We start from the raw sequence: 72,089 nt of genomic DNA, 5'->3' as shown, positions 1-72,089 counted from the left end.
AAAAATAAATATAGTGTCGATTAGCCTCAACCCCAGAAATCAATGTCATATTTATAGGGAATTTAAGAATAGATTATATTATCATCTTTGGAGATATTCCACGATTTACCTTATCACCATGTCTAGGTAAAATAGGAAGGATATCCGAGATTACTTGACTGATAAATAATCCACTCAGTTCAATCATTGGGCTTCATCTGATAGGACTCGAGCCCCATGCCATTCTTCCTTGCAATAAGTTATGCTGGGATTGCCCCACAACATTGGGCTTTGCTAATAGGCTTTGCTGAGCCTGTGTTGCCTAATGGACTCTGGCCTATGTTACACCCAGCGAGTTGGGTTTCGTTAGCCTTTACTGGACTTCACCGAGCTTTATCAAGCTTAGTGGACCATTGTCGGGTCTCAAGGGCCTGACTTGGTTAGGCCGAAAATCCGATCTCCAACATACTCCTCCACTCGGACGTGCGTGAAGGGCGTGTTCGAGGAAAAAGAATATCACATGATGTGCATTATTCTTCAGATAGATAAGAAAACCTTACTTGAATCTCAGCTTGAGGACAGCTCTGTCATCGAAGCACATTCACCATGGACATTGAGGGTATTTCAATCTTTGTTAAACAAGTCTTGTACCCCCTGAGTCATAGGGTCGAGACCTCGCTTTGGCCTACAAGATTGCGTGACTTCCCTGGAGCGATGACTGATATCACTCGAGCACTCCGATCATGAGCAAACGAAGGGAAGCGAGAGTGTGCGATTACTGATACCGCCCTCGAGTGATGACTGATATAACTCAAGCACCTAATCCTGAGCGAAGCGGAGCGAGACGAGGGTGTGCGGTTATTGATTCCGCTCTTGAGTGATGATTGATATCACCCGAGCACCCGATCCTAAGCTAAGCGAAGCGAGGCAAGGGTGTGCGATTACTAATACCGCTCTCGAATAATGACTGATATCACTTGAGCACCCGGTCTTGAGCTAATCGAAACTCGGCAAGGGTATGCAGTTGTTGATACTGCTCTCGAGTGATGACTGATATCACTTGAGCACCCGGTCTTGAGTGAAGTGAAGCTAGGCGAAGGTGTGCGGTTATTGATACCGCTCTCGAGTGATACTTATATCACCCGAGCACTCAATCTTGAGTGAAGCGAAGCGAGGGTGTGCGATTACTGATACCGCTCTCGAGTGATAAATGATGTCACTCAAGCACTCGATCTTGAGCGAAGAGGAGCGAGGCGAGAGTATACAGTTACTGATACTGCTCTCGAGTGATGAATGATATCACTTGAGCACCCGGTCTTGAGTGAAGCAAAGCGAGGCTAGGGTGTGCGGTTATTGATACTGCTCTCGAGTGATGACTGATATCACCTGAGCACCCGATCCTGAGTTGAGCGAAGCGAGGCAAGGGTGTGCGGTTACTGATATCACTCGAGCACCCGATCTTGAGCGAAGCGGAGCGAGGTGAGAGTGTGCGGTTACTAATACCGCTCTTGAGCGATGACTAATATCAGTTGAGCACCCGATCTTGAGCGAAACTCCGGGAAGGCCTTATGAAAATGCCCTCTCTGCGGAACCAAAAAGAGCCCCATTCTTCTCCTTGCACGCTGCGCATGTGGTGACGATATTGCTCTCTAGTCACCCTGTCTCTGCATTTAGTGTAACTTAGACAAACTGAACACAACCTTAGTGAAATCCATCGCCAATATACTAGATGCGCCATAACAACTATAAATAGGATCCTTCATATCAGGACATAACTTCAAATACACGATGAAGCATAATGTGTTTAGTAGCAAAAATGTCAGAATAAATACCGAACCGTTCGGTAAAAAGAAAGCAGTGCCTGCAACCACTTGTTTCCGCTGACCTGATCCAGTCTTAGCTTTTGTGGAGCGATAGCTTTTATTAGGGGGCGTCTTGCCAAGGCGTCAGCCAAGGTCATCAACTGAGGTCTCATCTCTGCAATAGCTATTAGGTTCCTGTGCTTCTTAGCAACAGTATGCTGTAGCCCGTCACAGACATCAATCCCCTGGAATGGTATGCTTTGTCACCAGGGGGTGGAGCACTCATTGCCTCGTTTCCCAGTGGTTGCTTCAACGCTTTCAGTTTCAGTCCTCATTGAATCAAGACGTGAGGTGCCCATGCATCGCTTTCTTAGCAATCTAGAGCCTTAAGTAACCTGCATGCATTGCTTCCTTGGACCTTTGTTATGCTTTCATAGCAAAGGAGATCCATTAGCGAATGGGCATAAATCGTCAACAAGAATATGGACACATAGCAGCCACTGCATGTTCATATAAGTTAAGTGTATCATGATATAACCTCAAGTGATATCGACCCTTGTCCGTATGGCAGATACTTTTAATTAGCGGGGGTATGCCGAACTTATCATAATTGTAAACTCCAGCTTTCGTAAAGAAAATAATTGTAAGTGCAACTAGATATAGTACTTATCTGCATGTTGGCAATAAGTCTGGAGCTCTCTTGCCCAATGTGTCTCCTCTGCCATACACCTCACCGCCACGCATCGCCGCGATGTAAATTGCTTTGGTGTATCCGACGGTGGGCCTTCATTGTTTATTTTCGGGGAATACATCAAGGAGCAACGTCCACATCTCTGCTTGACAACGTTCGTCGCTCACGATTCATGAACGCCAAATATCGCTGCTTGCCGGAATGTAAATCTCACAATGCATCTCGTTCTGCGAGCCAAAGTTTGTTGCGTCCTGCGGTTCGCTTTTCTCGGAACACTTATCGCATCTCTTTCCACCTTCGTTTTCTTAACAGCAATCAATGAGATGAGTCTCCCCTGTAAACATATATCGAGTGGAAACCACCAAAATACTTGGTTGGAATTTCTGAATAGACAAAAGGCTATATATATATATATATATATCCATCCGAATATGTAATTTTCCCCTTGCATGCACGGTACGTAATATAAATGTTAGATATTATAGTCTTGGCATGGGACAGAAGGATAATTAAGCTGATCAAGTGAGATGGGGGAGTAGAGGTTATCTCTTCTTCCGCAAATGTGGAAAGAACTCAAATATTTCCTGGTTCGGGCTTCCAGCTCGCGACCATCTCACCCCGATTGAGAGTGAAAGAACTCAAATCACACAATGGTATTCCCGCAAAGGGGGTCTCTTACTTCGCATTGGGCCCTGTTTTCATATTCACCATGCAACCACGCACCTTATAGGTTCTGCCATCCGTGGGCTAAGCAGATCAAATTCATCATGGGCATAATTAATAATCAATTTCACTTGTAAGCTCGTTTGCCTCATGCCACAATGCACTCCTCATCAGGAATTATGTAAGTATGACTGTGTATATATTTATATGTATACTCATGCTGCATGCCAGGGAGGGGAGTTTGCGTAGCCGAAACATAGAACACACACCTGGGTCGTGTTGATGCAAGAGAAACTGAGCGATGCATTGACGAACTTGTGATAACAAGCATCGTGATAGTTGAGGCGCAGTATGCTAGAATGATTGAGCCAATGCGGGATGCCGGTGGGGTGCGATTGCCCTTGGGCTGCGACAAGAGTCCATCTCACAGCTTGTGCTTTGCTTAATATTTCATGTTAATGGAGGATGAAGCTTTCATTGTTTAGATAGACCAATAAAGAAGAGAAAGGAAGGGGGGGAAAAATTTACTTGCATCACTTGACTAGCATTTCCCTTTTCATAATTTAGTTTTCTATATTAAAAGGGCGGTAAAATAGTTTCTTCAAGTTTATAATGTTTTAGTTGTTCCATTTCCTTCCAAATCCTCCCAATTTGGGGGATTAAAAACTTAATAAGAAATGAGAATTGAAATGATTATGTCTCCTTTCATCTCCCTCCGCTTTCTTAAAATTAGCCTACCCAAACAAGGGAAGGTGCACCATTCCATTTTTTGCAAACCAAATGTAGTGTAAAAGTCTGGGAGAAATCAAACTAGGTTGAGGTTGATGAACTAAAATTTTGACAAGACATGCATGCACAACCCACGTAAGTTTGTCTTATTTTAACATCAATTCACTATGTAAGTTAAGGATATAATTTTATTTTATTTTATTTTAATCTCGTTGCCAACTACCAATGAAATCCAGATCTACCGAGAGTTAGAGGATATCGGCAAACACGGAGTGGTTTACCATTCCATATTGATCTGCCCAAGGCCCTCTTCATGGTATGCCGGTTAATGCAGAGTATATAACCTGGGAGCTTGGGCGGTTGTGGACAGTTGGATCAACTCTGACTATATCGTTATGTTCGCAATGTGCTCGAACCCGAGGGCATGATTGAAATCAAGAATTCAAGATGAGGGAGCTCTTAGAATTCATGGGAAGGCTTGATAGGGAGCTGTTCAATCTGAGGACGAAGCTTGAAGAATCAAATATCTACCGGTTCTCAAGCAATGATCGAGGAGTTGCAACAGAGGATTAAAACTCGAAAGAAGTCCTTTCAAAAAAAAACTTGAAAGATAACTCACCTTTTGTATATGGAAGTATTATTCTTCTGCAAGGGTACACATCCTCTAATTGCCGCCTCCGTCGCACATTCTGATATTCACGTTTGATGCCTTATTTGCACTGCCACTGATGCAACTTGATTAGTGGAAGGTCCCCATGCTATTGCTCCTGATCGAGTCTCTGAAACATGGCAATGCTATACCCTACAATTCCTTTTCAATTCATGAGAGCAATTAGTCAGACAAATGCCCCATGATATACATATCCATATGTGCATGTTGTTCTTGCATGAAAGAGGACCAAAAGAGATCTTTTGGCTTATCAATAGGCTTGGCAAGAAAAAGAGGGCTACTTAAATTAATCAAATAAGATAGGGAAGAAGGGGTCATCTCATCTTCCCCGCAAAAGTGAAGATAGCTCAATTACTCCCTGATTCAAACTCCGGGCACACAATCATCTCACTCGACGAGGATGAAAGAACTCGAGCTCCTCGGTAGAGGCCCTGTGAGGGGGCATTAACAACTTGCACACCAACTGATAGCATATCACGGGGAGAGAGGAGCCACACGTAGGCTCTCTATTATCGCGAAGCAACCCGCTATTACTTGGATATGTGTGAGCCAAAGCGAAGGAGGGCCAACACAATTTCAGCTGCGCAAGTGGCGTCAATATGTCTTCGTCCCGATAATAGGGCTTAACATCCTCGTAGGATTTGGTGAGAGTGTGATTTCATTGAGGTAGTCTACAGCTTCACCAGGATGATATCATTCCCGAGTAGCATCACGACCACTCGTGATGTATCGACCCTCTTCAAAGTCGTTATGATGGCATGCATCTCCAAAAACAAAAGCTGATCGTTCTCGTAAGAGAAAATTAGTGGCACCCCATGAGGCCAGGCAGTCGTGGGCAGACCAATCGTCTCGTCCACCGCCTTCCCCGACAACTTCCATGCTCTTCGCTTTGACGCTTTCCGTCAAGCCAAGGACCACCATAAAGGAAGGAAGCCATAAAAGTAATTACTTGGCCTTTAGATTCTGAGCATGGACCTAAATAGCGACATTAAAAATTGTGATCATAAAAGTAAGGGTTATAAATCCTTAACCACACATATCAGATAACTATATAAATTTGTTGGTAAGCACCCCATCAAAGAACGGACACGAATTGCAAAAGGGTCGTCTTTTATATATAAACGTACAAGAGATCAAGGGAGAAAATAGCAGCCCATTGCATGATTATTGTGCTCGACACCGCTGTCATCATTAGGCTTCGGACCGCCTTATTTCATGGCATCCTTGTAATCTCTAAGTTGAACAGAAAACGGCCAGCTGCACTTGACCTTTCGTGCCATTTTCCTCATACGGCGCCCATGTTGGGGTCATAAAGATCAGGTCTTGACCCCGTGTATTCCACGTGCTTGATGTTGATGACCTAACCATGATCCACGAACAAAGAACACCTCGAACTACCTGCAAAAAGGGGATCGAGGGTGGTGCCTGAGTTCCCTCCCCGACGTTCAAGTTAGTATGAGTCTTATGCGTAAGGGAAAAAATAAGTGAGGTGTCGATTAGCATCAACCATAGATATCAATGTTACATTTATGGAGAGTTTAGGGATGTATTGTATTACCACCTTTGGAGATATTTCCCGATTTACCTAATTACCATATCTAGGTAAAATAGGAAGGATATCCGGGATTACTTGACTGATAAATAATACACTAAGTTCAGTCATTGGGCTTCATCGGATAGACTCGAACCCATGTCATTCTTCCTATAAGCTATGCAGGGATTGGCCCCAAAGCATTGGGCTTTGCTAATAGGCTTCGTTGAGCCAGTATTGCCTAGTGGACTCCGGCTTATGTTACACCAAGCGAGTTGGGTTTCATTAGCCTTTACTGGACTTCACCGGGCTCTATCAAGCTTAGTAGACCATTATCGGGTCTCAAGGGCGTGACCTGGTTAGATTGAAAATCCGGTCTCTAACACCTTTATTGGATTTCTTTCTTTCAATATTTTTCATGATGCATTAGAGTAATTTAACCTTGTCGATGACTTCCACATTTTAATAGAGTCTAATTTCACATAAATTTTTTATTAATTTTTTTTTAAAAAAATTAATTAATTTTTTATTTTATGAATTAATATTCATGAACTCTGTAAATTTCACATAAATGTACAGGTAAATTTTTAACTCCAAATGCATCCCTTCTACATTGAGATTTCAACGCCAGCTAATGATGTTAGTATCCTCTGTTAATTATGAACAATTAACATGTCGCTGATTATTAAATGTATTAGACTTCATCAGTTTCTAATATTCTTTTTTTTTTGTCTAATTAAGGGCCGTGTTCTTACCGGATTAGATTGGACCGACTGGAGAGCGGGGCCCACAGTCGGGTCTACCGGCTTTGGAGGGTTGGACCAGAGCTTCATTGGGTGCATTGCATGCGACCGAGAGAAGTGTTCCCACATCAGCTTCTGCGTAATCTTGTACCTTACCCCCAACCCCACTCCCCCTTCGTTACAACTTGCTTCTTCTCACTTTTGATCGCGAAATTTTCCAAATTCGGGACGGGATCAACGGCGAAGGATCGAGCGATCTTCTGGTCTCTCGATTGATTAGACCGTTTACATTACACTAGAGATAGATGGTGACCTGTCATTTATGAAATTTTTTGTGTGCTAGCGCATGGAATTACAGAGTTCATAAATATTAGTTCTAATTTCACATAAATATACAGGTAAATTTTTAATTAATTTTTTATTTTATATGAAAATTTATTAATTAGCAATAGTATATATTTCTCGTAATCTGAATATTAGTTAAAACTTTTAAACTATCTTTCATACGATTGGATTTAGTGAGATACATAAATTATATAAATTGATTGGTTATTTATCCATGAGGTTGTCATGATACTTTACTTTTCTATATTTATATGAGTGATTTCTAGGATGGTTAGCTAAAGTAGAGCCACTATAATAGTCGATAATTCTCTGTCGTTAGACTTTATGTAGAAATTCCATGCGAGCATGTTTGTATTTTTTTTCTGTAGAACGAATTTCAAACCGGTGATTTTATTCTCTATGCTTTCACCAATAGATATTTACTCAACAGCACCAAGGATGAATCCATCCTATCAGGATTATTTTCAAACTGAAGAAGCAACAGCTTTACTAAAAAAAGAAATAAATACTACTAATATTCCAAAAATAATCAAATGTCAATAATCAATTTCTATTTTTTTTTTCTAATTTCTCCTCCCATCCTAGTGCACATCGTCTTCCATTCGACACCGACGCCTTCCTCTCCTCCTGACTATGAGCCTTGTGCGACTCTGCTCTCCTCCACCGATTTGGGTCGTACTTATTCAAACATCAACGAAGAATTTTAAGTAGAGAAATTGTCAAAACGCGGTAGTTAGTTTTCATAGTCAATCACACCTTCACCCTAGAATTATCAGTAATAGATAATAGATTGAAAATTTCATGAAATTATCTCGTACAAACATAATTTCGTATGTATGTTTTCAAATAATAAAATAGTTTATATAATATTTATGTATATATAATTTTCACCAAATAAATAGGTATAGACCTGTAAAGTAATACACTATAAATTAACATAAGGCGTTACTTAGATACATTTTTTCTAGTAAAACTTTGATAAAGAAATTGGTGAAAAATGCCTGGTCTCCAATGATGATTTAGCATAAACTTTGTTTACTTTATTAAAAAGTTGTTTGGATAAAGCTCCCTTTGTCACCAATTAATAGGCTTAAAATGGTAACTTTTTCCGATTAATAATTAATTTTCTCTCTAATTCTATATCATTTTACTATGACAATAATTCAAAATAAGTAAACTCAAAGCTTATAAATTGTTGAAAGGAATTTTGTGAAATCATAGGTTTGCTTTAAGATACTTTTTAAAAGAAAATTTAGATAATTTTTTTTCTTTTAATTAAATTTCCTAATTAGAATTATACTCGTAAAAATACAGAAAGTAAGACTAAAATTGGTCACAAAGTGTAACAAATAAAACTTAACATAAATAAAAGGAATGTATTATTTTATATCTTGAAACAAAAATTCATTATATACGATAATTATTATTATAGGGTTAATTACCCAAAGTGAATAATTCGTGTTTTTCTAGGTAATTAACCCTTATTATATATTTATAGCCAATAGACATTAGTAGAACTAAAATTTAAGTGACCTTTAGAAAGTCAGAATACTGATGTTAGTAGAAGTGAAAATTAAGAGAACAAGTTTCAATTTAATTGTTCTAACTTAAATTTTCTAAAACTTTCTTATAAATTTGCTCTAAAAGTCGGAATTTCTACTTCATCCCTTTGAAATTGCGAGAGAATATCTCCTATAATTTTAATTAAGATTTCTATTTACTTGTACTAGATCCTTCATAATCCAAAAAAATTAAAATCTATAATAAGTTGTACAATTAAATATTATATATCTTACCACGAATATAAATCTAATATAAACTCATAGATATAACTTAATATGAAAGGAATAATAAATTTTGTAATTGCTAAAAGCAATTGGTTATTAAGTTCCATATTGTTTTAATTTAATGAAAATCTCTACATAAATCAAATTTGAGTTCATGGGCACATCATTTATAGCAAATTGAGAGGTTGTTTTGGCTTGGGTGCATCACCTGTTGAGCAAAGTTTTTGCACAATATCTTCTTGTAGTACCTCATTTCTTCTAATTAATTTCTAACTTTGGTTTAGCTTTTCTTTTTTAAATTTTAAGTATGGTTTCAATTGCGCATTTCACAAGAGTCTACATAGTGAATCAAGGTTTCGAGCAAACATTTGAATCGTATGAATTCTCCCATAATTATGCATAATTTTGTATTGACTTTTATCTATATTATTATATGATCAAAAGGGATTGTATGGTGCAGTTTCATCGTATACGCTATTACTTTGCAAAATTTATTCTTAGAATTTCTGATTTCATAGTTACCCATTGGTAAGGTTATTCACAACAGAGATTAATAATTCACTGTATATATTATAAGTATTTTTTTTTATCTTTATCATTATCTTTACCTTTAGAATAACTATTCGTAGTCAAAAGTTTGAAACATACCATATTAAAATTAATAAAAAAAACAAACTTTATATGTGATATAATAAAGTTAGACCGTTAGTCCATATCAACAATTATTAATATTTAATATAATTTCTTGCTTTATAAATGTAACTTTTCTACATATTCTGAATTCATTTATAAAGCGATGCATGGTGTGTATACGAGTATCTATATTTAAACTATCTCATGAAGGGAGAGATTACTCTTGTAATTTAATTTTATTCTTAATCATATATGATAATATGTTTTATTAATTAACCAACCATATATAAGGATATAATTATAAATCTAAAAAGTTTAACGATCAATTCCCCACTATTCTTTTCCCTCCCTTCCTCTCTCTCCCACTTATTTACCGTTCTCAACCTACGTTTGATGGTTTTTCTTATAAACAAATTGCCAGGCGGTAACGCAGCCTGTGCACATTATTCATTGCAATTAGATTTTATGAATTTGTTGGCCGCATTACTACCTAGCAATTTGTTTATATTGTTATGTTCCGTCGGGTATAAAAATTAATATGCACAAGACAGTACTGCAACGATCTAGAATGTTAAACCTACAGTTGAGTACACTCGAAGGCAAGAATTGCGCATCTGCGAGGGCTAATTTTTATTAAAATTACTTTTTTGATGTTCAAGCTAATGACTCAGTTTAATGGATATTTGTATAACATGACAAGTTTTTGAAATAAATGTTAGACGAGTGTTTTGATTCTCCTATTTATAATAGAAGTTTTTTTGCCCGTGCGATGCATGTATTATTGGTCAGAGTGGTTTTTTTTAGATGGATTTTAAAAAAAATTTGACATATCAATTGAAATGTTCATCAAATTATATGTATTCTTAAATTGAAACCATTCAAATATTAGTGTATACTATAACAAATTTAAGGATATTTGAAAATAAATTATTATATCAAATATGGATGAAGACTATGAAGTTACCTAGAAAAAATATTACATTTTCTTTAATAACAAATTTTAAAAATTGTAATAGATGACTTTCATGTATTTTGTAGAAAGGAAATGCGAACCATGTATAATAACAAATTCTTATTTATTCAAAAGTGTGCAATATTTAAACATGTTTATTACATGTCAGTAGATTTTTCTTTAATTACTAATTCTGTCAATTTTTTTTATAGATATGTTATTTTTTTCTACATAAATTTGCGATTATATTTTTTAAATCAAGTTTAAAATTTATCTTTCTAATTCTATTTCTTATGGGATACAACTTTAATGATTTATATGCATTTACTAATTTAATCCTAATCACATATACATTTAAAATTATTTATTTAAATATTTACTTTTATGACCGTAAAAAAAATGACATTTGCTCGAACTCCTAATTCTAGAATGACATTTTAGGAATTGCACAGAAAGACTGTTGACACTATATTTTCGGAATTTTTGAAATAAGAAGCCAAGTACGGGTCGAATTTGATATAATTGGGACCGGACCCATTATAACATGGGTTGAATTTTTAGGGGGCCCAACTAAGAAGTCCACCTTGCAGGCCGTACGAGGGAGGATTTGGCCGTCCGTTTGTTGGATAAAGGAAGGATGGAGAGGATAGGGGCATATGTTTCACGTGTGAACTTGCAGATCAAGGAAAGCAAGAACAGGAAGCCAGCTGCCCACTAAGAGGTGACGATGGAAGTTGGCAGTTCAAGTGCTTAGGAAGCAAGGCAGATTCCCTCTTATAAATAGAGGCTTCAAGAAGCTGACGGAGGACACACACTCAACCAACGACACACAGCAGACATCTATCTTGCTCAGCTTACATTCTTCAGCAGCAGTATCTCATTTTGGCGTTTTCATTTTCAGTCATTTAGCTTCTATTAGGCGTTCCAACAAGCAGTTATTTTATTTATTTGTGTTTCGGCAAACAGTTTGTCTATATTTTCCATCTTTCGACAAGCAATAATCCTTGCAAATACTCATTGCTACTAAATAAAGCTCATTCCATTTCATTTCCTGCCAGCCCGTCTTCTTGCATTGATCTAATTTCCATTGCTTCATTAAATTTGCACAAAAGTTTCTAAGTCCTTTTACAAAGCAAAGCTTCGAGCCAATCACTTTCGTTTGATTAGAAGTAAGATTTGCGCACAATCACTTTCGAGACTTTAGTCTCTGGCACGCCTACAACACGTGACCCCGAGTCGTGATTTTCAATCAACAAAGACATGACTTATTGTCTTAGTAACGCGTTTAACACGACATCAATTCTCCCGTCTATTTTAACGGGAACGTCTCACGTGGTTATGGCCACTATCAACCCCCTCCCATTTCCTACCCCAATTTAGATTCTTTGCTTTTTATTAATTTTTTAAATTTTAATTATATTTTTTCTTAAAAAATCTTTAGGGTCCACCTGTCAGATAAGGCTGTGCGACGTAATACCGTTAAGTCCAAGTCAACCGGAGAATTGACATCGTGCTAAAAGAGTAACTAAAACTATAGGTCGTGCCTCTCTATGCTTAGAATTAGGAATTCGAGTAACAATCGTGTTTTTTTTATGTCATTAACCCTACTATTAAGAACCATAAAAAAAAAATTAGTATAACAATAAAACATAGACCAAATACTAAGGGCTGAGGATTTAAATTAGGCGCTTTCTTTTACCTTTAATTAAAGTTAAAATTTAAAACTGAAGATTTTAAAACTTAACATCCGATCTCAAAAATAAAATAATAAAGAGAGAACATTCAATTCGGTCCTCGAAATTGTCAATAATTTGCTCCCTCAATGAATTTTGCCAAAAAAATTGGTTCTTGAAAGATTAGTTGGTCAACAATTTAATCAATTAATTTTGCCAACAACTTGGTTCCTCAATGAATTTTGCCAAAAGTTTTGGTCATCGAAAGATGAGTTGGCCAACAATTTGGTCCTCAAAAAACTGTTTCGCCAGACAATTTAATCCCAAAGTTAACTGACCGTCGATGCCATGCGATACTCTGACTTGAAAACTAATATGGCACATATCTTAAATAACGACAATTGAAAAATTAATTTTTTAATCTCCAAACCCAATAGACGTCCACCCCCAATCTTCTACAACGAAAACTAGAATCTCAACTAATCTAGAATCAGTCGAGGTGGTCTAACCTGCACAAAACACGTGATGGAATGATTTCGTCACTCATCCACTTTGTCTTCACACTTTGTAGAGAGATTTTCAAAGTTATGATTGAAAAGGAGGAGGGAAAATGGAGGGATTTACAAAGTTAAGGAAGTGAAAATGTGAATGTCTTTTGTATTGTGGGAGGATGGAATGACATCGTTCAATTTTAGTGGGATTGTGGGGTTCTCATTTTGGGGGGAAGGGATAGGCAAATAAAATGATGTCATATTGGGTTTGGGGATTAAAAAATAAAATTTTCAATTTTTGTTAATTAAGGATGTGCCATATTAGCTTCCATGTTAGATTATCGTCACGGTGTCGATGATCAATTAACGTCGAGACTAAATTATCTGGCGGAACGATCTTTCTAGGCCAAATTGTTGACCAACTGAACTTTCGAGGACCAAATTGTGGGCAAAATTCATTAAGGGACCAAATTGTTGACAAAATTAATATTTCTGGCGGATTAGATGTCGAATGCTTCTTATAGGAGAGAAAGCAAATGGTTAGAAAAAGCGATATAAGGGTTTATAAGAGGCGAGTCAGTAGCAAAGATCTTATCGTCATCGCTGAGGTTGGTTACCTTGTAGAGAGCGTCAAGCTTGTTACCAAAAGACTTGTAGAACGAGGTATCTACAGAGAGAGTAACATCAGTGGATTGGGGAGTTTCAGCAAGGTTTACCATGATGGTGAATTTATGAGGCTGAACAGTTCGTCACCCTGCAAATTCCACCAGAGTTACCTCGCCAGTAGAATTCCCAAGGATACACCTACTTGCACTTCAGAGCGATTAGACTAGCCTTTAGCTACCAAGGCCGAAAGGGCTTGCCATTCATGTCAAGAATAGCTTTGCTGGACACCAGATTTCTAGACTACCAATGCGCCTACATAGAGATGATAAAGACTACCCTTAACGCAGGATAGTCTTTGTCACCATTTTTCCCAACTTCAACATGGCTCTCTCGGATCTAGGCTACTAACGGCCTTGAAGGCTCAACTTTAGATCACTGGAGCTCCTAGGTTCAAGATTCTATTACGATACCTCGCACTATCAGATGGCCTATAGAGTCCAGAACCATGCACTGAATCTCTCTCTCCTAGGATCTGAAGAAGATCTCATGATCTCAGTGGATTCTATGAACGCACCTACGTGGGTTCACCTCCCCTGACAAATCTTGAGACAAAACCTTTTCAAGTTGCTCCTAGACAAGTGGGTCACCAACTACGAGCGTATGCACCAGAACACGCTACCCATCCAGTCCACGGAGCCCTAGTTTGGCCGAAAGCCTAACGAAAAGGTTGTGACACCTTTGACCCCAAACCTATCCAAAATCCAAAGTCGTCTGCTTCCCCTATGTTCCAAACGATGATGATGATACAATTGGAACAAAAAGGGATGCGGGACAATCCCAAGAACTAGAAGTCGATGCCCCCAATTCACTCATTCGACAATGAAGGAGGCCTTATTTATTTCTTCCGAGAGTTAGGAGGAAAGCATTGTTACTGGGATACCTGCGACTGTGGAGACTGCGAGGACTGTGATAATAGCCCCTAGCTACGCAAAGAAACAAAACCTTGTTATTTTGAGGAGGCCTTAAAAAGTGCAGATCCTAAGCCAAACCCTCAAGAACTAGATACAGAAAAGGTTTATCGATTGCAAAGAAGAAGAAAGTAATGCCATGCTATAAGCCCATCCTCAAGTGGGTGAAAAAGCAGAAGATGGAAAAACCTAAAGAAATTATGGAGTATCTTAATGATTTGGTGTCACCAACCGCGATGGAGTGAAAAAGGCAGCTGGCTAAGACCCCTCAAGCAGCTCCTACCTGCATGCTCCATCCTACTTCGCCTAGTTGGAGCAATTCACAAATGGCGAAAGAAGGCATTACCATGCCGTTAAAGTCCTGAATCATATCGGTCATGATGAGACTAGAAACATCAAGCCGATTACATTTGGTGAGGTTATCCTTAACTGGCAGCCAGAGAATGTGGCCACCCAAAATCGCGTACTTTTGTTAATCGGGCTCGAGTAGAATCTCTCGTCACACAGGTCAGCCAACTGGACAATAAGGTTGATCGTCACCATCAGAAAACCTAGTCACTCCTTCATGTGCTTCAAAAGAGACTCAAGGAGATACAAGAGGCCCCTCCTGTCTTTTATTTCCATATTGATTTGGATCGAAAGGAGGAAGAAATCCGCAAACTGCAAAATTAGATTGCGGCTCTTTCTAGAGCTCCTGAACTAGCACCATCTCCATCGTCACCAACTTCTAGTCTTTTCAGTTTTTTGGAAAGACCTTCCATCAAAGGCCCTTATCGTATTTCTCCTCAACACAAGAAGAATAGAAGCCCTGCAAAGCAAGTATTGTGCAACTGAGAAACAAGATCAGAGAAGCATAGCTTAAGAAAATGAAGAAAGAAGTAGAAGAAACACCTCTTAGTGAGGTCCATTCTCCCTCTGTGCCTAATCTTGAAGAAAAAGAGACCAAGGAAGCCTTTATGGTTCCCTCCAAAGAAAATGCTCTTAGTTTTTTCCTCAAGAAGAGCTATCAAGCTGATCAAATGATTGTCTCCAGCGAGCAAGAAGATCAACAATCTTCGTTTGATTCAGCTAAAGAAGAGGAAGAGGCTCAGATGTCAGAAGCTTTGTCTTGGGAAATAGATGATACAGAAGATTCCTTTTCGCCCTTGAGAATGATGGGCCGAAGGACAGGAGCGGACCAAGAGGATGTCCAATTTGAGGACTCCAACTATCAACAAGCAGCAGCAGCACAATAACCAAGGGGATCAAACACTGTCTTTACCCTAGACGATATCCCCTATCACAAGTAGCTAGAGAGACTCCAAGATTTTTTGCCTACCTCTCACAAAGAGTACTGGCAATACGTAACAACCGTGACATTCTGGCAGACTTTGTTTGTCGGTTTACTAGGACTCTCCGCAATTGGTGGAACATTGCGTCACAAGCCAATCAAGTTTATTTCCTTTGTCGAAGTCTTGAAGAAGCTATCAAGATAATGCATATAGTATTTATCGGGAACCCAAATGATCTCAAAGAACTCAAGAGAAGATAATTTTTCGAAAGAATGTGTTGTTCCTATAAAAGGAAGCACGAGGACCTTCATTACAAACATATGGTCGTTTTTTCTATGAGTTAGGTACATACATCTCCCTCAAACAAGCTTTTTTCTCCTCCATCCTAGCTCCGCTAGCAGGCGCCACTAAAAGAGCTTTACAATCGAGGAGAAAGTGGGTCATTAACTGCACTATCGGTGAGATCCAACAGGAAGTCCATGTATCTCTAAAAGATATCTAGAGGAAAAAGCAGGCTCTTAGAGATTACATGAAAGGAAACAAAGCTATGAATCGTGCATGCGGAAAGCCAGAATTATTTATCAAATGCTCTTCACAAGGCCAAAGCTGTAGTTGCCCCACAAAGAAGAAGAAGCATTATGAGAAGTAAAAGAAGTCAAAGGTCAAGTCCAGAAAATACACTGGAAAGAAATGGAAGTACCATAAGAAGAGAAGATTTGGTAAAAAATTCAAGTCCTCTAGGTTCTACATCTGTAATCAGACAGGCCGCTTCGCAAAGAACTGTCCAAATGCCCCAAAGCGAGGAATCAAACTGGTACGGCAACTAGAGAATGTCATCAACATCTCTTTGGAGAAAGATGGAGTCCATATCTTCCTAGATGAAGAAGCTGGACTTGCTTTAATTGCGGCACTTTAAGTTCTCACAGATTCTGATTATGATTTCTCATAACCAGAGTTTTTACACCAATTACATGGTGGTAGAGGTGACAAGAGAAATTAATCTGGTGAATTCAATACATCATGTTCCAGTCTCCATTTATTCTTCGAAGTATGCAAAGCCAATTAAAATTATTGCTTTCTTGGATACCGGAGCCACCCAGACTATTATGAATCCAAAGATCCTCACTAAAGAGTACTAGAAGTCTCAAACCAAGCACTTCAGTACTGCCTCCAGTGACGTATTCTCTACTCACCTCATTAGCAAGTCAATCAAGATACAATTCTTTTCCGGATGTTCTCTCATTACCAAGATGTTGGGGTCAACCTTACCCATGAAAGACATTGTGGTTGGCTGGTATATTATTACTCGGATGGCTAAGTTCAGAATGACGCTTGAGAGAGTCTGATTCATGCAATGCTTCCAACCGTACGTACAGACTCTTCAACTCTTCATGGCTTAGCAGGCAGCAATTGAGCAGCTGATTGAACGCCTTAAACAGATGTCTTGTGCGAACTCTTACCAGAAGTTCCTCAAGAAGTGTCCTCATCCACCATGGAAGAATGAAGATATCAACCCTACCAAGGCCAACCATTCTGAAATGAGTCCAGAGCACCAACAACTCGCCTCTTTCGAATATGCAGAACTTCTGTAGCAGGACCTCATAAAGCCCTCCTGTGCTGACAGTGATTTGGTACTTTGAAACGAAAGGTAAAAAGGGGACGCCTGATTTAGCATGGGAAGGGAGTCATCACTATCTGTTTATGGTCCGAAGACCTAGGGCCAATGAGTCGCCCAATTCTAGGGGATATAACTATACCCATTAGGTCAGTTAAGGTCCTGGCCTTACAAAGACAGAGTTACAGGTTCGAGGGTCCTGTTATGACCAAGTTTCCTCGGTCGCCCAAGAATTGGTACTCAGCATGTCTACGGGTTATCATATTTTAACTTGTTTACCAAGTGATTAAAGTTTCGCACATCTCACACGATTTGACTCCAAAATGAAAGAAAATGGGAGAATCAGACCAAGTGGACGATTTCAAATCACGAGAGGGGTGGCTCAAATGCATAATATGCCTCGTTCATTACTCTTAGGTGAATATGAGATTACTAATGATTAGGCCTAATCCAATTAACAAAATGTAGATATCAATAGGCTTAAGCACTAAAAATGAGACTAAGCATGAGTCCTTCAATTTTTCCATGATATGACCTATTCAATCCAATTGAATGTGAGCCTAAACTACATGCTTCTTGATTTTCCGGTTTTGTTTTCGAATCGAGTGAATCATCCTAAGCGTAACCAGTTTTTCTTTCATGGGCCACCACCCTCATGATCGAAATAATCCACTTAACTCGACTCTCTTGTCTCTTGAGTCCTCACAGGTGTTAAGCCTGAAATTCTTACAATTCCGATCGAAATACAGGAGATGAATTTTACTTATTCTCGCCTACCTAGCCCAAATACTTAAAACACTCAATCCTCTCTTTTATATCTCTCCCCGACCTAAATCGCTCGGAAACACAAAAGAAAGGAAAAATAATTCGAATCCCAAAATTAATACATGCGAGTCAATATCAGCTCAAGTTCACTGTGGACTTGACACGACGCCGAAAATTGGATTCAATTACCGAAGTTGTGACAAAATAGTTTTGATTGAGGATAAAGCATTTTAAGTCCAATTTAAATTTTAAAATGGGAAAGGGGATTATGTTCGACCTTATGAGCCTCAACTGGGCCAAATTAGCCCAAATAGGCCCAACGGGTTGGCCCATATTGGTTGTTACGCCGCCGTAGCAGGCCTGGCCAGACCCAAGCGACCCGATTGGGTCCCAAGAATCCAACTGGGTCTGTGGTGGCTAGACAACAGCTTTTCTGAACCTGTTCGCGCTCAAATTTTCGGGTTTTGCCCCGGTTCATGTATTAAGTCACAAAATCACATTTCCTAGATGGTTCATGCCCAATATCGCGATAAACTAAATCCGATTTTAAGTCGAGTTATGTGATTAATCCGGTTCGTGTGAGGCTCTAATTAAAAATGGCCATGACCAGTCCAAAACACACGAACATGGTCGCACACGATTACATCAATGTTTAAATTTATCAATTTTAAGTTCAAGTGATTAAATAGGCAGGTTTAATATTTCTAGTTGATTTTATCCCTTAAGACCAAGCATACGCGAAATTCAATTTCTGTCGATTCATTCTCATTTCTGTCAACCGATTTTAGGTCCGATCCTTTAAATACCAAATTCGTGGTCGGGTCAGTTCCTTATTGCATATCCCGATTTTAAGAGTCCAAATTTAATCATTAAACCGGTTCATGCTATTTTAGGCGGACGCTACCATTCAGGATCATCAAAACACATACAAGAAGAAGCTAAAACATGCCCCTAAGGCTTGAATAATAGTATCTCTCCCGAGCTATTGTCGAGAAGACCCATGTAAGCCTCGAGTCACCCACAAGCCGAACTCTAAGCCAGACCCAGAACCAGCACAGCAGCGCAACACGGTATAGGATTGCAATAGGCCACAAACGGAACATGAGCAGGCAACGGAGCAACAACAGTAGCAACACACGAACAAGATGCGAGCAGGGCAGCACGAGCTTGATGGAAAGGTGCAACACCGGAGCAGCAGCTCAGTAACTTCCTACAAAGAAAAAAAAAAAAGAGAGTAGCGCAGTAACAACGACTCTATGGAAAGAAGACCAGCAGTTGTTGAGCTCGGGAGCTCAAGGAGAGAGTAGCAAAAGGGAAGAGAGATAGGAGGGAGATTGTGAGCGGGAGCAACAGCTTAGTAGCAACAAGAACAAAGAGAGATGGAAGTGGAGGGGATTTAGGAAGGAGATGGAAGGGGAATTATGGCGACGGCAAGTGGTCGAGAGGGCAGGATGAAGAGGAGAGAGCCAAGATGTGATGTGAATGTGGAGAAGAGATGGAGATGAAGATGGTGTGAAAAAGAGAAAGAGGCAGAGGGAATGGAGGTGGTCGTGGTGAAGGGCCGAGAAAGGAACAAAGGAGAAGGTAAGGATGGGGCTGAAGATCAGAGGAGGAGACGAGACGATGATGGTTAGGAGGATTAGATAATGATAGAGAGAAGATGAGGGCAAAAGCGAAGCTTTTTGTGGTGATGAGCTGCAGCAGAACATAGAGAGAGAGAGAGCCAAACTGAAAGAAGCAGGGAGATGATAAAGTAGATGTCGATGTTAGCGTGAAGATGAAGGTTGCAGGGGATGAGGTTGGCAGGTCACCGCCAGGAAAAGGAGCAGAAGGAGGTCAAGCAATTTGCATGGGAAGCAGAGGAAAAAAGGAGAAAAAGAAAAGGAAGAAAGAGAAGAAAAGGAAGAAAGGGAGAGAACAAGTGGTCAACCCTCCTGCCATGTTTTTTTTCTTTTTTTTACTCGTACGGTCGTTTTACGAGCAAATTTTGATTTCTCGACGTTCATTCAATCGTTTTAGAAATCGGAAGATCCGAAAATAAATCAGCTTAATGAAAAATCCAATTGGCATTAAAAACGTCCGAAATGTGGCAAGAGTCGATAACAAGCCCTCGAAACGTGTTTGATCGAAATTGCTCGATTATTTTTAAATTCTTATATCGACGATCGAATATCCGAAAAATATTCCGAAACCGTTATTGTGTTCAGAAAAATACCAAAATCAACATAATACAGAAACAAATTTTTCTGTCCAGACTATTATTCCGAGTTTTGAAAATCGAAACTATCACCCAAAAAGGCCGAAAATGCCCCGTATAGCTTTTTTTGCTTTTTCTTCTTCTCTTCCTCTTTTTTTTTCTTTCTTTTTTTTTTAATTTTTTCTTTGAAAATCAAAATTGGAGTTAAAATGATCATTTCACCCTTCCTTTTCATGGTCACGCTGGATTGTCGGTCTTAAGTCCACATCGTGGTGCGGTCCATTGAGCGTAGGCTCCTGGGCCAAACTGAGGTGTGTACACCTCCAACTCACCATGGGTGTGTGAGGGCTTTTATGTTAACAAAAGATTGGAGCAAATTCATGGCAAGCCAAGGATGGTTATCCACTACCAGCCGTTGAATCATTTCCTCCAAGATGACAAGTTCCCATTGCCCAATAAACAAGCTCTCTTCATAAGCTTGTCCCAAGCAAAGGTGTTCTCAAAGTTCGACCTAAAGTTGGCTCCCAGCAGCTTGGAATTCATCTTGAAGATAGAGCCAAAATCGGGTTTTGTATTCCAAATGCCCACTATTAGTCGAAGGTCATGTCATTTAGTTTAAAACAACTCCCTCCTTATTTTAGAAGGGTATGTATCGAATCTTCAATCCTATCATGGACCAAGCCCTAGTATATATCAAAGACATCCTTCTGTTTAGCCCATCAGAAGAGGCCCATGTAAAGCTATTATAGCAATTCTCAAAATTGGTATCCAGTCATGGTATAATGCTATCTGAGAATAACATAGTTATCATGCTATCAAAGACATTCTTCTATTTAGCCCATCAGAAGAGGCCCATATAAAGCTACTATAACAATTCTCAGAACTGGTATCAAGTCATTGTATCATGCTATCTGAGAAGAAGATAATTATTGGCCAAAAAAAATTCAGTAGCTTGCAAATGGTTAGTACTAGCTAAAGCAACATGTGGCCCATGAGTTGTTAAAATATCCTGAGGATTCTCTAACCAGGAAGTAGATCCAACAGTTTTTTGGGACGGTGAATTACCTCAAGGATTTCCTCCTAAAATCGCCGGATTCACTCGCTCGATTGAAAAGATGTTAAAGAAAGATGCCTCATCATGGGGTCCCTCGCAGACTAAGGCGATTCATGAACTCAAGACTCAACTGCAGTCCCTACCTCCTCTCAAAATTCCTTCTACAAGAAAACATATACTCCAAATTGATGCAAGCGACAAATATTGAGGTGCAGTCCTGATAGAAGAATTGAACAACAAACGCCACATTTATGGATACTGGAGTGGGAGATTCAAACCGTCAACACAACATTACCATTCCGCTTTCAAGGAAATCCAAACGGTCATGAAAGGAATATGAAAGTTTGAGTTCCACTTAATAGGGCACAAATTTACAGTCAAGATGGCCATGTCCTCCATTCGAAAGATACTCCAATTCAAGCAGAAGCAAGTGCATCATCCTCAACTGCTTAGGTGAGCTGAATGGTTCGTTAACTACGATTTCAAGGGTAAGCACATCATAGGGAAGCACAACACTCTCGCCACTTCACATCATCCCTGTCATCTATATGTTCACAACCCTTGGAACACAGAATCAAGTAGCATGAGCGCATTGGAGGCAGGCAACACTTGGAAACCTGAGGGGTGATATTCCCCTTGAAGTTGCAGAGTTAGTCAGGACAAAGACGTTCCACATCAAGGCCGAGGATTTTATCTAGGAGTACCAATACAGGATATTATGATACCACGGAGTTTTCACTTTCCATCCTTTTGGAATGCATCCTTGGTATCATTTCATCCATTCATTCCAGCATTCATTCAACCTTCCATATCCCAAGGACATGAAATGGTTGTTCTGGTATTTATACCACAATTACAACATCGGATCCAATTCTATTTTAAGTGCATGCTCAACTTCCTCAATCGCAACCTCCTTGATAGGGAAATGCTCAGCTATCCCACTGAAGATAGAAACTTGGACACTCATTTCGAGTGATTTCGATCCATTCAACAGTGGAAGTAGCTCTTTGCAGAAGAAGCTCGAAAGGTACCCTCTCATCCTCTGTTGTACTAAGACACCATCATCCTCTTCAACCAACCATGGAGTAATTTGTGTCCTAGAGGAAGACCTCCCATAGCACGGGGAGAACTAGCGGTATTCCAGCAGACGTACTCTTTTGAGGTCTGGCAAACTCTTTCCATAGACATCTTAGATCTTTTGGACCAATACTGAAATTTCAAAGGGTCATCTGTGAGAAGGATAGAGTGGTTCCCTGAGTCATCTAGCTACCACCCACTATCGAAAGTTCCATGGGACTATCCAAGAGACTATATGCTGACCAGGCCTATAAACCAACAAGCCCTTGAAGACTACAACAAGGATCAATTGATCCCTCCATTGAATTCCCAAGATCCATACTCCCCATATCCAAATGCATTCATGCAACTAGACTTGAATTCACCAGCTGACGACCAACCTAGACCAAGTTCTTGCAATGATGATCTACGAAACCCTGCAAATTGGCCTCAGCAAAAATAAATGATGAAAAATGGTGGAATCAACTGACTAACGAAGACTCGACAACTGCAAATTAGTGGCCTTGGGAAAAGCCGTGGTGGTATGCGTCTGACAACGACCCAAAGGACCCCAACCTCTCACCATCTCACGAGACATTTCGCAAATAATGGAAATTCCCTCCTATTCACCGGGCTATCCGAGTCTTGTATTATTAAAGTAAGGTCATGTATTGTCGGCCACGCTCATGTATTGACAGGCCATAGTGGTATTATTAGTGTACAGTCTAATATGCTGTCGGCCATAGAAAAATATCTGCTTGTCGTCTTGTAATGCCTCGCGCCTATATAATGGCGCCTCTACTTTGTATTCAACATCAAGGAATGCAAAAATAATTCTGAATACTCTCATTCTATCTCAATGATCTACTAAACACTTTCATTCTAGGCTAGGGGCTCGGAACTCCAAGTAGTTTCTTCAATATCAAGAACTGACATAAATATGCTTTGTGCTTGCCTTTTATGAGAATCTGCACATTAGAAAACAGGTTGCTCATATGCAATCCGAGAAAATTCTAGGGAATTCATGATGGTACTAAAAACCTAGGGCCTAGGTAGTCGATATAGAGCATGCGCTTGAGCATTTGTTTAGAGAATGCTTTGAAGCTCGCTAAGAGGCATGATATCGACTTCCTCTGACCCAATGTTGTTAGTCTCATTGAATTTAAGAGCTTGCTCCTTGCTTCACCCTGCATTCCTTGACCAAATTGCTGGTCAATTGATCTCTCTGAGAACCAAACTGTTAGCAAAATCCATTGAGGACTAAATTGTTGGCTAAATTGAATGTTTTCTCAATTATAAATAAATGACTTATAAAAAAAGATAGAATAAATAAATAATACATGGATTAAAACACAAGAAAAAGAAACGAGGAGAAGAAGGGAGAAAATTTTCAACGAAGACAGACCGAAGAAGAGTGCAGCGGGAAGGACTGAGTGAGGACTGAGAGTGAGATGGTGTGGGCGGCTGCCAGTCAGCAGTTTCCGAGGGGGAGGCGCCGACGTGCATGGGGTGGGGCCGCCCTGTGCTGGGTCCTCCTCATGGTGGCGACCCCCAAGATCCCTTACTCACCCAAGAACCACATCTACGCCGACATGCGCAATTTCCTCGGTACGATCTCAACCTCCACGTCCGCCCCTTCTCTCGACGAATACGATGAAGTTGCGCTGAAAGTCATCGTCTTTCGTTTTGACTTTTGCCCGAATTTTCTTCTTTCAAAGGGGTGCCCAACACGCTGAATGTGATCACGAACTTCCCCTTCTTGGCCGTGGGTGTCGTCGGTTTCGTGTTCTGCCTCCAGGGCTGCTTCTTCAACATTAGGTACATAAGTTTCATGAGTATTCTCTTCCAAATTTCATATTTTGTGATTAGATTATGCCGACCGCCCTTTGCATTTTGTGATTACTGAAAGCACTGGGCACCTGCATTTCCAAAAGTTATGGAAAGATTGAACCTTTTTAGCTTAGCTTAACTGGGATCTTTAGATGTTTGTCCCCTTCTTTTTTAGGCAGTGACATTGATTAAGTCGAAGTTTGGGTTTTTGCTGCAGTAACTACACTTCTAGTGCTAGCAATCACTAGGAAGTGTGAAGATCGTTGTTGTAATTTCTGTGCGAGACAGGGCTGGTCGGTGTAATTTACTACTTTGTTTATGGTATTTTGAGGATTCTTCCAGTGAAGAAGTTGATGCAGCTTTGGTTTTGGGGTGGTTGATTGCAGTTTGCGTGGAGAGTTGTTGGGGTGGGCGCTGTTCTTCGTTGGAATAGCTGGTGTAGCATTCGGGTCAGCTTATTATCACCTGAAGCCCATTGAGGGCAGAGTGATGTGGGATGCTTTACCGGTTAGAAATTTTTCATTTCATTTTATACTATAACACTTCTATCTAAAAGGTTAGAAGTATAAACGATTGGATTCACAGCCCTGAATATAGAGGTGACTTTCTCAAAAGATAAAGTGAATGGTCAAGTGGGGGATTTTACAGTTTTTGGTTTTTATTCCCGCAATCCGCTTTGTTTGCTGAGAAATAGTACAAGCAAAATAGAAAAGAGTACTGTTTCCTTTCCACTGATTTTGATCTCTCAGTTTCAGCAAGTTTTAACTTTGATATTTTCTCGGTTATTCAGTTGGTGGAAGGTTAAAATCAGCAAAGAATAATTAGCCATGTCTGTTGGAAGAGGTGAAATATTTACATCAGAGATCTCAAATCATTTGGTGATTGATCTTAATTATTTTATTGACCTGGTCCTTGCAGATGATGATTGCATATGCATCACTATTTTCTAGCTTTGTTGTGGAGAGAGTGGGGCAGAGGACAGGACTATGTTGTTTTATCCTGCTCCTTCTAGTCGCCCTTCTCAGCGCCTCTTACGAAAGGTTGGTGTTCCGGTTCTTTTCTTTAATTTCTACCGAGCTTGATAACTCCATTAAGGGAAGAAAAAAGAGGGTGCCTAGTAATTTACTGAATAGATTTTTTGAGCTGGTTGCAGAACATTTAACGATCTGCGATTACGCATGATGTTTCAGCTGATCCCATGTGCTCTCATCCCATTTATGTCGTTCCTGTTCCCATCCAAATACACTCACTCGAGGTACTGGCTATGGGCAGCAGGTATGGTTATTTAAACATTACATTTTTTACTTTTTACCTTTTGTTTCACTTTGTTTTTTTTCCCCATGCTGCCTTTCGGTAAACTTAAATTGCATGCATCGTTGTTCCCGAATTCTTAGTGCAGAACTTTGGCCTTTTGTTTGTGTTGGTTGTTGACTTGTGTCTGAGGAAGTAATACTAGCAAGTGGTATAGAGTTGGACATGTATAAGCACATAAAGGAATAATGTGATCTTAAGCGAAGTGTCCAAATGAGCAATGCGAGCACCCACCCAGGACCTAAACCCTGTATATCCCGGACCTATTAATAAGTTAAGTACAATTCATTGCTCTCCTATTGCCACTTTTTTGGCTATCAGAGAATCGGTGCATCGTAATATGTTTGCCCTCTCATTTAACCCTCGACTGCTCTCTTGGGCTTACATAGAAGGTGAAGACTGATTTGGGTCCATGCCAATCGGCCTTCAGCTGTTTATTGACCTAGAATTAGCTTCTTACAAATCTTTTTGTAGTTACAAAATTAGAAAAGGTAAGGAATTAAAAGTAAGAGATGGAGAACCCATTTGTGAGAAGAAAGTTCCTTCTTTATTCATGACACAGTGTCATCCCAACGTTTTGCATCTTATACATTACTCTCTCCATCAAAAGCAAGCTTCTCTGTATTTGAAGCTTCTCTTTATTCATGTCTTGAGCAAATGTAGGAATGTTGAAAACCTTTCGATTGGTTAATCTGGTACCAGGCGTATACCTTTTCTCCAAGTTTGAAGCTCTCGCTGACAAGAAGATATACCATTCAAGCAGTTTCCTCATCAGTGGGCACTCCTTGGAGCACCTCTGCCTGTCAATGTACCCGGTCCTGCTCACTGTCATGCTCATGAATCGGAAACTCAAGTTTCAGAGGTAATAAATTAACTCAAAAGAGGCTGATGAACTCCTTTCCTGAAGGCTTAAGTGACAGTGCCACTGTCAAGTGCGTAATCTAGTGTTAAGGAGATGCTTTCTATTGCTCACTCAGGCATTTGTATTACAACAGATTAGGCGATCTTAAGGGACGAAACTGAAGCACTCGAGAACATGGAAAGAAAGACATCTAATCGGAGTTTGGGGTGGTAAGCTTCCGTTGACAAAAGACCTTTCATAATGGACCGACAGTACGCTTCCATATTAACTCATCGACCAGAATGATGGCTGTCTCATCAACGTCTCTTACTGCCATTAATCCTATTCTCGATGTATAGCTGGGATTCGAAGAGGATTCGGAGCTCACTTTTAGGCTTTTCGGACTAAAAACGTAAATATCATTGTTGATATTTTTTTTTCCTGGTTTTCAAGGAATTTTTTTTTTGGGGGGAGGGAGGGGTTTGAATTCAGGCAGTACAATTTGTTGATTGCTAAGTGGATTTGATCGATTGGCATTCCATTTTTGTTTCAACTGTATTTGACTGACGTGGATCACTCGTAATTAGAGACTCTGATGCCTATAGCCTATAGCCTAAATTACTACACCAAAGCATTGGATCGATGAGAGCAAGTCTTTGAGAGCACTCGAATCCCTCAAATGTGTCTTAGAATGAAGTGATGCTATATCTTCCGATCCAATTACGAACGAGTTTTTTTGCTAAATCAAGGTGCAACGCTTAGGAGAATTTAGCATTTTTTGTAGTACTTAACTAATGACTTCAATTTAATTGCGGTCGAAGCATACACAAGATGAGATGAGATAAATGTTCTCCCAACTGCTGGCAAGGGATTGCTCCATTTCATGCCTTAGAGTCTTGTGTTACGGATAGACCTTCCTAACCTCGAAGATGATCGAGAGAGCCTGAAGTTGCTGAGGTTTATTAGGGAATGCGTGCGATGGAGTCTTCTAGAGAGCCTCGGTCCCCGAACCTTCTAGAAGTCTCCCGAGTCTTCAGTAATTAATATTGGTAGTTGGGATAATTGCATTTATACCGGTAGATGGTAGAAGTAGTTGGATGTACATTAAATACCGAGTGCCTATATCAGGGCATCACCTTCTCAATTGTAGACACACTTGAAAAAGTTTCTCCAGAGCTTCTCTCTTTAGTTTCTCTCTCTAGAAGTTTTGTGAAGGGAAAGGCTGTCTAGAATAGCGATTCTAGGGCTGCACGGGTAGGGAACGCTAGATAAAATAGCAAGCTCATGACAAGTGGTATCAGAGCGAAGGTCTAAGGCGATGGCAACCACTAACTAATCGGAGGTGATGATTGATGAGACGAGGGCAAAGTCCAAGAAGTAGCGGGAAAGCTCGAGGGATCCACTAAGTTCGTTTGAGGGCCACATGACAAAGATAGAGGTTGTCATGGCGGATGTCCAAAGCAAGACCGAGGACGCGTCCAAGGGCATGGAGGAGCTCCGCTCGAACTTGGAGGAGCTTCAAGAGGGTATGCAGGGCGCCTTGAACACTGCAGTGGACGAGCTGACCAAGCAGGACGAGACGTTGGAAGCCCTTGTCTCGGCCATGCGTGCTGAGATCGATGAGCTCAGGGCCGAGCTCGTGCAAGTGCGAAGGACTCGTGTCAATGCGGGTGGCATGGGTCAGTTTAGCGCGCGTCCAGATGTCCCGAGGCCCAAGGAGTTCAAGGGAACTAGGGTGGCCAAGGACGTGGACAACTTCATATGGAGTATGGAGACCTACTTCCGCGCGACGGGAGTAGAGGACGAAGCTGTCCGTGTGGGGATGGTTTCCATGTACCTTGTGAATGTCGCTTTGCTATGGTGGCATCGGAGGTGTGACGACCGAAGTGGCAACACGGTCAACACTTGGGAGGAGTTAAAGGTTGAATTCCACCAACAGTTCTACCCTGAGTATGCGGAGGATGAAGCTCGTGCCAAGCTTCGACGCTTGGAGCATAAGGGTGTCGCTGACTGACAAAGAAGCCTTCTTCCAGTTCATGGATGGGCTGAAACCGTGGGCTAAGCAAGAGCTGCAACGCCGCGGTGTGCAAGATTTGCACAAGGCTATGTCGACGGCGGAGTCACTGGTGGAATTCCGCTCATCAAGCAATTCCGACTCGAAAGTGAAGGGCAAGCCCAAAGGTGGGGGAGATTTAGAGAAGTCCCACCGATCCGATGGCGACAAGACGACCAAGTCAACTTTCAAGGACAAGGCGGGGTCGAGCAAGCCAAAGGGGAAGGATGAGCGGATGCTCAAGTGTTTCTTATTCAATGGTCCGCACATGGCTCGAGAATGCCCTACCAAAGCCAAGCTCGCGGCGTTGGTGAAAGCCGATGAGGAAAAGAAGAGGAGACGCGGTTGGGCTAGCTGCGTATCCTCAGCTCCATTACGACCAGAAAGGCCAATCGATCGAAAGGGCTCATGTTTGCGGATGTTGAAATTGCCGGGAAGGCATTTAGTGCTCTCGTTGACACAGGAGCATCCAACCTCTTCATCTTTGAAGAAGGCACGAAGAAGCTGGGACTTCGCGTTGAAAGGACCAGGGGGCGGTTCAAGACGGTGAATTCCGAAGAAGTCCCGACATGCGGTGTTGCTAAGGACGTGGATATCCAGATCGGGCAGTGGAGTGGAAAGGAAACTATTGAGGTAATCCCTCTTGATGACTACGACTTTGTTATTGGGATGGATTTCCTCGACAGGATCGATGCACTACTCGTCCCATTCGCGCATTGCATCTGTGTGTTGGATGTTAAGTGCCAATGCGTGGTGCCGGTCAAGCGGTCGATGGGAAATGGACAAAAGACCTTGTCGGCCATGCAACTGAAGCGAGGGATCCAGAAAAGAGAAGTCACGTACCTTGCGGCCTTGAAGGTAGATGAGGATGCGGGCTCGGGAGACGACGTACCAGCGGAGGTCGCGCAAGTCCTCGATTCCTTCAAGGATGTGATGCCTACGGAACTTCCGAAGAAGCTTCCACCTAAGAGGGAGGTGGATCACCGGATCGAGTTGGTGCCCGATGCTAAGCCACCCGCCATGGCTCCTTACCGAATGGCACCGCTAGAGTTGGCGGAATTAAGGAGGCAGCTCAAGGAGTTGCTTGATGCTGGCTATGTCTGACCTTCGAAGGCTCCGTTCGGTGCCCCGATGCTCTTCCAAAAGAAGCACGACGAATCGCTACGAATGTGTATAGACTACCGGGCACTGAACAAGCTAACGGTCAAGAACAAGTACCCTATACCGTTGATTGCGGATCTCTTTGACCAGCTTGGGGAAGCTCAGTGGTTCTCTAAGTTGGATCTACGGTCGGGGTACTACCAAGTGCGGATCGCGAAAGGGGACGAGCCTAAGACCACATGCGTAACGCGATACGGTTCCTACGAGTTCCTCGTCATGCCCTTTGGGCTGACTAATGCACCAGCCACTTTTTGCACCCTCGTGATTAAGGTACTCCACCCGTTCCTTGATCGATTTGTGGTGGTTTATCTTGATGATATCGTTGTGTATAGCCGGTCACTCGAGGACCACGTCGAGCACTTGAGACAGGTGTTCGAGGTGCTTCGGGAGAACTTCTTGTACATGAAGAGGGAGAAGTGTGCATTCGCTAAGAGGGAAGTCCCTTTCCTCGGCCACATCGTTGGTGGAGGTCGGGTCTAAATGGATCCATCGAAGGTGGCCTCGATCATGGAGTGGGAATCGCCAACCAAGGTGACAGAGTTACGTTCGTTCCTTGGTCTCGCTAACTATTATCGACGGTTCATCAAGGGTTACTCAAGCATCACCGTGCCACTCACGGACCTCTTGAAGAAGGCTCGAACCTGGGAGTGGACAGAGGAATGTCAAGCAGCTTTTGATCGCTTGAAGGGGGTTGTCACGGATGAGCCCGTTCTCGCGTTGCCTTGTTATGGGAAGCCGTTCGAGGTGGAGACGGATGCCTCGGATTTCTCTATTAGCGGGGTGCTGATGCAAGATGGCCGCCCCATCGCGTTTGAGTCCCGGAAGCTTAGTGACGTTAAGCGGCAGTATACGGTCCAAGAGAAGGAAATGACGGCGGTGGTGCATTGTCTCCGGACTTGGAGGCACTATCTCTTGGGCTCAAAGTTCGTTGTGAGGACGGACAATATTGCCACGAGTTACTTCCAGACGCAAAAGAAATTATCCCCGAAGCAAGCTCGTTAGCAAGATTTCCTGGCCGAGTTCGATTTCGTGATGGAGTATAAGCCAGGGAGGACCAATGCCGTGGCTGATGAACTGAATCGACGGGTGGAACTCGCCGCGATCAGTCGACTTGAGTGTCCATTGTTGGGTCGGATCAAGGAAGGGCTGCAGCATGACACTAAAGCCCGCATTCTCTTGGAGCTCGCTTGCGAAGGGAAGTCACGGCAATTTTGGCGCGAGGACGACCTTGTTTACACCAAGGGTCGTCGAGTCTACGTGCCACTCTATGACAACCTCAGGCGGGAGATTCTACGAGAGTACCATGACTCGAAGTGGGCTGGTCACCCGGGGATTCATCGCACTTTGGCACTCGTCGAAGAGCGGTACTATTGGCCCCAACTGCGGGATGATGTGGAAACTTTCGTGAAGACTTGTCTTGTGTGCCAACAGGACAAGACAGAGTAGAAGTCGCCCGCAGGACTCCTCGAGCCTCTCCCCATTCCTGAGCGTCCTTGGGAGAGTGTTTCGATGGATTTCATAGTCAATCTTCCGAAGTCGGAGGGATGTCAAACGTTGATGGTCGTGGTTGATCGATTCTCGAAATATGCAACGTTCATCCCGGCCAATAAGGACTGCCCAGCGGAAGAGGCAGCCCGACTCTTCATGAAGCACGTGGTCAAGTATTGGGGCGTGCCGACCACGATAGTGAGTGATCGTGATCCTCGATTCACGGGGCGATTCTGGACTGAGCTCTTCAAGCTTTTAGGCACGGGCTTGAACTTCTCTACAAGTCTCCATCCTCAAACCGACGGCCAAACGGAGAAGGTGAATGCACTCTTGGAGTTGTACCTACGACACTCCGTGAGCACAATGCAAAAGGATTGGGCGACGATAATCGATGCAGCTCAATTCTCCTATAACCTACAAAGCAGCGAGTCCACCAGCAAAAGTCCCTTCGAGATTGTGACGGGCCAAAAGCCATCAACCCCGAGTACGGTGGCATTGGGCTACAAAGGGAATAGCCCAACGGCGTACAAGCTCGCCAAGAGTTGGCAAGAAGAGGCGGACTTGGCACGGTCTTGCCTCAACAGGGCGACGAAGCGAATGAAGAAGTGGGCCGATAAGAAGCGTCGCCACGTCGAGTATAGTGTAGGTGACTTGTGTTGGTGAAGCTGCACAACATTCTCCGACACAAGGACGTGCACAAGGGCCTTACACGGAGGTACGAGGGCCCATTCCAAGTCCTCCAGCGCGTAGGTAACGTGGTGTACAAGGTGGAACACCCTAAAAAGCTAAAGCTCCACCCGGTATTCCACGTGAGTATGCTAAAGCCGTTCCAGGAGGACAAGGAAGATCCGAGCAAGGTCGAGTCCTCGCGTGCACCAATTGGGGCTAAGGCGGCATACGACCAGGATGTCGAGCAAGTCTTGGCTGATCGGGTCGTGAGGAAACATTAGTGCAAGCCGAAGCGTGAGTACCTTATCAAGTGGAAGGGGTTACCCGAGAGTGAGGCAAGTTGGGAACCCGCAGAAGACTTGTGGCAGTTCACAAAGCAGATTGAGGCTTTTTACGCAGAAGATGCGACGAGGGCGTCGCCAGAATAGGTGGGGGAGAATGTTACGGACAGACCTTCCTAACCTCGAAGATGATCGAGAGAGCCCGAAGTGGCTGAGGTTTACTAGGGAATGCGTGCGATGGAGTCTTCTAGAGAGCCTCGGTCCCCGAACCTTCTAGAAGTCTCTCGAGTCTTCTGTAATTAATATCGGTAATTGGGATAATTGCATTTATACCGGTAGATGGTAGAAGTAGTTGGATGTACATTAAATACCGAGTGCCTATATAAGGGCATCACCTTCTCAATTATAGACACACCTGAAAAAGCAATATAAGTATCATTCTTCAGAGCTTCTCTCTCTAGTTTCTCTCTCTAGAAGTTCTGTGAAGGGAAAGGCTGCCTAGAATAGCGATTCTCGGGCCGCACGGGTAGGGAACGCTAGATAAAATAGCAAGCCCGTGACACTTGCGTATGACATGCATAACGTGTGAGCCTAATAAATTAGATTGGTTGGATCAGATTCCGGTTTATAAATTAGAGCCCCTTTTTTATATTTCACGATTGAAAGGCACATTAATAAGTCGTCAACATTTTTATCAGCACATTAGTTTCCCTTAACAGGTAACACCTCAACCGGGACTGAGCTGTGTCCCAGTCCTAAGTGTTCGTTTTTTTTTTTTTGGGAAAATTATAAGGAGATCAATGAATTTAATATAACATTAGAAAAAAAATATAAAAAGTCTCACCATTGAAAATTCAATTCAAAACCTTTTGATTTCGAGTCTTGTACTCTTGCATTAAACCCTTTCATCTCAATTTCCATCTTTTTTATTCGGAAATTGGCTAATTTAATCTACCCACTCTTGTTTTTCTTTTTCTTTTTCTTTTTCTTTTTCTTGAAATTAAACATACCATAATAGAACTCCCGTATACTCTTTTTTTTTCCCTTTTTTTGCCAAGCTTCCCGTATACTAAGAGGCTATCATCCTGACATCATTCACCAGACATATCAGACAGGAAAGAGATTAATGAACAAGAAGTTCGATGCAGATGCATAAGCATCTCATACATCAAGAGGATAGCATTTGAGGTAAAGATCTGACATTTACTATGATCACTATCCATCAATCCAGAAAATCAGACAGGAAGTTGAGGACAATGCGATCGCAGTAAATCCGATTAGAGAGAGAGAGAGAGAGAGAGAGAGAACCGAAATAATAAAGTTACACAAGAAGTGCTAAATACAGAGAATCCTTTTCCTTCTTGGGAATTTCCTTCCCAGTCAATTGTTCGTATTATACATACAAATCATCCATCAATCTTAATCTGCTGGTCAGCTCCCTCCACAAGCTGGTGCCAGAACCCTATATACGAGCCAACACGAATCGAGATGAAGGAAATTACGCCACAATGTCAAAAGAAACTGATTTAAAAGACTGCCCCCTCTCCTGATCGGTGGATGTTATATCTGGAGATCATCCAGTGAGAGTTCATTTGCCGCAAGCAGCTTCAGCTTCTGCAAGGACTTAGTTACATCAGATGGGCCATTTTAGATTTGCACTGGGAAAAGGAAAAATGTCACATGTAAAGCAACAATTACCGTGATAAATTGCGGAGGATCGTCGAGACTTGAGGATCCGAGCACAATTTCCCTGTTCAGCTTCGCTGTAAGCTTATGACAGGCCCTAAGCTGAAAATTCGGACAACATTTCATAAGATCCATGATCAGAATAGCATGTCCTGTGAAGTCTATTAAGGACAACTTGTCCTACCTCAGACCGAGTAGCTCCACCAACGATGAACACAAAAACACGCCGACCCATCTTCTTAAAATCACTAGACGTGTGTCTCAACACTGAATCGCTGCAAGGCAAACAAATAGACTTACTGATATGATGAAGAGTTTCAGCGTAAGGATGGAGTTGGATAGCATAGGTTGTATTACAAACACAGAAACGCACAAATTCTTCCATGTTTGAATATAAATGTAGGCCGACAAACAAGGAATTATGCAAAAATGGAGACTTGCTACAGCCAAAACTGAAAGCTCCTAATCGAAAACTTATATGGAGCCAAAAAGTAACTGTACTCCCTTCTCCATGATGACTTAAAGATTTAGAAAATGAAATGCATCACACTCCGGTAAGTGAGATTGAATCCAGCGCCTTAGGCAACCAATATCAAGGCAATTCAAGAAAATTCACCTCGAATAACCATCATCAGAGTTACGAGGGCGAGCCCAGGTTGGTGTCCGTCTCTGTCTCATAGAGTGAGCAACAGCAGCTGGCGTGTTTGACGTAACTTGAGGTGAACCGTGAAACGTGGCACTAGGATCATTCATACACGAAAAATCATTTTTAGGTAGCTCTCCCTTGCAAAGCTTTTCAATTAATTCCTATTGACAAAGACAAATATATCATCAATACATCTCACATTTATAAAATTCAGAAACTTTTGATGTTGAAGCAAAAGTACCTCTATCATAGGGTAGAACCTAGACAATTGCCATGTTGTTTCTTCTTCACCAGTACGTTCTTTTCTTGCAGCACGCTTCCTCTATAGATAAGAGTAAAAAGCACTGTAAGAGTAATGCTAGTGCCCACTTGACAAGGAGCTCTAATAGGAAATGCTTACTTTGTGAATATCAAATTTGAGAGAGAAAGCTCCAGTCGAGCTTTTTTTGGTTTCTGCTGCTCCAGCAAGTAATTTCATATTATTCACAGCATTCATATCATCTGCTGGTAGTTTCGCCAGCTATTACAAGGAAGGTCAACCATTAAGAACATTCATTAAGAAGTTCATCAACCGTTACGATTAAGAACATGTTAGTGGTAGAATTTGAATGTAGAACTGACCTTCATCAAATTTAAGCCCTTCTCACCCTCGAATTTCTCGGGATATAAGGCTGCAAGAATCATTAACAAGCGCAACTTATTTTCACGAGTTGCATCCTGCAGAAAAGTGTCTTTTCGTTCATATTGTGTATGACAATGGCACTCACAGTACTAAAACATCAAAACCTGTCCTGGATCTGTTCCTCCAAACTCATTGCATAGTGATGTATATGAAACATGGTCATTACCTCGTTTGTAGTCAAGTACTTGATCACCTCTTTCATTCCAGCATCTCCAAAGACAAGGTCCTGCTCCAGCTGCCCAAGTTCACGTAGGCCTGTCTCTCTGATTATTCTGTTGATTTTCCCAGCAATCTGCAAACACAAAATTTATTTGAACACTCGTAACTAGTCTGAATTTAGCTGCTCCTTTTTGGAATAGATATATACCCACCCTATTGTCCCATGAGGATAACAATAGGCCAGAGAATTTATGTGATGCTACCTGCTCATTCTACTCAAAAGGACACGCTTAACAATTAAGGCTAGCTATTGCTGAACTGGGGTATGAACTTGCTTTTCAGAAGAAAGACGGGTAAGGCTGACTGGCAAGGTTGCCAAAAGTCACTTTGCATAAACTATAAAAAATGAAAAGATGGGAAGTAAGCTACTGTGAAGCAAGGATCAGATATCATCAGTTTCAGGAAGATAGAAAATCACAGAGGAGAAGATCCATCAAAAACATGCTAAGATCGGATACAAGCTACTGTGAAGTAAGGATTAGATAATATCAAGGTGTGGGTGAGGTGGGGGAGGACAGAAAGCGGGGAGGGGGGAAGGCCAAAAAGCAGATTGATTGCAATAAAAGAACAGTGGGAGATAAGCTACCCTGAAGTAAGCATTAGATTCTATCAGCTAGAGGAAAAAAGATAATTCGACTATCCATGGTTGATTCATGAAGAAGATGGAATTGGAGAAGACAATGCAACCAAATCGCACTAATTTGAGTTTTTCTCGAATGACTTGATCAGCTAAAAGGCCTCCGAATAAACTTGTGGATTAGATGTGATGGAACAGCAGTGGATATACTGATTAACGCCAGTAAGCTGAGGGAGCCTCGGCAATCAATGCATGCTATGTGGCCTAAGGTAGGCATATCCACAGCTCGAGAGATAAGATCCAATTCCTGCCAGCTATATGATGATGCATGCCTATCATATCCATTAACCACCCAGTAAAACAAGACACGTATAAGGAAGTCAAGATGCATAATATTATGTGTGACACACACTTCCGGAGAACCACCTTCCAATTTCGTATTTGGGAAAGGTGGTTAGAATCTTCAACATGAAGTAAAAGCAATTCCATAGTATGATCATTAAGAAGCACGGTTGCTTGGTACAGAGATATTTCCAGTGCATAAAGTACTAACCTCGACATGGAGAGAGAGTTTGTCAATTTGTTCACTGTACTGGGGAAGTGCTTGGACCATCTTCTGCAAGTCCCTCGTAGACAACTCACCCCCATCTCTATTCCAAGCAACTTCTAGGTTAGAAACATATGCTGACGGTCACTGCAATCTTTCTTTCTATCTAATACGGAAATTTACAATAATATACAAGTAGACTGACAATACATCAACAGAAACAGATCTCTTTCAGAGTCACTAAAAGCAATAAAAAGTCACAACAGTTATTCAGATGAAAGACTCTGACTGCCATGAAGCTGTAAATGTTTCCTCAAAAACATTGTTAAGTTTGGAATAGTTACCAAATTCACCCTTTTCCACCTCGGTGTACAAGATTCTGAACATTGGGACAATGAGAGGCATTTTACATCCTCTTTAAAGTGACAAAACAACCTGACAAATACAGGCTGAGGTAGATATACCATGCTTTAGATATGCAGCCTTTCAGAATAATCAGAATTGCAACTTTGCTCCCCTAATAGATATATATCAACCGTTGCAACAGGCAGCACAACCAGTTCTAGGAAGACAAACACCACTAATACAGCCTTAGCTCCTAAAAAATATTGAAACAAGACATGAAAAGAAATACAAAGCTGGGAAAGGTAGAAGGCACAGAAGTATCATCTCCCCAGCTAGAGTCTAATAAGGTTTGATATCATCCACCAATTCGAGACAATTAATGTCAGTCAAACTAATCTAACAGCCATTAAGACAGCAAAAGCAGATGAGTGGATCCTTACATTGCAGTTAGATAAATGCAGAGCAACATTCAAGAAGCAATCTCTCTCAATTGACAGGGTTTTCAACATGCTCCTATGATCTTGTGCTAAATGATTGGCCGATATAAAATATGTTGTATGCAAGTTTTCATGCAACATATTCGCTACAAAATATTTTTTGGTATCTAATACTTCTCAATAACTGCCTCAGTATTTAAGTTGCCAGTGATGAAAAATATGTAAGCAGATAAAATATGAGCACTACTTCACCGCGTTTGCAAAACATTTGATACCAACCTTGAACCATGTTGTATTTGTGCAGCTTTGTTCTTTGATACAAAGTTAGTCATCTTCTCATGCAATCGTTCACTGGCCTGACAAAATAATCATTGACCCATGAACTTCATTTTTAGTTTATCAATAACCAAAGAAACTCACAAACTCAATAAAGCTTGCACAATACAATCCTAAAACATACATCTGCTATATGTGCATGACGAAGCTCAAGCCAGACAGGATCATGGTCCTCCAGAAGAACTTCCTTTTTCTCAGGTCGGCCACCTGCTTTGCTTGGTACCTGATCAATAGCATAACTTCTTCATTTAATTTGCCAAAGAAAAACCTACAAAATTTAATCGAGAAAACTCACCTCATGCACGTATTTATTTCCCTCCATGCTTAACAAATCATGGCACATAGCATCATACGTCCATTCATGGATGATAGGAGCAATCTGAGATATGTTACATCAGTATACCACATCAGGGAGGGAGGATCGTATCCATCAGTTACTGACTCTAAAGAAGCGTGGTTAAACAACAGCATACCTGATCTACAGATCTGTCAAGAATAAGCAGTTCGCACGTTTCTGACTGAGGAAAATTAGGAACGCTTTGTTTGTATTTCATAAGACAATTCCAGACTCCAGCAGCCAGCTTCGTTGGAACCAGATCACGAAATGTTGTCATTGTGGTTGCATCAAGAGACTTTGCAGCTCGATACCGCACAAAAGGAAATTCCTGAAAGCTCGACATGCTTTAGGGAAGACTCAATGCTGCATTAATAATAAATCTTTGAAAACACATATAGATACCCTTAGTGAAGCGAAAACTGTAGCAATGCGGGCAGCCATCACATTCAAGCACGCATCACCTTTGCGAGTATTTTCATCATCCCCGAAAATGTCTTCTAGAGCCCGCTCGTTGTCAGTGATAAATCCCTGTAAATGAGTAACATATATATTATTAATAATACGCTAAGATGATGCAATAACAAAAAACATATTCACCGAAAACTCATAATAGCCAATTGTGCCAAAGTCATTTCATGGAAGTTCCAGATTTCAAAACCACAATATGTGGAATACAGAACTAATGTTATAAATAACACTTAGAATCATCAAGAAGATTTTAGGATATATAAAACAATGTCATAGGTATCTAACTTTAAGTGATGTTTATTATAGGATTCTAAGTTCTTGTAGTTCCAAGTTGAGCATGTTTAACAATGTAACAAACAGAGAATTCAAACAGCTGAGAAAAGTCTTTCCCAACTGAAACCCAAAGTCTCATTCCATAGAGAAGCACAATTACTTGGACAGGATAACTCTCAGAAAAGGTTGTACAATTAACCATATATAAAGATTATCGTTACAGATAATTGTATCTGTAGTGCTCATACTCAAAAGAGGAGGTAAATTAGCACTTTCAGTACCATATCCATTCTGAATTCACGTGTGCAGTAAATCTTCTTCAGATTAAGAATAGAATCAAGTTGAAATTGCGACCATATTCTTTCGTCTTGAGTGTTGTCATGGAAATCCATGTTCCAGAAACATTCACTGTCATGATCATATATGGCAGCATCATACACTGCCAGCTACGTTGGCTGCCTAGATCATAGTAGGTATTATTCACACAAGGCCTCACAGTTAAAACAGATGCAATTTGGGCCATCATTTATAACCATTCTCATTATTTGGTCGCAACTAACATCTTCGGTGTGAACCAGGTATCCGGAAGCCCAATTAGTCCCAACTAACATCTATCCATAAAATATATATATATCCATCACCGATTATCAACTATCTCACACTCACTTTATTTCTTCTGTCAGGTACTACAAGCACATACATCCATCCTCATTTCTAAAAGTTGGCTGTGACTACATTCATTTATAACCATTAACATCTATCCATCGGTTTTCATTAAAAAAAAGAAAAAAAAAATCTATCCATCACCGATGATCAACTATCCCACATTCACTTTATTTCTTCTGTTAGGTACTACAACCACATGTACCATCCACCCTCATTTCTAATTAATGGGCTGTGACTACATTCAGCTATTTGCAGAGAAGAAGTATGTATATGAAGCTGTTGAATCTTAAAATTTTGTCTTAAGTAGTTAAACAACAAGCAACGAGTTTGAGCTAATTCAATTACCTGGCTGTCAATTGCAAAGTACTCCAAGTTCATCTGTACATTCTCAGCCAACATGGGAGAAAAAAACAGTTTTTAGGGGTAGCTCTTAAAACCACACTGATTCAAAAAGGGATATTCACCATTGTATATTGAGTGTATTATCACCTCTCTCAATGCACCTATCCGCGGTAAGACAGTTCCATCCCTCTTGATGTGAGCTACCAGTTCTTTTGATATGGGAGAACTAAAGAAAACATATGCCCTTCAACCAAGAAACCAAGAACACAACTAAGCAATATATTAACTCCTTTAAAGGAAAACAACATAAAGAACCTGAAGTAGGTTAACATACTTCTTATACAGGGGGGATCTTCCAGACATGTCTGACAGGAACATTATAACACTAAACAAAAACAAAATGTACAGAATGAGATCGAAGGAAAATAAATTAAATTTTCATATAAAGCGAAAAAAATAAAAAGAATAGCATTTTCCAATTTGATAATAAATATAACAGCAGCAAGACACCTAAGAGACCAAAATAAAATGATGTTAATCAACAAGGAAAGATAACAATACTTTTCTTTTGATGGCTGGATGAAATATATAGCATCCATAGAAGGTAATGGCTGTCTTCGCCTGTAGATATCTTCAACCACTGCCAACAGATGAAATAGATGGTAAATATCACCCTATAACCTTAAATTAAACTCAGTGTACAGCAAATTCTCTGAAGCCATATATATGATATCTATTTGATTTCACAAGAAATTAAAAGACCGATGTACGTTTCATTGAAATAGAGGGTATATGGGTTCATAAATGGCTGTAACTGTTTCTCTTTGTTCATCACTTTATCATTTAAATTGATATAAAGTCTCTCTTTTTCGTTTTCATTTCTCTTTTTTTTTTTTTTTTAATGATAGGTAAAGCTATCAACCTGCACCAAGAAAGTTCAATCCAGTACAAGAGCAAAGGAAACATAAAATGTACCAAATAACTTGTCTGAATGGAAAAAGTTTGGGAGTATCATATACAAGAGAGGGGGGCGGGGGGGTTAGGTCTGATCTACATGGCCAGCTATACCAAAAAGGGAAGTAAAACCTATTTTATCCGCATATAAAACTGAAAAGGCGAGAAACAACAAGAGAAAGATATATTCTCACGGGGTAAAGAGAAAATGGGGTCTTATGGAGGGAGGGGGAACTTTCAGGTGCATTTAGCAAAGTCCTCCACTGCATCCAGGATAACAAGTGGAACTTGCTCGGATGACGGTATTGGTTTGAACAGCAGTATGTATATAGAGGGAGACAAAATCAAATTTCAGAAGTGGTTGAAAATTCTTACATGATACCCCTTCATCTGTTATATCAGGCATCTTGCATGAGTAAGACATTATCTTGACTGTAACTTTGTCCATGATGAGCACCTATAGATAAACAAGTATAAGATAACGTAAAAAAATCTTTGAAAAAGAAGGTTTCTATTAATAGGAAGATAGGGGGAAAAAACATAGAAGAAGATCGTGGACTCCATAGTCTAGACTACTTCAGTATAATGCAACTAATGCAACAGCAGCATGACAATATTATCAGGAACCTATTAAGCATGATCTTTTATATGCTCTATCCATCACTAATATAACAGAATTTACTTTCTCACTCTATGGAGTTATAACAAACACAGAATCCTGGAAATCCACGAACTGCCATTTCTTTTTTAATTTGTCCTCCGCTAGCCGTTACAGCCAGCTAACTCACCTAAGCAGCTTTTATATTATCTCCAATAAGAGTGTGGAAGCCGATATTAAAAAAAAACCTATGCAGTGCACATAATAAGGAAATAAAAGGAGTGGATGAAACTACCAGGATTCTGTCTCCAACTCCAGTAAGACTCAGGGATAAGAAAAGTATGGTTGCAGTAGAATAGACACAGTTAAAGCAGGTATGGATTTTCTCTATTAACTAATAACTGATGCAGAAATATGACCATTGGCACAAAAAGGATGCATGATTTCATACATTACTGAAACTGCAGATGGTATTTTACACAAGATTAGCTAAAGTCACACAGGGGTAGATATTTTGAGTAAAGGCTAGAATCAGGGGAACAAAAGCAATGTCCATTCTGTCATAATCAATTTTCTGAATAAATATTTAGAAGTACATATGCACAGCACCTGTTGATAATGTATGCAAAAGTTGTACCCAAAGAAAAAACGTCATCAATTTACTAAGGCTTATTTTTGTGATAGAAGAGAACCATTAAATTTTGTGACACGTATCAGATAAGCTGCATCACTTGTCAAAGACAGATCATACAGATTAAGAAAGCAGCACATACAGAAGAGACATACCTTCCATGTCGATTTTGAGTCCCCTGTTTTAGCAGACCTAAGCATTTCATACAACAGTCCTGAAAGAAAATAACAAATCAATAAGAACAAGAAAAGAAAGGGAAAAAAAAAAAGATGCCTAAGCCAATTTTCTCTGTGTAACCGAAACGAACAAATAGCATCAATTTTGTGGTACATGAAAACTGAAGAACTATGAGTACCATGGAAACAATAATGACAGGAATAACAGCTAGACCTTCTTCAGTATACCAATAACATAATCCCAGTTGTTATCATCCATACAGTCCCCAAGGAATCTCTCGAGTCACTTTTTAACTCCTTTTGACCCTCATTCACTAATATCTAGGCCCTCCTTTTGCATATCCTCGCACCAACTTAAGGGTTCGCTTGGGAGTGCCTTCAAATCCCCCAAACGCCATTTCCTCAAAAGCGATTATTGATAAGCAGTGTTTGAGACTGCTTTTCTTTATTGCGTTTCCAACTGCCACATTGAGGAAAGGTGGAAATGCTTCAACAGGATAGCCTTTGCAATTCACGGTGGAATCACGGTGATCCACTTTCCCAGCCTTTTCCTATTTTAACCCCTTGTACTTTTCAAATTCCACTCTCACCCTTAATTTCTTTTACAAACCCTAACATTGTTTATTCATTATTCAAGACGTATAAAAGTTGTAGAGCCCTCTCCATCAAGAAAAACTCTCTCAGGTACATCTCTCTCCATAGTACTCAGTGAATATTATTATATTTTTTAATCATCCTATCCACCCTTTTTTAATTGTTATATCATTGTATGTACTTCATAAAAATTCTTAATCCATGTGCTTATCTATATATCATGATCATGTCCCTCATCCATCACAGAAACCGACTTCAATTTTTCACCTTTTCTATTTTTTTATTGTTGTCGTATGTGACTTCTATTGAAGTTGGTTTTAGTACATGATGATTATCAATAGTGGAGTTTCGAACACATCAAAGCAATATTGAACCTTCAAAATGAATCAAATAATTATACTAGTTCAATTATTCATATGAGCAGGATATGTATAGATTATTTTTCTAATTATACTCATCCAGTTATTTAGATGGCAAGCAAAAAAAAACTCTTGCCCCTTCGAATGATACATAAGAATCAAGAGGGAAAGCTCAATGGGATAGTCATATCACAGAACTTTTCATCGATGCATATATAGTAGAGGTGGAAACGTGTAATCGCCCTACCTCCCACTTTAATAAGAATGGGTGGGCTAATCTGGTTGCCAACTTTAATAAAGCAGCAAATAAGGATTACGATAAAACCCAACTAAAAATAAGTGGGATGAACACAAGATGAAGTGGAAGTTATGGAGACAACTTTTAGGAAAAGAAACAGGTCTTGGCTGGGACTCATTGACACGAACCATTGCTGCATCTCCTGAGTGGTGGGAAGAAAGACTGAAGGTAATTTCTAAAATTAGTTTGTAATTTTTTCCCATTACCATTATAATTTTTAATTTTACCAATTAATAGTTTTTATGAAAAATGAACTTGCAGGAGGTACCTGAGGCAGCAAAATTCTGCATTTGAGGACTAGAATTAGCTTAAAAATTAGATCAACATTGATTATTAATTATCGTACTATTGAGTTTCAGGTGACTTGATTATTTCTTGACAGTTTATTTTATTAATGTTCTTACATGTCATTTTAACTTTTTTCAACAACCGCAACAGTAGTTTCCCAAACACCTGTTATTTATAACCTCAGCAGATATGAAAAACAGCATGCCGAACACCAAACTGCTTTTGTGAATCAGCAACTATTTTTCAGCAGTTCCATTTCAGCACTTTTCTTTCAGCAACGGCACTCCCAAACCAAGCCTAAACGTCCTCACAAACCATGTTATCGAATTTAACCTTTTCAATTGGTTAGGAGCCTCACCACTACAAAAGACAATAACTCTTAACTGGCATAATCTTTCCGCCATTGACCCATGAGCTCCACTTGCAACAAACAAGCAAGCAATCTTCACCTAAACCTCTGATGAGGGGTTCATTGGAAAAGCTCATACACTAATTCTCTACTTACAGTTACCCTAAGAACCAATCAAATGCAGAATGAAAGCACGATTCCAGCAATGAAAACATCGCGAAGACTGCCATAATCTTCACTGAAACAATCCGACAACAAACGAGAACCAAAAGCATTGAGCTCAACTGAATCGACGAACTGCAAATGAAAGCGAGGAAAGGAGGCGTTGAGGACTCACGATCACGGGTGATTTGCCTGAAGTTCTTGTAGTCGCCGCCTTGAGATGACGAGGTGTCGGAATCGGAGTACGACATGGCTCCGACCAAGAACTCGCTGTCCTCTGCCCAGTTGATTTTCCTCCTCCGAGAGATTCGACGGGTGGGATGGGCCGAGGACGAGGGCGGATCGTGGAGTGATCGAAGTTGAGGAAGGTTAGAGAGAGAAAATGCCAAAAGGGGTAGAAGAGGGCAAGGGGGGAAAGAGAGAGGATCGTACGGGTTAATGATTTAATAAATATTGATTTATTCAATTATGAAGATAGAAAATAAAAGAAATGGTGTTTATATAGTTATCAATAAAAATTAAAAAAGAAAAGAAAAAAAAAAAAGAAGACAAAAATTAAAGGAGTGGACGGTTCAATGAGGATGACGCGTTGACAGGTCGAACCGTTGAAGAGTACAAAGGTCGTTGGGGAAATATTCGAAGAGATTGACAAGTCAATGTGCTGCGTATAACTTCCTATCAAATGTTAAGAAAAAGACATTGGTTTTGTGGACTTTAGAAAATAGTATGGCGGACTCTGAAATTAGTCTCGTTTAATATTTTCTCAAAGTTTAGGAAAAGAATCTATCAAAACCGTGAATTTTCAGAGCTTCCATTCAAATAAAAGTACAAAATCAAGACTGAATTTCCAGTTACGATTGTGGCCAGTTAGGGTCCATTTGGATCATTTCAGATAATGAGAAATCAGAATTGGAACGGAGTACTCTAATTATAGTTGTCTAATTGAGAGGATCCTATTTTCTGATATATGGAATCATTATTCTAAGGGACAAGAGGAGGGAAATCAAAAAAATAGCTGCTTTTTTCTAGAGTTTTATGTAAATTTTTTTTATCTACTCATGCAAGCCTAATTCAGGGCAGGAAAAGTTTGTAAAAGATGATGTGCGGCATCCAAATCGTCATATCCCGATAGCTCATAAAGAATCACCGGATAAGATTAAGATCATGCGGATTATCTGATTTTCATTAAAAGAAAAAAAATATTAAATTCTTAGTCAACGAATTCACCCGGGGAAAAAAATTTGTCTACAAAATTATAGAACCAAGCAACACTTACCCGATTGGTTTTATGATTGATTTTTAAAATTTTAACTCTAATTTTAACTATATTCACTATATAACAAAAGTCAATAATACAATTTAATACTTCTTCTTTTTTCAATTTTTTTAACTATTCAATTCAATTTTTAATACTAAATTCTCTTAACTATTCATTACTTTTTCACACTTTTTCTCATAATTCAATAACACAATTATTACAACCCAATTAAAATCAAAATTCAACTCTACTTAACTCTAAAATCAAACACACTAAACAAATAGAATAAACCAAAACCAAGCTGTTAATTCCTTGGATGTAATGAACTTCAAGCGGACTATATATTTATATCATATATATAGCAATTACCATCTCCTTGACAAATTGAAGAATAACTAAGAAGTATTATTCTGGCTAAGTATTCAGGCCAAGAAAAAAATGGTTTTTGTTGTCGTAGAAATCCAAAAGGCAGTAATGGAGATGATCATTTTCCAATAATTGAGGGCGGGGATTATCTTGTGAATTCGGTTCATTGACAGGAGCAGGGACCCTCTAATGCAAGCAACCTACAACAAATCCGAATCTGAGGCAAGGTTGGGGAGAGACAAATTGACAGGGCAATCAACCTGCAACCTCAGTTGCGGCAAAACAAATAGATCGAAGAGCCTATATAGAGAAAAATGAAAATAGAGGTAGAGAGTGTTGTATAGAGAGAAGAGACAGAACGGTAAGCAAGAGTACTTAACAATGCAAGAAAATGAAGATTAGGAGACATGCTAGAGAAAAAGAAGAAGAGAGCTTAAAAAAGGGTATCCTCTGACTTCCCGAAAGCAAAATTTCTTGGTTTGCCCGAGAAGTAATTAGGAGGATGCATGCCTCGATATCTTATAGACATGGAATGTAGAAAAGTATGATGAGACGATGTAACTATAATATACGACGAATGTCCACGAATGGAGCAACCCAAGAGATGCATTATCATGAGCAGAGGATTTTCGAATAGGATGATCCGAGTAACCAACGATATTTCACCAAGAGTTAAAAGTTCTCAAATAGAGCTCTTACAATTCCGCTCTTTCGCTTTTATATATTGATATATTGATTATCCAAAGTTGGAACGATGCGTCTTGAAATGCCATGTAGGACGGAGGAGTACTTGCGTTGCATAACATATTGTGACACGACTAATAATGACTGACAAGTGATGCAATACCATGCCCCATGTCACGTTTAAAAATCGAAAGGGAAGACCATAATTCACATATTTATACTTTGAATTCATATTGAATTAAATGTTATTAATATTATTATTATTATCTATAATGTAGAAATACAAACTTAACATTTTGCCAATTTCTTAAGGAAGAAGAACTTTTCTTCTAAAACAAATTATGTAAAAGTTGAGGTTTTCGAATGAATTTTGACTTCCAATGGAGCATTCAAAGATGAGCTGATGCTCCTAATCAGCTACACTATATATATATATATATATATGTATATTATATATTGTTAGACATGTACTATGTATTGAGTGGTAATTATGCTTTTGTAAAATCTTAATAGAGTGAGCTAAGATTTGTTTGAACTTTTGGATGGACTTTTTGTAAAGATGCAAGATTAAACGATTGAGAACGTAATCAATGCTTGGTAGGCATCCCGTCTCCGATCTTATACACATCTCTGTTGAAATTAAAATTATTTTTTCTTTTACTTCAATTCTTTAGGAGTGATTTGATCTATATATCAGTATTTTCCTTGCTGAGGGTTACTGCCAAACCAGAATTCCAAAGTATGTAATTGGGACCAATTGAAAGAGAGTATGTTCCCCATCTTATCATTCTTCCGAGTTTATTTCGTAATTATATCTTAATAAATTTGGGGTAGGTAGAGATTGAGGAGAAGTGGATTTCAAGGATTATGTTCAATGGGCTTTGATGAAGGCAAAATTGTTGAGGAACGGGGTTTGAGTATTCACACATGCAGTGGTACCGTACTAAAAATCTAGCGTGAGAGTGAGAGACATTCATCATGATTATGGAAGAGCTTACGACTTAATACATCAGACCATATATTAGCATTTTCCATTAGGCAATTATTAAAAATATTCGTGCAAATTAGAAATGTTTTTTTTGTTCATTGATATAAAACTATGACAAGTGTGTCCTTTTAAGTGATCACCAATAAGGACGTGACAAGTGTCACAATTTCGTGCCAAGTCATAAAAGTTATCAACAATCGGGTGACGTGTATCTTTTTAAGATTGTTGCTGACTTGAAGGGGAGAATTTTGTCCATTCCTAATCTAAACCTCAAGCTGCCCCATTGTCCTTATAGATCAATTGTTTTGGTAGGTATCTTTTCCAGTTATTTGGGTTTCTTTTGCTTGGTTGCGCTCTCTTGGATAAGTGTACATTCAAGGACGGAGCCCAAACTTCTTTCAGCGGGAGCAAAGTAATGAACCAAATGTATTACTTCTTGAAATATTCACAGTATAGGGGCAAAATCGGGACAACATAGGATAAAAATTACATATAGTTATAAATTTGGGGGCAATGTAGGGGCAAAAGTTTAAAAATCATAATTTTTAGAGCAAAACATGAGAGATCCTAAAACTTCAGGAGGGCAACATATTATTGGGTCTCGTGTTCGGCTGCAATCTCGTAAGTACGTATGAATTTGAAGACTAATTTGTAAATAAAAATAATGTCTCATACTAGCTAAACTAGACCGCAATATGTCATCATAGCGGAAACAGGCGACAAGGTTTTAATACCTCATAAAACATTGCATTCAATAAAAAACAGAACAAATATTCTGATGAAGGCAAAATGACTGAACCCGGTTTGATTTTACAATTTGATTTTAAAATTTTAACTCTAACTTTAATTTTACTTACTACACAATAAAAATCAACTCTTCCAATTCAAAAAGGTAAGCCTCATATATAAACTCATATACAACTTCATTATACTCAATTCAATTTTTAATATTAAATTATCTCAACTATTCATTACTTTTTTATACTTTTTCTCATAATTCAACAACACAATCATTATAAACCAATTAAAATCAAAACTCAACTCTACTTAACTCTAAAACCAAACACGCCGTTTTGCACCAATCAAAGTCGCAATTACTGAATTACATAAGGACGCGGTCTAAGGCAATGAGTTCCTATAGATTAATGAATGATCACTGCGATGCCACTCTGAGCATCGCACGGATTAAAGAGTGAGTGGTCACCACGACGTCGTACTAAGCATCCACAAAGGAAGTTGGGTTAACGAAAGAGCGATACACATAATCAAGAGCCACATCATCAAAGGATAAGCTCGAAAACTAAAGAACATGAGAAAAAAAAAAAAAGCGCCAAAAGAATGCGAGAGGAGTATGGCAAGTTCTGTAACTGCTCTACCCATGTTCTCAACTCACTGAGAAAATGGTGATAACTGCTCGGGAGCAGGGAAAATCTATATAAATACCAACAAATCCCAATAAAGAAAGGACCTCGACTTCAACACAGAAACTCAAGTGTATATTTCAATTATCAGTTAGTTATCAATTAGCTAAGCATATCCTTACAAGTACGATTTAGTATCATTAAAACTTATAGCTATAAAAGTTCTCCCTTAACGATCAGGTTCGAAGTCTGTAGCGGTACAATCTATCCTCAACAACACAGTCACGACTTCTATTAGTCTGTGATCCAGAGGAATTGTCATCATCCCACGGATATTTGCTTAGAGCATCTCAAAGCGGTGCATTCCTCTATCTTCGACACAGACAACCTCAGATCTTGCTTGACTAAGTCTAAACTATGCTTGCGAGATGGAAAGCAGTGTAGGTCATCGTGTGTAACCTTGATTTGAGTTTGTATTATTTTGTTTTGCTTATGACTAAGATTGTATATCCATCTCCTACTCGAATGAAGTCATCGATTTGGTTTAATTAGACATTCATTTGTATGTTTATCTCTATTGCCACGAAGTCCTTATACGCAAGCTATTACCAAAAGAACCCTTAAGAATTTGAATGGAAAAAAAAAATTCTCTGATTCTCTGGAAAAACAAGAAAATTGGATTTGCCTTACAAAGAATCCGAACACAGCTACATATAGAGGCTAATGAATATGGGTATTTGTTGCAACACCTTAAAAATTTAACATATTTTTTTTTCCAATTGCGTACACAATCGACTGCTCTTGGAAGGTAGTCCTTACACCAATAATACGAAAAATGGAGTAAAACTTTTTCAATGTGAAGTTTATATTTTAGATAAATCTTACAATTGACTTGCAATAATTATCTGATATTGTAAAAATTTAGATATGATTGATTTCAACAAATATTATTTTACTTATTGACTTATATGGAGATGGAAATTTAAATTTTATTGGGGTGTAATAATTCTGGAAATCACTGTTTTTTTGTGTATATATATATTTTTTTGCCCCTTTAAATCCTAAGGAATATATTCTTTGTTGACTATTATTTTTTCACTTTGTTGTCTATCTAAATTATTTTTTATAATTATCGTCCCAATACTATTCAATGATTATTTCCTCAACCTGAGCAACTAGCCCGCGTATTGTGCGGGCCTTTCATCTAGCTAATTCTAATTCGTAGACAATGTCCCAGTGAACTGGACAAAAACAAATACACTAAACTTCCTTTCCTTATTAAATCAGATAAAATGAAAATTTTGTTTTTTGGTTTACAATTTCGTCCCTTTCCCACCTCAATCTGATTTCTATTTTTGTTTCCATTTCTAGACTCCAAACCCAATGGAAGGAATGAGTGAATTGGCTCCCCCATAACAAGAAATCATCGATTCCGCAAAGTCTCCTAGTGAATAGATGTGATAACAATTGTTTGTTTTTTCGGATTAATTTTAACAATAACTTTGCTCTTTCCTAAATATAGGAAAAAATCATACTTATAATAATTTATGCAACGTGCTTTCAAAATAATTTTGTTGATGACTAGTTCTAAGTTTCTTTAGCTTATAATTTCAAAAAAATGAAAAAAAATAGAGAATACAAAATTGAGAAAATTGATTAAAAAATAAGAAATAAAATGACAAGAAGACCGAAGAGGGGGCAACCGAGCAAGGGGCAGCCGTGGGAGGGCAACACCGGTCATTACCGCCTAGACTAGTCAATTTGTCCTCAGGGAGATAGGCAAGATAATGTCTTGACAGAGTCGTGCCCGACCCCAACCCACCACCATCCAAGAAAGGTCGAGTCCCTCTCTCTTCTTCTTCTTCTTCTTCTTCTTCTTCTTCTTCTACTTGTCATTTAGCCCATACGTTACGCAGGCGTTTGCATTTTTGTCTTTTTAATTAATGGTTGCAAATTAAATTTAGAAATCACTTTCTCATAACAAATGAAGGCAAAACATGTACAGCTTATTGAATCATATGATTCATCTATATATATCTATAAAGACTAATATAACTCTTCAGCTTCGGGCAATATCCTAGAGAGTGGGAAAATAATTATGTACTTTCACGATTGTTATTCGTTCTAAATTATTTTAAAATTATATTATATATTATATTATAGTAATCTTTAACGAATAAAATAAGAAAAAGAAAAAACAATTCGTCTTTAGGCGATATGAAATTAAAAATAAATATATTATTAATTCGTAAAACGAAAAAATAAATTTAATCGGTCTCATTACCTTCTCTTTTTCTGCTCGATTCTCCTCATTACATTTCTCACCAAAATACAGAAAAGCGAAAATCGAGAAATGTATGTTTATTTGCCTCATATGCTATTTTCTCCCAGTTATATGTTCACGAAACAGGTTTCCATATCATCTTCTTTAACTAATCGAGACTATTTCATTTTATTATGCAAATTAAGAATTTTATTTTTAGTATATAAAATTATAAATTTTGTTCTAAAATTTTTATATAAAATAATGCAATAATATATACATTACTTAACAATGAAGTAAATAATAATATAGTAATATATATGTTTACTTAACTATGAAGAAAATATTATAATATATAGGTTCACTTTTTCTCTAAACTTTACCATACAAAATAATAAACTTTAGTTGACTTTGTCACATTTACTTATTTCATAGTTAGATAATGTATATTTTAAATTATTTTATTTGATTTTTAAATTGCTTATCATTTTTTTGAAAAAAGAATTTTAAAATTTAATTTCACTTCTTGTATTTTTTTCTTCTTTGAACTTCTTAAGAATTCTTCTAAGTAAACTGAATTATCTTCTCCCTTTATTATCTTAAGAATTTTTAAAAGTTAATTCATCACTTCTTGAATTTTTTCTCTTTGAACTTTTTAAGAATTCTTCTAAGTAAATTGAATTATCTTCTCCTTTTATTGTCTTAAGAATTTTTTCATCACTTCTTGAATTTTTTATTATTTGAACTTTTTAAGAATTCTTTTGAGTAAACTGAATTATATTCTCCCTTTATTGTCTTAATTATTTCTACTGTTAAGTTCGTTAAATCAAAACTACTATGAGTTTATTAAATTTTGAAAATTATTATTAATCAACTTATAAAATTAAATATTGTTAACAATAATGAAAAATAAGATGATGTTGTAGTGCCTAGCACCGGGTATCATACCGGTATCAAGTGGAATATGACAATAATATTTTATTGAATATTTATTTTTTTTGTTATACGACTTTCAAAAAACTAATATTTGTATTACAGTTAGGATATTTATCTTACTTTCTAACATTTCATGAAAATTTTCTACTTGAAATTTGTAAACATTTAGCCGACTTTATTCTACAACCCTTCCAACATTAATAGCCATAGCAAGAATCTCTTCTTGTCTGGACACATCCAATTGGCAAATATAATTAAGCTCGGGGAAAATAAAAATAATAGAATAATTACATAAGAGTATCGGATAATATCCCTAAGAACTTTCAAACATATAGTACTATATTTTTGGCAAATCGTAATGCTATTTGGCTTTCCATATTAGTTTTTGAATGTACAAAATATTTCCAACAAATTCGGAATGCCTAATAGCAAATCCCCTAGCACGGCACTAAAATATACCCAGCTTCAAAGAAACCTAAGTCAATGAAAGGGGCAATTATCGACTGTAAATCTAATATATATTATCAATTCAGCAACCCCAACCTCTTGTTTGGGTTGCCTGCATAGAAGCTCGCCTCCACAAGATCTACGATACGGAGAAACATTTCAGTCCGATCTTCATAGCTTCCTCATCCCTGCAATAAAAGGTACAGGGCCCAGCAAAATCAAGACACCATCAAACGGATAGGTGTCATGCTAGTAGAGAGATTAGAGCAATTCACCAAGCATGTTCCTGTTTAATGTAAAAAACATGACTTTGGATGATTCCTGCATACGAAAAAGAATGTGACATTTTACCATATACAGTGGTAGCAAGAGAAGGTGTATATACGAATCATCATTCAATGATTAAAAATGGACAAATGCATGAATTGGAATTATTATAAGAATTTAAATATGAAAACAATAATTAGTATGATTTATAATTTATATTAACATGTAAAAAGTTATGCAGTAAATAAGAATATATATTAAAAGTTCTTAATTAAGAAATTCATGTAATATATACGTTATTGAAATCGACAATTTAATTTATAAGAAAAATGAATTCAAATTTTTAATACTTTTAGGTGAAATTGTTAGTTTTATATTATGAAAGAATAATAATCTTAGAGCCTATCAAAATTCTTAAACTCACTATTTGTTTGTGCACATTTATTATAACTGACATTCCATATATTAAGTTTTAGATAAAATGATCAAATCACTTAGATGAGAGTTTTACTTAATTTAGTTTAGATAATTATTAAAAAAATTAAATTAATTTTAAGTTTATAAGTATAAATTAATATTTATTTAATAAAAAGGATGAATATATTTATTTATTGAGGATTTGACGACAAGTGATTGACATATGGATTATTAATAATTTTACCATTTTCCCTCTATATTATTTTTATATTTTGTTTGAGATCGAAAACTATATTATATTCGTAAAGGCCTACAAATTATAATATCTCTTCTTAATTAAAAATTCAAAATAAATTTCTGCACAAAATTATTTGCGCAACACATGGGCAAAAAAAATAAATATATTCTTATTTATATGTGAGAAGGAAAGTTGTTTGTCTAATTTTCCTTTATATAAATTTGTATGTGAGAAGAAAATTTGTTTATCTAATTTTTCCTTTCAGATCTTATCTTTACATATGCTTGGATTTATGGTCACGCAGATGAAGCATAAAATAGTAAGATCCCAAAAATAAACTAACCTTCTTTCTATCCATCTTACATCCCAATTTTCTCTTCCCGGTCACCCCTCTCTCTTAGTTAACATTACTTCTCTTCAAACATCTTACTTTAACAAGTTGATATACGCGCGTTGCACGGACAAAGTAGTTTATCAAGTGCCATTATGAAAATTCTTTTGATATCATTAAATTTGTGTTTTATGATCTGCTTTTTGTTTAAAATATGAAAAATTTATGTCTTATGTAAAATTCTTTAATATACCATAAATTAAAATAAGGCATAAATTTTAAATATTTTATTTTTGTTATCATCAATAAATATATATCTCATGTAAAAAGCATGATAAATCCAATGAAAAGTGTCACTTCTATCAAAAGATGAATTAGCATAAACTAGACGAACCAGCCCGCGTATATGCGCAGACTAGAGGTGTTGCGAATATTCATTATGACTTTTATATAAATGATTTTTGTTTATTCTCCTGCATATCTATAATATAATATTTGATAGATGCAATTTCTTGTCTTGAGATATTGGTACTCAATCAACTAAGAGAACAATTAGATATATATCTTCCTAATTCAAAAAATCCCTCGGTGAGTATATTTTATTTCATTCATCTAATAAAAAAAAGAGCAATAAACAATATATCAGATCGCATATATTATATAGCATAGATAGTTATTTTATTATATATCTCTCGTAAATTGAGATAGTTATTAGCTGTCTGAACAAAAATTTTGATCTCCGGTTAATATAGAATCATCTTTACTAAACTCAAGATGATCAGCGGTCGTATGGTACCAAATCCGCACCTTAGTTTCCATTCAAAACAGTCGGTGAAGAATTTTTCATGCTTAAATTTTCCTCTATGCCAAAGACCGTGGAGTTAAAAAATGGATTTTTTTCTCTCGAACATGACACTCTATAAGCCTACAATAATCAAGTTCAATATATTATAAAATTAATTATATATAATAGGGAATAATCCTGGATATTATTCGATATTGTGTAAACATGTAAACAATTGTAATATTATGACTGTATATACATCATGGCTATATATATATATAGATAATGGCTATTGGCTAGCCTTAGGCCGTTCATTCTAATATCATTCAAAATAAATATACTTCTTATAACTTTTTATGAGTTTAAATTTTTTCGACTTCTATACTAAGATTGCAACACGATATCATGCCAATTGTTATGTTCTCGTTGGCAGTGATTAGAAAAGTCTCGCATCTAGAGATATGCTTCGTCCTAGATGGCACTTCCCAACGTTTTAATCCGACTTTTATTATTTTATATAGATTTATTCACCTATTACTAATATAATATCCCATATATAATGTTTAGCATAAGTTTTTTCACCTATTAATTATATGATATCATGCATGTATCAATATCAATATAAATATATTCTTCTCAGAGAACGTGAAAAAAGTTATATAAAAATTGTCTGTAGAAAGTTCTTCCCATCCAATTAGTAGGGCTAAATTGGTAATTTTATTGATCAATACTCAAGAAAATATATTTTAATATCTTTAAATAAAAATAGATCACATATGATAAAAAAATTATTTAGTCATTAAACACAAACAAAAGTAGGACTAGGAAAATTGTCATATACAACAAAAAAAATATCATTAATAGAAAAATCTATTTCAATATTTTTGAAACAAAAGCTCATCATATATTGATAAAAAATTATTTTGTATATATATATAACTAGTAGGTATTAATATATGCGCAAATTCAATAAACATTTAAAAGTTAGAATATTGATATTTTGAAATACTCAAAATTAATTCAGAGGTCAGACCAATTTCACGTTAATTATCATTGTGACTTAAAATTTTCTAAAACTTTCTGCAATAAAATATACATAAAATATCTTTCAATCATTCCAATCTAAATTGTACCATCAATGCAGTTAATAAAAAGAATAGTAAATACGTAGCAACTAAAACTAACGGTATCATTATGATCATTTAATTCTAAATCACTTTAATTGCATGAAAATCTATGTATAAGTTGGATTTAGAGCTTATGCGCTCATTAACCATTGGCAAGTTGAGAGGCTATTCTGCCAACCTTCAATATGATTCTTGGCTTGGGTTTCTTCTTTATTGAGCAAAATTCATGCGGCACCTTATATCTGGTTTATTTCTAATTATAGTGTAACTTCTTTCCAATTCTTTAAGTATAATTTCTGTTGGCATAATCCATGAGAGTATACATAGGACGAAGTAGTTTATCAAATACCATTATGAATCAAGGGTCCCAAAAAATTATTCAAATCGTGTAATTTTCTCCCACCGTGAAATTTGATTATGCAAACTCTTACCATTTTTTGAACTTTAATAGAAATTTTAATTTTTCAGTCTCACTAAAAATATTTAAATAATACAAATTTATTCACAAGATAAGATTAATGAATAGTTTTTCTTCCTTATGCATTATATTTATATTTTGTGTCTCGAGAATAATTGTTCGTTATCAAAAGTTTAAAATTTGTAATATTAAAATTAATAGAGCATATGTGATATATTTTATACATAATCCATAAAATCATTATTGTTGAATTTCATTTCTAATTTTATAAATGTAAATTTAAATTTTTACACTACGAATTTTTATTTGTAAAACTCGCGCAACGCACGGTGTCAAAACTTGATTTATATAATATATAGATGCTGCCACAACATTAATTGTAACAAATGCCACCAGTGACTTGCCCAGGGGCGGTGATGGCGCCCCCAGCGGCCCTCCTCTCTCTCCCCTACCATTCCTGACATGTTCATCCTTCTTCTTCTCTTTATACATATATATATATATATGTATAAATATATGTTTTTTTTTATTTCGAAATAATTTTTTTAAACTAAGTGTTGGAATTTTTCATTGATAAGAAAAGAGTATGGACAAGGTACACTTGACCAAAAAACAACCATTAGTAATTACTTACATCAAAATTCAAATGCCTTGGCAGAAAAAGAAAATGTTATTCTTTTCATCTAAATTCGGGATGGAGATTATCCTCATATTCACCATTTGCCAAATCCTCTGAATCGGCGGCGATCATGCCGTGAAACTCTTCTTTTTGATAAATGTAGCAAGTCCACAACAATTTGAGGAAGACATAATCGAGCCTTCTACCTCGGAAATTGATTTATAATTCAGCACGTGACACATTACAAAAATAGAATTGTGATATAACTACATGAGTTTACCTAACTTGTTCTTCTTGAATTATCTCTTCTAGGATTAAATGGCATTTAGTGCAATGATACTTCCCTCGACCTAAAATCCAGGGGTTTAGATGAAGCAGCGATTGTTATTCTAATTCTCAGTTTCAAATTTCCGAACTCAAACCAATTTTTGTGAGCAGAGACGCAAGAGCTTGGAAGCAACCTGCTACCGGACAACAATTTACCCATCTGAATTTCAATGAAATCGAAACAAGCACAATTGCATTTGTTGAACCTTTTCCCTACTACTCGAGGTGTTAAGGTTAATGATAAAAGAACGAAGCAAAACCTAAAGACCGGAAGACCACAAACATTCCAAAAAAGGAATACTTTCTATGTAGTATCCATAGAGTCGAGAGTCATGGCATCATCATCACCTGAAGGAAGGAGCCACAAAAAGAATCCGAGCATCGTTTCTTCCTTAAATCTCTGGGATGTATACTCCTCCAACATGTTCCATAGGTCTCCCACCGTCCACTTATGCATCAAAATCCACTCACTTACCTGCCAAAATATTCATAGTACTCATGAACAAAATATCGAAATGAGTCAGTTGATACGTCAGCAAATACACTAGGGATATGTAGGGAAGACATGCAAGTACCTTGGCTAGGTTTTGCAATGCCTCCGAACCAAATGTGTAGTATGTCAATGAAGGTCTCAATGCCTGTGAACAAAGAGGATATATATATATATATATATATATATATATATATATATTATTGACATCAACCCAGGGCATCAAACGATCTAAAAATCAAGATGACAACTAGTTCCACCTGCAGAATTCAAAGTTTTCAAGCAATCAAGAGGTATAACAATCACCTGAGAAGCAGCAAGCCACTGAATCATAGATTTCAGTTGAGGATCTCCTCCAAATGCTCCACAGCCCCAATTACCTGTCACAATCCCGATACTCTCTTCCTGGTCCAGACTCAGGGAGAGAGTTGCAGCCTCAGAATGAGGGACGTCTTTGTCCTTGAGTTCCCGTTCAAGGTCGAGAGCCACTTCTGGAGCCTTCTGCAAATACAGAAAAGAAAAAGAAGGGACGTAGTCAGGGAAATGAGTCACTTGCACAAAAACTAATTTTAAAAGGTGTAACTTAATACAGCTAACCAGAAACGGATTCTCACAGAATTATCATTGAAGTCTCTGATGCAGTCTTCAGCCAAAGCAGAAGGGCAGTTATTGTCCTTGGATAGTGTATCATACTTGGTATGTTTGGGTTCATCCCAAAATCCACAGAATGCCTTATTTATCTCCCTGATGAAACCACCAGGTAACTACTTCAAATCTCAATAATATAAATTGTATACCAAGTGTGGATCATCTAAGACAAGTGCATTTCGAGATTCTCATTTGTATCTTGTCATATATCAATCAGTTGAATGTCTGCAATCTTACAATTGTGAGACAAACCAGTAGATACTTGAAAGGTACTTGTTTTGTTGTTTCTTATTTTCTCCTGTGAACCAATATATGAAAGGTAGTCATCCCTCTTCTAGCATGCATTAGGCAACGGGAACATTCAATTTGATAGTTGTCATCCCCCATTTTTTTATTTTTCTTTTTTCGTCCAATAGGTGCTCACATGAGCTAATGTGAAATCATAAGGAGAATATTACAAACCTTAGGACCAATTGTAACTCATACTGTCTCTTTCCGGGACTGCACAACGCATCAATTGCAATAAACCTTGTTCTACGTCTTCCAAAGCAATCAACATCTGTTTTGTCCACATAATCACCAGAAAACTGGAATGAAGAGGCATACCTGCCAAATTTGATAAAAAAAATTTTGAAAAGCCACTGGATTTAACTCAAATATGTTAAGTGAAGATTCTCCCTATATTCTGTAATGTGACGAACACAAGTGCCCCAAGATAATAAGAATGGCATACAAGTCACCGCATGTATAAGTTCTTGATAACAGTAAGAAGAGTGGCAAATGTTGAGGTGAACCAAAAAATTTGGGTAGGGAGACCAGAGCATGACCCGGGAGAGAGCTGTAAAAAACTCCCATATTCTCATTGGGCTTCTTAGGAGCTTCCTGTTTATCCGCATCTTTGATTTTTTTTTTTTTTTCCTTCTATGGGATCTTGGATTTTATACTTCAAAGTCTAGCTTGCAATCATTGCATGACCCAGTCTTCCGTCATTGGGACCTAACAAAATTCTGCCAATTCCTTCCAACCTTACTCAAAAAGGGGGTGAGGGCAGAGGGCGGTGGAGCGATTAGTGGATGTTGATGTCTGAAAGCGCTCCACCTTTTATGGATCATAAGCTAGTATTGGATTTACTTGCAGAACAAATCAATGATCCTATCTTCTTGAATCCATTTAAAAAATTCCTATTCATCACTAGTGAAATCAGCTGTCAGAATAACCAATCAAAACGGGATTGGCCTGCTCCCTTACTTACCTCTACCAACAAAGCCCTATAAGTAAATCTTGGAAATAAGCTGCTAGATGCAGTGCGCTAGCGCTTTAATAATAGTTTAGAAAGTCAAGGCTCTTCCCATCGAAAGTAGGTTCTCTTTCAATAGGCAAGCCAGAGGAATGGGCAACAGCTCCCGCTCTCGAGAATCGGCTATTAATTTGAGTATATTCTTGTCTTTAAGGCGGATCTAAAAAGAATCACATTTCAAAAGTGTTGCCTCACCTCCAAACCCTCTATGCCCTCTCCGATAGGACGAAGGCACACTTATTTCCTTGCAGGATTTGTTGTTCTAACACTCCTTAAGAAGTTTAGCACTCTACGGTGCTCTTAAATTTAATTTTGCAGTAGTCCCATTCTGAAGCCATTGTAGAAAGCCTTTTGCAGCATCCATGGCCATACATCGAGCCTCCATTTGCAGAGCGGTAGAGGAATCTCGTCATTCTTCACGAATTAAATGGCAACTCAATTCTTTCTAGTTCTCCGCACTAAATTCACTACGGTAAACTAGTAAGAATTGAGCCTGCCATCCAATTTGTGATGAATGGCGAGATTCCTGGACCACTCTATGAATGGAGGCTCAATAAGTGTCTTCACTTCATCAAATTCAAATCAAAGAAATATAATACTGTATTGGCTATAAATGTTGCAGACAGGCTTTATGCAAATGTTGCCGAAATGGGGCAACTACAAAATTGAATCCAAGAGCACCATTCTCGAAATTTCTTTGGCTTCCAAATCATTTTGATTGAAGCTACCTGGTCCATTCAAAGCTTGAAGGATGAGGTTTGGCAGAGTAGATCATAGAGCAAGAGATAATGGAATAATAGTTGCTACAAGGTAATAATGGTCTATGGACGCACCCTGTATAACTTGAAAATCTCTCTGCACCGACCATTTTTACTGCTTCATTTTCTGCCATGGCAGGTAAAAAAAGCATGCCGGAAATTAACTCAGGATAAATCATGAAGAGGATCTCTTCCTGCAAGATGCAAACATAATAACTATCAAATTATCAATGATATAAAGCAAGTCAAGGGAAGGAACTGAAAAATGATATCAGAAAGAAGAAGCATGAATTAGTAAAAGGTAACCAGGAACTATCAGAAAAAAGTACCAAGTAAACAGGGTTGATGTGACAACTTCGGAGAAAACAAAACCCACACAAGTTTCACAAAGCATCTTATATGTTTTACTTTTCTAATCTGATCAAAACATCTAATTGGATAGAGAAAAGATTTTTCTCTGTACAGCATCTATTTTGTGTACTTTTATTCTAGTAGCTCAAAGAGATGGTTTTCATGGTAATGTTTTCATGCTTTTCAACATGAAAATCCTAGAAAGCATGGATAAAATCAAATTTAAACTGAGTAGAAGAACACCGGAATCAAGCTTGCTCTTTTACTCAATGATAGAGCAACCTTTATTCTCTCATGACAAAGCAAAAGCGCACCAATTGGACCCAAAAGAAATAACAAATAATAATAATCAATACAGACACCTGTACACAACCCCTGTTAAGAGCACCACCTCCAAGGTACTTATTTGCGAAATCCACTTTAAGAGATTCCGCAAAATGATCTTCTATGAGGCCGGAAGAAAGGACCTGAGAAAACACACAGATCAGCTCATGAGCATCTCTAAAAGCCAGGCAGAATATTGGACAACATGGATGCTATGCAACCAACTATTACCTCAACACGACATAGAGGAATCACAGATTTGCTCCAGAAATCAGACGTCGGATATGACATAGTAGAAGAACCACCTTCGAGAGGAAGAACTTTCCTCTCAAAGAAGACAAAACGCTTTGGCATACTCGAACATATTCTTTCAAAGTAGTGTACAATACATTTCACTTTATGTTCTTGCTTCTCACTGTAGCTCTTGTATAGACTCCTGGAAAGAAAAAACCAAGAGTAGTAGATCAGATAGACAATGACTCCAATGTCATCAACAAGATGTGAAAAGTTCAAAAGGCAGACCTTTATAATTATCTACCCAAATCAAAATGCAATTCAACTTAAAATATTCGCTGTCATGACATGCCACCCTTTTTCTAAATTTGACATCCTGTGGCTCTTCAAATATCTGACCTGATCTTCCAAAAGGGGGTGGAGATTCTACTGTTCTCGATTTCTATAAAGCTGAGCAACCTATCATGGTTGAGTGCATTGGTATCTAAAACAGAGACTGGAGGTTGATTTTTCCTATACTAGATAAGAGTGTTAGGATATGGTACATAACATAGATTTGGTTAATTTTTGGCCCAAAATATTCAATCATTTATTCAACGAATTTATGAAATATTTATGGTCAACCCGAAGCTAGTCCACAAAATAAAAGACAGATGGACTAGTATACATACAAACACAGCACTACGGAGCTAAAGCATACTCTTAATTTCATATGGTAAAGCCAAAGCCATTAAAAAGATGAACAGTACAATAGTGAAATCACATAAGAAAGCTAAAGTCACATACGCAAACAAATCATCAAAGTTGATCATCGGAAGATGTTTAGAACCTCTCTTATGGGTTGGGAACAAGGAAAAGAAAGAGCATGCCACGAGAGCAGCAATCAGTTCCTGAAATGAAACATAACCAGTCATAACTCCATACAGAAAGAAAGATTGAACAATCAGGTATACAATTAAAGAAAACCTTACATTTTCACTTGATTTTAAACTAAATCCAGTAATCTCAGTAAATCATATATATATATATATATATATATATGGAATAATGAACCAAGAGAACCATGGAGTGTTCACGAGAAACTTTTCACAGTAAAGTCCATTCGGAAAGGATAGGAAGATTCCATATCTTTTTTCTCTTTCTATCATCCAAAAGAACCAATAAAATGGATGTCTACTAGGCAGAGCCCCAGTCAATTATGCGTTTAAGGTCCAAGTGGAGCATGAAGGAGAACTGAATTGTCCAGTGAATACCAGGTCAATTAGATCATTTTGGAAAGAAATTTCCGAACAAGTGAAATTACTATTTCCTAATACATTAAGAAAAGGACAATAATTCATAACAGGTCGTGGACTTAGTATATCATTTGTAAACAAAGTGACCAGGATTTCAGTAAGAGAAAACTGGCCAAGATTCAAGTTCCACACAAAGAAGCCGAAATCTCTTGTTAGGAAATTTTTTAAGTTCATACATGATTCCACAGTGAATGGCAACAGTAGGAAGTTGGGATCTACCTGACTAAGGACGACTACGCCTGGCTCTTGTTGCTCCAACAAGCGAAGACCAGTCATGGCACGACATCTCTTCACATCAAAGAAACTATCAGCCTTTCGCCAGTGTGTTTCCAATAGAGAAGGCAGCTGCAGTAGAAGCCTAGCCAAAAATGGGAGAACCTCTTTGTACCACTTATCCGAATCATTGCGAGGCAATAGCTGCATCAGTTATTCACGCTAAGCTTACAGAGAGAGCAAAGACGCACAGATAAAAGACAAGCATCACACGACATTTTCTTTGCACTCCAGCAGCAGTACGGCATGGATCAGCCAAATAACTCAAAGTATTTACAGTCCCCTCCCCTCATAAAAGTGCCCACTGATTTTTGACTCGGCCAAGATTTAACTCCAGACTCAACGGGTACACCTGAGAGAATAGATTCACAACTGCTCCTACCATTCCATTAACCACTGGAACTAAATTTTACATGAAACAACATCGATTGACCCACAAAAATGGCAACCTAAGCATCTGTGTAGCTAGATAAGCAGCAGAAAATTATCGTAAACTCATTCACACCGACAACTAATCAATGGTAGCCCCAGGTTACGATGGAATTATATATGAACTATAATGGGTTAGAATTCCCTAATCTGATACAAATTTTGCAACTTCCTTAGACGAGCTTGGGCATTTCTTCCTCTAGCTAGGTCACCACCATCCGAAAATCGCCTCTCATTCTTCCAAAACCAACAGTCTCGTGAACCCTTTTCCAAGCTCGGTTTCTAACATTCTGGAATTATGGAAATCTCAATGATAATTCCGCCGAATAAATTGAGTTACCAATAATAGTCGTGAAAAGGAAGTTAACCTCGTCGAAGAAGAGAGCGTAACCTTCAACAGCGAAAGGAGCGAGAGGTTCCGAGGAGAGCCCGAGGGAATGCTTGATGTCGGCAACGGCAACTCCCATAACTTCCCCGGAGTCCACGTGGCTGTGCTCGGGCCCTCGGGAGAGTGCCTCCAGCGCCTCCTCCGCCGCCGCAGACGGCCACGATAGGGTGGACGAGCGCAACACCAGGGGGAGAAAAGGGAGCATGGATTTCACATCTTCCCGGCCCTCCATGTCCGACAGGCAGCCGCAGCCGCAGCCGCAGACGCCGCGAGCCAAACTCAACGCTGGTCCTGTCCGTGACCTCGAATGGTGTCTTCCCGGAGTTCGTCAATAATTCATCAGAATCAAACCATCGAAAAGCAAAGGCAGCTCTCAGTCAGTCAATCAAACTCGCACGCTATGTCTGGATGGAGAGAGGGGTTGGGTTTTGGGGGTAGTTTGGAAATGGAGGGAGGGATTTGGTTTTGGCAACAATTTATAGTCTTTTTTTTTTTTTGGTTTATTGCTCATAATCTTTATCATAGTGGTTTATCTAACTAATCATGACCGCAAAGACGGAAGAAAATTTTATGTTGGTAGGAACATTATAATCTGTCATACACTCATAGACCACGTGGTTGTTTTAACTTTTAATCAAATAAGTGCGTAAAATTTAATTATAAGGAAAAAATGAATAGGAAAAAGAGTGAAATATGAGAGATGATGGTTTAAATTACATAATCATTAAGCAAAAAAATCACTCATTGAAATAAATAGAAAATTTTGATTTAATGAAATAAGTCATTTTTCATCTATTGATGCTCTTCATCCCTCACAAAACATCTTCTCGTCTATTATTCCTCATCCCTTCCTATATATTTCTTTTCCTAACTAATTAAAGCACTTCATTTATCCAAAAAAAGTTAGACTATGCTTGACCGTATGGTTTGGGAAGGGATTAGGGTAGGATGAAATGAGATTTGAAATCCCAAGGATATTAATATCCTAATCAAGTGTTTGGAGAATACCAAGATTATATTTAAGTTAAATGACAAATATGTCCATAGATAATTATTTTTTTTACAATTTTCCTACATAATTACCCAAATAAAATGAAGTCAAAAAATAAAAATAATTATATTTATTTTTAAAATAAAAATGTTTCTGAAGTTATTAGAAAAAAAGGAGAGAGAGTCGAACATGGATGGTGTGGTGATTGTATGACTAATGGCTACCACTGCACCGAAGAGGTCGCTGGCACACTTAGGGGTCGCCAGCAACCACACCTTTGCTGTGGCGGACAACGTTGGGCCACCACCGCTGGGAATTTGGGGGAAAAAAAAGGCAGAGGGAAGAGAGGGAGGAGATCGAGGTAGTGGTGGCCCTAAGCTAGCCACCACCACCACGCCAGTCGAGGTCGCCGAAGAACACAAAGGGTATTGGCGACCTCGATTGAGGCGGTGGTAGCCGGTATTGAGCAGGGATGGAGTTAGGATTTTTAGTCAGTAGGGCCAACATAATTTTATAATTAATGTAATGGGTTTAAGGATGTCCAAGGGGGGCAATTGCACCTCTCATGTCTACGTCCCTCCGTCAATGGTGTCAGGGCAACCATAGCTCCCATCTCCTCTCTCTCCTCCCGTCTACTATTTCTTTTTGTTATTTTTATTAATTCCATGTGGTAGTGGCCCAACTTCAGCCACCACCGCCCAGGCGAGGTCGCTAGCAACCCTTGAGGACACCGCAAGACCATGCATAGGTGGCAGTGGTCGGTGTTGGGTCACTACTGTTGCCCTCTACGTTACCCCATTGCTACAACTATTGAATGGCACATTTTGTAAATTTGAAGACATACTAAGGGTATTCTCATCCTTTCACTTAAATTTAAATCCTAATATGGCTTTATTCCACTCCTTAATAGTATAATTTTCTTTATACTTTATTCCACCTTATCCCAAACCCAAATCTAATACTAATATCTCAAATATAAGATAAAGATTTTTCAAAATCCTATCCCACCTCATACGGAGGGAATAGGTTCGCCGATTGGCTGGTCACAAAATGGTTAATGGAGGGTGGGGTGGGATGGGGAGGGGAGGAGAGGGATGGGTAGGGAATATAATACCCCGTTTGCTATGACCAAACCGAAGTGAAAAATGAGGGGATGGGAGGGTCTTATGGTCAATTTGCATGTATATGAAGTGGGAATTACAAAAAAAAAAAATGGATTAAGTCAGCTCTCCGTTAACGACACGTGTTCTGTTTGTCTACTACGTAAGAAAAAGAACGTTAACTTTCACGAACAAATGAAGACATAAAAGATGTGCAACGTAAGTCTTAATTTGTTTTTAAGTTGATGCTAGATTTAAGAAAACTTTAAAACGTGTAAAGTTGGTAAAAAAAGAAATCTTGATTCAAGAATAAACATTAAATGTTCCATAAAAAAACCTGCTAATTATTGAATAAGTATTAAAAATAATTTTAAAATAATTATTTCAATAAATTAAAAAATCGCTCCATAAGTATCATATGAAATTAATAATTGTTAATTCTTTTTTTGCTAAATAAACATCATCACATCATCTAAGAGTCAATACAAGGGTAACTCTCAAACATACAAAGCGTAGCAAAATTTGATCTAATGCCAAGTTGACATAGGTTGTGAGCTTGAGAGTTTGATGAACGGGGAACCCCAGTACAACGCGATTCCGCAAAATATGAGAGAAGATGTCTAATTTCTAGAACAACATTCTTAGGGTATGTTTATTTTTTTAAAAAATTTCCAACTCAACTCCACTTATTTTCAATTCAACAACACAATCATTACTTAAATTTTTTTAATCATTTAATTCAATTTTTAATATTAAATTCTCTCAATTATTCATTATTTTTTCACAATTCAACAACACAATCATTACTTAATCATTACTTTCTCTCAACTATTCATTATTTTTTCATACTTTTTCTCATAATTCAATAATACAATCATTACAAACCAATTAAAACCAAACCAAAACTCAACTCAACTCTAAATCCAAACGCACTCTTAATATCCCAAGGACTTAATATAGTTGTTAATTTTTGTTTCACATATCACGCAACGCGCGAGTTTACGCCTAGTCAATTATACGATTATAAAAGTTGCAACGTGAGAGTGAAAGCAAAGCACCACGTAAGCCCATTATAAAATCTTCAGCTCCACATTAATGGACTTTTCAAATTTCAGTTAAATGAACTTTTGTTATATTTTATTAGTATTATATTTTACGAATATTAGATATTTATCCATATTATTTGCATGTACTGATATATAAGATTATTTTAAAAATATAAAATTCTCTCGATGATTGCATATAACTCCTCAGATTATGTGATACCTTTCGAGTAAACGGGAGGAATGTCTTATTTTCGCCGTAAATATATATAATGATCGGAATAAATTACTGGTGAAATATGGTTATGTTACTATTTAAAACGTGCTGAGGCCAAGATATTAAGCCGCTACCAACTAATGTGAACTTCTCTAATCCTGATGCAAGATTATCTCCTAACCACGTCTCAAAAATATCTTATAAGCTCAACAATATACTGCACATAATACTGCAAAGCTGGACTGGTTAAGATTCAGTTCTACAAGTGGTGGACACTCTATCATTTTCTTGGATGTACATGGTGTTTGTATACATTGTTCCTTATCCATGTCCCCATGTCTTTATTCTATTATTCTAAATTAAGGGTCTATTTATTTGTAGAAGGGAGGATACTTAACCAAACAGTAGGATTATATACGGTCATCTGCAAATTGAATGGTAGTTTCACATTGTAATCTAAGCATTACAGTTATATGTACAATACTCTATAAAATCACTTGACATGACCATGTATTTCAACTTGTTATCTAATTTACTATGAAATTGGCTATTGGCCGACAATTCTATTATCCTTATTAAGGGTCTTTAGAATTGTTAGGTAATTTATTTTACTTGGTAAAAAAGTTCGCATATTTTCTTTCATACCCATGTCCCCATGTCTTTATTTTTCTATTATCCTAATTAAAGGTGTCTATATTGGTTGAAAGCACGATAATTCAGCTAAGTTGTAGCCTTTTGTACAGTCATTTGACAACGGAACTTACGCTGTCATTTACAACTCACAAAAGCCTTTTGTACAGTTGTCTATGATATGAGGTGGACTGACTATGTATTTGACATGTGTAGCTAATTAATAATGAAATTTACAAGCGGTCCACATATCATAGTAACAAACTACAATTGTTATTTAGGTGGGACATGTTTAGTTTTTTTTTTTTCACCCAACACAGTCAATTTTTTCTTTTATTTGAGCTAACATACTAACTTGGAGAAGACTAGCTCCTCTGGAAGGACCACCCATTCCCACGGCAGAGGCCTGAGATTGATTCTGGCCATAAGAATCTTTTTTCCAAGTTTTCTAATTCAGATACATGTCCCTAGTTTTTCATTTTTCACCTAATCCCCTCAGCATTTCGTTTTATTTTCAATATTTTCGAAAATATTCTCCAATGTTCTTTATGTTATTCTAATATCAGATTATATCATACAAATATTTCCATTTCTACATTGAAAACGGGTACTTGAATTTTTGAAGATGTGTGCCATGTCATAAAAATTTCTAATCTATTTATTTTTAACTTAACAAACTTATTTGTATAATTTTAAAAGAAAATTAAACTTGAATGGGAAATGTGGAAGAAAATCTTTGTTCTACAAAAATTTATGGACAACCAATTACGCAAAATTTCGTTATTATAAAATATTAAGAATCAAATGATATATTATTTTAAAATTTTTAATTATAATAAATATTAAAAATATCTTTTGATAAGTTGACAATTTATCATTTTATATCAGTAATATTATTGTTCCAATTTATTTTCTTCCACTTACGCATTTATTATTATCTATAAATATATTTTCGACATATACCATTTCATATAAAGAAAATCAACTAGTCCAATAAATCCTCCTACTAAAGGGTAAAACTCTCATTTGAACTAAGTTATCACCCATTAAGCATTTGTTATCTCGAAATGAAGTAATCGGCGATAATGGGAGTTCAACAATTGACAAATAAGCCGATTACAACTATGTTATCGCTTATTACACATTAGTTATCACTAAGTGATATAAATAGTGATAACCACTGTTCAAGGGGTGATAAACGGGAAAATTTGAACTAAGTTATCACCTATTATGCATCGATTATCATTGAATAAGTAAATAGTGATAACGAGAGTTCATCATGTGATAACTAGGTCAATTTGAACTAAGTTAACACATATTACAAATTAGTTATCTCAAAATTATGTAAATACTGATAACAACTATTCAACTTGTGATAAATTCGCCAGTTCGAACTCAGTTATCACCTATTATGCACCGATTATCATTGATAAATTAAATAGTGCTAACAAGAGTTCATCAGGTGATAACTATGCCAATCTAAACTAAGTTATCACATATTATAAATTACTTATCTCAAAATTATATAAATAGTGATAACAATTGTTCAACTTGTGATAAATGGGCCAATTTGAACTAAGTTATCACGTATTATGCACCAGTTGACATTGAATAAGTAAATAGTGATAACGAGAGTTCATCATGTAATAAATAGGCCAATTTGAACTAAGTTATCACATATTACAAATTAGTTATCTCAAAATTATTAAATTGTGATAATTGCTGTTTAACTTGTGATAAAATGGGTTAATTTGAACTAAGTTATCACCTATCATGCATTAGTTATCATTGAATAAGTAAATAATGATAACAGGAGTTCATCAGGTCATAATTAGGCCAATTTGAACTAAGTTATCACATATTACAAATTAGTTATCTCAAAATTATTAAATTGTGATAATTGATGTTTAACTTGTGATAAAATGGGTTAATTTGAACTACGTTATCACCTATCATGCATTAGTTATCATTGAATAAGTAAATAATGATAACAGGAGTTCATCAGGTCATAATTAGGCCAATTTGAACTAAGTTATCACATATTACAAATTAATTATCTCAAAATTATGTAAGTAGTGATAACAACTGTTTAACTTTTGATAAATGGGCCAATTTGAACTAAGTTATCACCTATTATGTACTAGTTATCATTGAATAAGTAAATAGTGATAATGGAAGTTCATCAGGTAATAACTAGGCCAATTTGAAGCAAGTCATCACATATTACAAATTAGTTATCTTAAAATTATGTAAATTGTGATAACTGATGTTCAACTTGTGATAAATGGGCTAATTTGATCTAAGTTATCACCTATTATGCATTGGTTATCATTGAACAAGCAAAATAATAATAACGAGAGTTCATTAAGTGATAACTAGACTAATTTGACCTAAGTTATCACATATTATAAATTAGTTATTTCAAAATGGGCAAATTACCCCACATATCCCATGGTTTCACCTTTATTTTAAATCTATCGTGTACTTTTAAAATGATCAAAAATATCTCATGGTTTACATTTTTTTCCAAATCTATCCCGCCATTATATCTCCGTCAACATTTAACGGTCTTGCATTGTGGCCCTTTTGTCCAGGATAGATTTGAGAAAAAAAAATTAAAACTATAGGATAGATTTGAGAAAAAATTAAAACCATGGGATAAATTTGGAGCCTACTTACGTTTCATTAACGGAAAATATAATGCCGGGATGGATTTGGAAAAAAATGTAAACCATGGGATATTTTAGATCATTTTACAAGTATAGAATATATTTGTAAGAAAGATGAAACCATGTGACATATGGGGTTAAAAATTATGTAAATGGTAATAGCAATTGTTCAACTGATGATAAATGGGTAAATTTGAACGAAATTATAACTTATTATTCACTGATTATCATTGATAAAGTAAATAATGATAACAAGAGTTCATCATGTGATAACTAGGCCAATTTGAACTATGTTATCATATATTACAAATTAGTTATCTCACAATTATGTGAATCGTGATAACAGATGTTCAACTTGTGATAAATGGACTAATTTGAATTAAGTTATCACCTATTATTCTTCGATTATCATTAAATAAGCAAATAGTGATAATGGGAGTTTATCAGGTGATAACTAGGCCAATTTGTACTAAGTTATCACACATTTCAAATTAGTTATCTCGAAATGATATAAATTGTGAAAACAGATGTTTAACTTGTGAAATGGGCTAATTTGAATTAAGTTATCACCTATTATGAATCGGTTATCATCCAATAAGTAAATAGTGATAACGGGAGTTCATCAAGTGATAACTAGGCCAATTTGACCTAAGTTATCACATATTTCAAATTAGTTATCTCAATTTATGTAATTGTTTAACTGGTGATCAATGGGCAAATTTGAACTGAATTATCCCCAATCATTTATTGACTATCATCGATACAATAAATAGTGGTTCATCAGGTGATAACTAGGTCAATTTAAGTTATCTCATCTTACAAATAAGTTATTTCTAAATTATGTAAATAAATTATCTAATTGATGTTATCCCCGAACATGAATTTTTGTCATAAAACTAGTTTACAATGTCATTAATATGCCAATTTACACTAAGTTATCATATTCCCAACTTCCGTTGTTGTAGAAGATGTAGTCTTATTATACCACATTTGGAACAAGTGATAAATTTCAATTTGTACAAAATTATCACTTATTCTACTGAATATATGACATAGATCAAATTTTATAATAATCTATATTTTGTAATTGTTATTTCAATTCGGTACGACTTTTTTGTAATATCTAAATAAATTTTATTTCTATTCATTTCCAATTTTTATTTTCTTTTTAAAATTTTATTTGATTATTTTTTAAAAATAAATCTGCAATTTTTTCATTCATTATTTGCTTTTATATAAAAACTAAATAAAAAAAAGTTGATTTACCAGTTGACCGGTTAGAACCGGTCAACCGGTAAAGGGACACCTGGCGGAACGGAACAGCCACCGGACCCCCAGACTTTTCCCTTTGATCAATCCATCCAGAAACTTCCCTCTCTGATCCCCTTCCCTCCATTTAAGCAAGCAGCTTCAGTTTAGGGTTGAGGTATCATCCTTCTGATCGGAAAATCTCCCCCGATTCCTCCGCCACTCCACAGCCGGAAATCGCTTCTGTTTGGTGAGCGAGCCTGCTGATTTTCTGCTTTCCTAACCAATTTGGCCGCCCGAATGGGCCGATCGTTTAGGTTTTGCTTAGCATGTGCTTGGGTAGAACTCTGCGTTTTTCTCTTGATGCAGTTTGGCTCACCTATGCTTGATAGTGACGGTTCGCATTGAATTGCTTTCCTTCTCCTTTTACAGTGAATTTTATATGTTTTCTCTGTATCTTAGGATTGTTTGTTCTCCATCATCTTTGCGTTTCTGACTTAGTTGACATTGATCGCCTTTGGTTTCCATCACTTTTGCCGGCATACAACTTGTTGAAGCTAACAATTTGTCGATCATCTAGTTTTGTCAAAAATATTTGCCAATTTATTATCAGTTTAGTTTTTTTCAAAATATTTGCTGAACTGTTCATACTGTCCTGATTACATGTGCTCTGTTATGTTTACTTGGATCCCATTAGGTTACTAATTATGGTCCTTGGAGGTTGTAAGAATAAATCATTCGATCCAATTCGTTTAGATCATGAAGTTCAATTCGACCTGTTGGCTTTTCTTCTTCTTCTTCTTTTTTTTTGGGTGGGGGGGATAAGTAATTTGAATTGACATTGATATGGAAATAGAGTATGTATTCATGATGCTAGCCTCATATGACAGCGGATAAGATGGTAGTTTGATTATAATGATTATAAGACTACTATATGTTAATATTTTGAACCCACTAGCCACCACTACGTGTTACATGAGGGCGTGTGGCTTGTCTATATCATGATAATCGCAACGTCTGGGACTTTCTTTTGATGGTAAAGATGTAA

General features: G+C 37.7%; 4 protein-coding genes across 6 annotated transcripts in view; 2 read left to right on the top strand and 2 right to left on the bottom strand.

Annotated features, from left to right (window-relative positions):
* Positions 1–23,573: 23,573 nt before the first annotated feature.
* Positions 23,574–26,761, top strand: LOC116201540. Of its 2 annotated transcripts, none has more exons than XM_031532839.1 (7): positions 23,574–23,829; positions 23,940–24,039; positions 24,438–24,558; positions 24,970–25,091; positions 25,205–25,326; positions 26,026–26,224; positions 26,358–26,761. In XM_031532839.1, the coding sequence occupies exons 1-7, from the start codon at positions 23,673–23,675 to the stop codon at positions 26,383–26,385; spliced, it is 849 nt and encodes a 282-aa protein (XP_031388699.1). In that variant the 5' UTR covers positions 23,574–23,672; the 3' UTR covers positions 26,386–26,761. The 2 variants fall into 2 exon arrangements, with proteins under 2 accessions (XP_031388699.1, XP_031388773.1); XM_031532913.1 differs by having other exon boundaries at positions 23,575–23,829; positions 26,065–26,224.
* A 6,276-nt stretch (positions 26,762–33,037) lies between these two features.
* LOC116215085 (SNARE-interacting protein KEULE-like) lies at positions 33,038–44,264 on the bottom strand. Its single transcript, XM_031550659.1, has 21 exons — positions 44,001–44,264; positions 41,755–41,813; positions 40,746–40,827; positions 39,978–40,056; positions 39,751–39,801; positions 39,564–39,660; positions 39,420–39,452; positions 38,070–38,195; positions 37,804–37,995; positions 37,626–37,709; positions 37,455–37,553; positions 37,274–37,350; positions 36,219–36,315; positions 35,036–35,161; positions 34,809–34,904; positions 34,588–34,707; positions 34,429–34,509; positions 34,158–34,348; positions 33,726–33,816; positions 33,554–33,643; positions 33,038–33,469 (listed from the first exon to the last, which is right to left on the bottom strand). Exons 1-21 carry the CDS (start codon positions 44,074–44,076, stop codon positions 33,416–33,418), a joined length of 2,001 nt encoding a protein of 666 aa, XP_031406519.1. The 5' UTR covers positions 44,077–44,264; the 3' UTR covers positions 33,038–33,415.
* A 7,695-nt stretch (positions 44,265–51,959) lies between these two features.
* On the bottom strand, positions 51,960–63,618 carry LOC116192530 (poly(ADP-ribose) glycohydrolase 1-like). 2 transcript variants are annotated; one of them, XM_031521104.1, is made up of 12 exons: positions 63,124–63,618; positions 62,273–62,470; positions 61,545–61,648; positions 60,756–60,960; positions 60,563–60,667; positions 59,925–60,043; positions 58,257–58,400; positions 57,761–57,890; positions 57,453–57,647; positions 57,232–57,294; positions 57,005–57,131; positions 51,960–52,316 (listed from the first exon to the last, which is right to left on the bottom strand). In XM_031521104.1, exons 1-12 carry the CDS (start codon positions 63,373–63,375, stop codon positions 52,300–52,302), a joined length of 1,659 nt encoding a protein of 552 aa, XP_031376964.1. In that variant the 5' UTR covers positions 63,376–63,618; the 3' UTR covers positions 51,960–52,299. The 2 variants fall into 2 exon arrangements, with proteins under 2 accessions (XP_031376964.1, XP_031376963.1); XM_031521103.1 differs by lacking the exon at positions 51,960–52,316 and having other exon boundaries at positions 56,780–57,131; positions 63,124–63,616.
* A 7,518-nt stretch (positions 63,619–71,136) lies between these two features.
* The window catches only part of LOC116192626, a 3,386-nt gene continuing 2,433 nt past the window's right edge, over positions 71,137–72,089 (top strand). The window contains exon 1 of the mRNA XM_031521222.1: positions 71,137–71,291. The gene's annotated coding sequence lies outside the window, so the exon portion shown is untranslated. The remainder of the gene's footprint in view (positions 71,292–72,089) is intronic.

The sequence above is a fragment of the Punica granatum genome, chromosome 1 (genome assembly GCF_007655135.1).
Source record: "Punica granatum isolate Tunisia-2019 chromosome 1, ASM765513v2, whole genome shotgun sequence".
NCBI lineage: Eukaryota > Viridiplantae > Streptophyta > Magnoliopsida > Myrtales > Lythraceae > Punica > Punica granatum.
The sequence above is the reverse complement of the archived record's forward strand: the minus strand, read 5'-3'. Positions and strand labels throughout refer to the sequence as shown.

Bases quoted from the DNA above. Each gene is read 5' to 3' on its own strand.
- LOC116201540 (XM_031532839.1), top strand. From the start codon at position 23,673: ATGGTGTGGGCGGCTGCCAGTCAGCAGTTTCCGAGGGGGAGGCGCCGA. The intron at 23,830-23,939 runs GTACGATCTCAA...CTTCTTTCAAAG, and splicing joins CGACATGCGCAATTTCCTCG to GGGTGCCCAACACGCTGAAT. The intron at 24,559-24,969 runs GTTAGAAATTTT...TGGTCCTTGCAG, and splicing joins TGATGTGGGATGCTTTACCG to ATGATGATTGCATATGCATC.
- LOC116215085 (XM_031550659.1), bottom strand. From the start codon at position 44,076: ATGTCGTACTCCGATTCCGACACCTCGTCATCTCAAGGCGGCGACTAC. The intron at 34,349-34,428 runs GTACTTTTGCTT...CTTTGTCAATAG, and splicing joins GGTTCTACCCTATGATAGAG to GAATTAATTGAAAAGCTTTG. The intron at 33,470-33,553 runs GTAATTGTTGCT...AAGTCCTTGCAG, and splicing joins ATCCTCCGCAATTTATCACG to AAGCTGAAGCTGCTTGCGGC.
- LOC116192530 (XM_031521103.1), bottom strand. From the start codon at position 63,375: ATGGAGGGCCGGGAAGATGTGAAATCCATGCTCCCTTTTCTCCCCCTG. The intron at 61,649-62,272 runs GTAGATCCCAAC...GTTTCATTTCAG, and splicing joins GCGTAGTCGTCCTTAGTCAG to GAACTGATTGCTGCTCTCGT. The intron at 58,401-59,924 runs GTGCGTCCATAG...CAAATTTGGCAG, and splicing joins AGATTTTCAAGTTATACAGG to GTATGCCTCTTCATTCCAGT.